The sequence below is a fragment of the Macaca fascicularis genome, chromosome 3 (genome assembly GCF_037993035.2).
Source record: "Macaca fascicularis isolate 582-1 chromosome 3, T2T-MFA8v1.1".
Taxonomy (NCBI): domain Eukaryota; kingdom Metazoa; phylum Chordata; class Mammalia; order Primates; family Cercopithecidae; genus Macaca; species Macaca fascicularis.
The window spans coordinates 73,517,456-73,589,544 of NC_088377.1; the positions used below are offsets into that span (position 1 = coordinate 73,517,456).

Here is a 72,089-nt window from a genome sequence, read left to right on the forward strand (position 1 = left end):
GAGTGCAGTGGTGCAATCATAGCTTACTGCAGTCTCCAACTCCTGGGCTCAAGCAATCCTCCCACCTCAGTCTCCCAAGTAGCTGGGAATACAGGTGTATGCCACCACACTTGGCTAATTTTTAAAAATTTATTTAGAGATGAGGTCTCAGTACATTGCCCAGGCTGGTTGTGAATGCCTGGGCTCAAGCGATCCTCCCACCTCAGCCTCCCAAAACACTGGAATTATACAGGTGTGAGTCATCTTGCCCGGCCCTCTGTTTGCATTTTTAGGACCAAACTACAGTCATGGACCCTGTGAGGTATAATCAGGATGAAGGGGAGTTCAGAGCTCACCAGGATCCCTGGCCTCATATCCCCTCAAGTCAGCAGTAGGTGAGCTCATTTCCTTTCTACTTGCCCTATCCTGGGGACCCTCCTCCTGCAGAAAGGACCCCAGCTCTCAATCCTCAATCTGGTCTTGCTCCTCATCCTGCTCTGAGAAACAGGCCAGTGTGGCTGGAGCACAATGAGTGAGAGAACAGGGGATTGGAGACACCAGTGGAACCTAGATGATACGTGACCTTGGAGTCAAGCAGAGAAGTCTGGGGTTGTCAAAAACCAAGGGGAGCTTGGCACAGTGGCTCCTACCTATAATCCCAGCATTTTGAGAGGCCAAGACAGGAGGATTGCTTGAGGCTAGGAGTTTGAGTCCAGCCTGGGCAACACAGTGAGACTCTGTCTCAAAAAAAATGCAAATACATGAATAGATACACATACAGACATATAGGTTGACAGTCAAAGAGACAGGTACACAGAGGGACAGATAGACTAACAGAAGGACACACATTAGGATACTTAGATAAATAGAAGAAAGGCAGGTAGACAAACAGAGAGATAACAGATAATAGATGGATAGATGATATACAGATAAATAGATCATAATACAGATGATAAATAGCATAGATAATAGAGACGATAAATAGGACAGATAGATAGATGACAGATAGATGATAGATAGATAGATAGATAGATAGATAGATAGATAGATGATTTGGCTCTGTGTCCCCACCTAAATCTCACTTTGAAGTGTAATCCCAATAATCCCCACATGTCAAGGACGGGACCAGGTGGAGGTAATTGAATCATGGGAGAAGCTTTCCCCATGCAGTTCTCGTGATAATGAATGAGTCTCACAAGATCTGATGGTTTTATAAGCATCGTGCATTTCCCCTGCTTTCACTCTTTTTCTCTCCTGCTGTCCTGTGAAGAGATGCCTTCTGCCATGATTGTAAGTTTCCTGAGGCCTCCCCAGCCATGTGGAATTGTGAATCAAACCTCTTTTCTTTAACCAGTCTCAGGTATTTATTCATAGCAGCTTGAGAACAGACTAATACAGGTAGGTAGATAGATAGATGGATAGATAGATAGATAGATAGATAGATAGATAGATAGATAGATAATAGAGATGATAGACAGATAGATCATACATACATACATACATTGACAGATACATAAATATGACATATAAATGAGAAAGAGACTGCAACAGCTGGCAAAAATCAACCAACTACCTCTCTCCATCTCTTGTCCTTTTTCTCATGAAGCTCTCCCACTCGCATTTCTCATTCTACCTCTTCTCCTGTAATCTTCTGCTAGGTAGAATTATAACTTGATGAAAACTCCATGAGATAGATTTTAAAGACAGGAAACAATAAGAAGTAGCTAAGAGGGCTATGTGGCCGCCCGGGTGTCAATCAGAACAAATGAGCCAGCGGGTGGGAAAGCTCTTCCTTTGTAAATAGTCAGGTTCTCACACGTGGGAGGGTGTCAGACCCATTCATAATGCAACGGAGTTTAAGGTGTGAGGGGAGATACCTTACAACAGTGGGCAACAGTGACTCACAACCTTACCATGCATTTGAATTACCCAGAGGACTTCTTAACCCACAGATTGTTGAGCTCTATCCCAAGAGTTTCTGCTTCCACAGATCTGGGTAGGGCCTGAAGATTCACATTTCCTGGATAATGCTGATTGTTGCTGGTCCAGGAACTTCACTTGGAGAACCGCTACTGTAAAATAATTTTTCAAAGGTTGTTTTGGCTATCATGATGATGTTTAATCATGTCTCTTTTAATTAAATCCTATCATTCAGCATATTTGAAAATGAAGGGCCAGGTGCAGTGGCACACGCCTGTAATCCCAGCACTTTGGGAGGCTGAGGCGGTTGGATCACTTCAGGTCAGGAGTTCAAGACCAGCCTGGCCAACATGGTGAAACCCTGTCTCCATTAAAAATACAAAAATTAGCCGAGCCTAGTGGCAGATAATTGTAATCCCAGCTACTTGGGAGGCGGTGGCAAGAGAATCGCCTGAACCTGGAAGGTGGAGCTTGCAGTGAGCCAAGATGGCGCCACTGCACTCCAGCCTGGCAACAGTGTGAGACTCCATCTCAAAAAAAAAAAAAAATAGCATAAGAGAGAGGGAGGGAAATCTGAGACAGACACATAGAGAAGGCAATGTGGGGACCGAGTAGAGATGGCCTTGAAGGCTGGGGTGATGACAGCAGCCACAAAGCAAAGGACAGCAGCCACCAGGGGGCAAGACAGGGATTCTCCCTTGGAGCCTCTGGAGGCCATGTGGCCTTGATGACACTTTGATTTTGGCTCAGTGATGCTGATTCCAGACTGCTGGCCTCCTGAAGTATGAGAGAGTTAATTTCTCCTAATTGACGCCACTAAGTTTGTGGTAATTGGCAACAGCAGCAACAGGAAGCTCATACAGCATCAGCATCAAGTTAGACATAGAGGAGAATCTATGAGTCCTCCATTTTCTTCTCTGCCCATAGGGTCTTTTCTCCTCCCATGGCCTCATCAGGACTACAGCGGTCTCTCCCCTAATCCCCTTTGTCTTCTTCTCCTCCCAGTCCAGCCCCCAAGTTGATGTCAGAAGGGTTTTTCTAAAATGTAGTTCTGGCCACATTAATCTGCAGTGAAAATCTGTCAGTGGCACAGTAATGCCTGTAAGATGAAGCCAAACTCTTTGAGCTGGCCTGAAAGAGCCCCTTGTCTTCTCCCACCACTCCCCTCACCCTCACCCTCACCCATACACATACAGTCATTCCCCTCACAGACTCCCACAGGCACTCAGACTCACACACAAGCACATATTTACTCTCATTCAAGCACACAGTAACACAGTACTTTATTTATTTATTTATTCAGAGATGGAGTCTCCCTCAGTCACCCAGGCTGGAGTGCAATGGTGCGATCTCAGCTCACTGCAACCCCCGCCTCCCGGGTTCAAGCAATTCTCCTGCCTCAGCCTCCCAAGTAGCTGGGACTACAGGCGCGTGCCACCACGCCCGGCTAATTTTTTGTATTTTTAGTACAGACGGGGTTTCGTCATGTTAGCCAGGATGGTCTCGATCTCCTGACCCCGTGATGCGCCTGCCTCGGCCTCCCAAAGTGCTGGGATTATAGGCGTGAGGCACCGCACCACGCCTTTTTTTTTTTTTTTTTTTTTTGAGACAGTCTCACTCTGCCGACCAGGATGAGTACAATGGTGTGATGTGATCTCCGTTCACTGTAACCTCCACCTCCCAGGTTCAAGCAATTCTCCTGGCTCAGAGAATTTCAAGTGTGTGCCACCATGCCCAGCTAATTTTTAAAATATCTTTAGTAGAGATGGGGTTTCACTAATTTGGTCAGGCTGGTCTCGAACTCCTGACCTTAGATTATCCACCTGCCTTGGCCTCCCAAAGTGCTGGGATTATAGGTGTGAGTCACCGTAACTGGCCTTGTTTTTTTTTTTTTTTTTTTTCCTGAGATGGTGTCTTGCCGTGTCACCCAGACTGAAGTATAGTGGTGAAATAGTTCACTGCAACCTCCACCTCCAGAGTTCAAACAATTCTCCTGCCTTAGCCTCCTGAGTAGCTGGGATTACAGGTGCCTGCCACCATGCCTAGCTAATTTTTGTATTTTCAGTAGAGACAGGGTTTCACCATGTTGGCCAGGCTGCTCTCAAACTCCTGACCTCAGGTGATCCACCTGCCTCGGCCTCCCAAAGTGCTGGGATTACAGGCATGAGCCACTGCACCTGGCCAAACCTGGCAATTCTGACTCACATGGAGAGGGCAACAATTGCCTAGGGTACATAGGTGCTCAGTAACTGGACAGAGCTGCTGGTTTCTAGGACATGGGGCAATATGTAGGTGTCCAAAATGTTCAAGACAAAAGAGGAAGAGAAATTCCAGTTTCCTTACACAGAGACCGGCTTCCTTTATCATCTCCAGAGCCTGGTTTGTGGTGTGCAATTAGCATACACTGTGTGTCCTGTAACGACTGCTGCTGGACAAAGCAGGAATACCACATCTCCATTTCCTTCCGGTGGCTTGGGATGTCAGCACTGAAGACGATCACTACTCCGTGAGCATCCTTCATCAGGGCTGGCCAGCAGGACTCAAACCTGTGAGGAAGAAAAGGAACAAGGGAGAAATTTAGGTTATTCTGGTTTCTAACTGTGGACTTTAAAAAGAATATCTTAGTATTAAAAGTTGGTCCATGACTTCCTTTTTTTTTTTTTTATTTAAGAGACAGGGTCTTGCTCTGTCTCTCAGGCTGTAGTGCAGTTGTGGGATCATAACTCACTGCAGCCTCCAATGTGGGCCCAAGTGGTCCTTCTGCCTCAGCCTCCTGAGTAGCTAGGACTACGGGTGTGCTCCATATCAGGTCAATTTTATTTTTTGTAAAGGCTGATTTCTTCATTTAAAAAAAATTTTATTATTATGATTATTTGACACAAGTGTCTGGCTCTATTGCCCAGGCTGGAGTGCAGTAGCACGATCTTGACTCACTGAAACCTACATCTCCCAGGTTCAAGCAATTCTCGTGCCTCAGCCTCCTGATGTAGCTGGGATTATAGGTGCATACCACCACACTGGGCTAAGTTTTATATTTTTAGTAGAGACTGGGTTTTCACTATGTTGGCCGGGCTGGTCTCAAACTTCTGAGTTCAGGTGATCTGCCTGCCTCATCCTCCCAAAGTACTGGATTACAGGTGTGTTCCATGGTGCCTGGCCCCTATTTATTTATATATTTATTTTTAAAATGAGATTTCATCATGTTGGACAGGCTGGTCTTGAACTCCTAACCTTAGGTAATCTGCCTGCCTCGGCCTCCAAAAGTGCTGGGATTACAGGCATGAGCTACCACGCCCGGCCAAGGTTGATGACTGCTAACTGCATCATAGCCTAATCACTAAAGTGTATAAAGCAATGCATGTCAGCAAATAATTAATCAAGCTTCTCATACGTGCCAGGAAACATGCCAGGCCCAACTCCATGGTGCCTGGTGGACAGCTGATTTTTTTGTTTTGTTTTGTTTTTTGAGACAGAGCCTCGCTCTATTGCCCAGGCTGGAGTGCAATGGCGTGATCTTGGCTCACTGCAACATCTGCCTCCCAGGTTCATGCAATTCTCCTGCCTCAGCCTCCAAAGTAGCTGGGATTACAGGTGCCCATCACCATGCTGACTAATTTTTTGTATTTTTAGTAGAGACGGGGTTTCGTGATGTTGGCTACGCTGGTCTCGAACTCTTCTCCTCAGGTGATCCACCTGTCTTGGTCTCCTAAAGTGCTGGGATTACAGGCGTGAGCCACCGACCCTGGCCAGGGTCTCACTCTGTCACCCAGGATGGAGTGCTGTGGCACAATCATAGCTCACTGCAGCCTCCAACTCTGGGCTTCAAGTGATCCTCCTGCTTCAGTCTACCATGTAGCTGAGACTACAGACACATGCCAACACACTTGGCTAATGTTTTATTTTTAGTTGAGATGGGGTGTCCCTATATTGCCCAAAGCTCAAGTAATCCTCCTGCTTTGGCCTCCCAGAGCGCTGAGATTAGAGGCATGAGCCTCCCTGCCCAGCCAGTTGGGCACTCTTTGGGACACAGATTTGTCAGGGCTCACCTCACTCCTTGGGTTGGGCTGTATTCAGTGATGTCAGAAGATTCTGTCAGAACGTTGGCCAGAACAGTTTTTCCACTCTGTGAAAATGAGAGCAAGTAAAGGTCTTTGCTGAAAGGCAGAAAAGAAAACCAAAAAGAGCACCCCAAGAGGTGGCCTGGAATCGGTGTGATGCAGTAGAGGTAACGGGCACTGTGAGATCACTGGGGTGGTTACGACCTCACTCTCCTGCTCTAGGATGGTGGCCACAGCCTGGTCTGGGGCCCAGGGAGCATGGGATTAAGGAGTTCTTTTTTTTTTGAGATGGAGTTTCTCTCTTGTTGCCCAGGCTGGAGTGCAATGGAGCGATCTTGGCTCACCACAACCTCTGCCTCCTGGGTTCATGCAATTCTCCTGCCTCAGTCTCCTGAGTAGCTGGGATTACAGGCATGTGCCACCACACTCAGCTAATTTTTGTAGTTTTAATAGAGACCGGGTTTCACCATATTAATCAGGTTGATCTGGAACTCCTGACCTCAGGTGATCCACCTGCCTTGGCCTCCCAAAGTGCTAGAATTATAGATATGAGCCCCTGAGCCTGGCCAAGGAGTTTTTAGGTCACACAGAGGATCAAGTCAGCCTAGGGACTTGTGACTAGTTGTCTCACAATCTCACATGGAGCTGCTTCTCCACCTCAATTATATGAGTAAATTATATGAGTAAATTGCCACATTGCTTTTTTTTTTTTTTTTTTTTGAGACAGGGTCTTACTCTGTTGCCCAGGCTGGAGTGGAGCAACGCAATCATAGCTCACCGCAGCCTGCATCTACAGGGCTCAAGTGATCCTCCTGGCTCAGGCTCCTGAGCAGCTGGGACTACAGGTGTGCGCCACCATGCCCGGCTAATTTTTGTATTGTAGAGATGGCATTTCCGTATCTTGCCCAGGCTGGTCTTGAATGCCTGAGCACAAGTGAGCTCCCCACCTTGGCCTCCCAAAGTGCAGGCAGGAGTTAGCCACTGTGCCTGGCCTAGGACTTAAGACAGTTTCGCTCTTGTTGTCCAGGCTGGAGTGCAATGGTGCGATCTTGGCTCACTGCAACCTCTGCCTCCCGGATTCAAGTGATTCTCCTACCTCAGTTTCCCAAGTAGCTGAGATTACAGGCATGTGCCACCATGCCTGGCTAATTTTTGTAGTTTTAGTAGAGATGGGGTTTCACCATGTTAGGCTGGTCTCGAACTCCTGACCTCAGGTGATCCACCAGCCTCGGCCTCACAAAGTGCTGGGATTACAGGCATGAGCTGCCACACCTGGGCTTTTTACTTTTTATTTATTATTTTTTATTTTTAACGCATTTAGCTTTAGTTCATCTGAGCTTTATTTCTGTGGATGATGTGAAGTATACATGTAGATGTGATTCCCCACTATCACTCCCCCGACACACACATTAATAGCCAAGGGTTGCAGGACCATATAGTAAAAAGCTCAGGCCTCAAGCAATGGCTCACGCCTGTAATCCCAGAACTTTGGGAGGCTGAGGCAGGAGGACTGTTTGAGCCCAGGAGTTGGAGACCAGCCTAGGTACTAAGCAACATAGCGAGATCCTATCTCTACAAATAATTAACAAATTTAGGCCAGGCGCAGTGGCTCATCCCTGTAATCCCAGCACTTTGGGAGGTCGAGGCAGGCGGATCACTTGAGGTCAGGAGTTAGAGACCAGCCTGGTCAACATGGTGAAAACCCATTTCTACAAAAAATACAAAAATTAGCTAGGGGTGGTGGTGTGCGCCTGTAATCCCAGCTACTCAGGAGGCTGAGGCAAGAGAATCCCTTGAACCCAGGAGGCAGACGCTGCAATGGGCCAAGATCAAGGCACTGCACTCCAGCCTGGGTGACAGAGCGAGACTCTGTCTCAAAACAAAACAAAACAAAAACAAGAAACTCAGTCGGGCATGGTGGTGCACGCCTGTAGTCCCAGGTACTCACGAGGCTGAGGCAGGAGGACTGCTTGAGCCCAGGAAAGTCGAGGCTGCAGTGAGCTATGATCACAACACTGCACTCCAGCATAAACGACAGTGAGAGTCCCTGTCTCAAAAGTCCAGATCCACAGACGCATTCATTAGGGGGATATCGGGGGCAAAGGAAAGAGTCACCAGACTTAGGCTGTGGTTCCAACGATGCCACTCAGTACCTTGGGCCTTCGGGGCTCATTAACACTGGGCTTGCCTCCACTATCTCCTCCGGGCAGTGGCTGGAATCAAGGTCTGAAAGCACGGAATTCACGGAAAGGCCAGGGTCGCCAGCCGGGGTGGGCGCGGTGGGCCCGGGTTCCCACCTCCAGGAACAAGGCACAGACCAGAGGGGTGGCGACCTGCGCTCCGCCAGGCCCGGAGACCCGCTTCCCGCTCCCCGCTCCCTCTGCCGCGGCGGGCCGGGCCTCACCTCTAAGGCCCCACGAAGAGGATCTTGGCCTTCAGCATCGTTGTCTGCCGCGGCGTAGTCAGCCGGAGCCCACCAGAGCTGGCGCGTCTGAGCTGAGCACTCCTTGGCCGCTGTCGTTTCCATGGCGACGGCTAGCGACCCGCAGGGGCCTACGGGACTCGGCCGTTTCCGGCGCACAGGGCTGAAAGTGGGCGCGTCTGCAACTGGGAGGGCGTCGGAGAGAAGCCACAAAACCCGGGCTGCAGACGCGGTTCTTCCGGGTTGGCCTCTATTTCTTTTCTTTTTTGTTTGTTTGTTTGTTTGTTTTTGTTTTTGTTTTTTTGAGACGGAGTCTTGCTCTGTCGCCCAGGCTGGAGTGCAGTGCATCTCGGCTCACTGCAAGCTCTGCCTCCCAGGTTCAGGCCATTCTCTTGCCTCAGCCTCCCAAGTAGCTGGGAGTACAGGCACCCGCCACCACGCCCGGCTAATTTTTTGTATTTTTAATGGAGACGGAGTTTCACCTTGTTAGCCAGGATGGTCTGGATCTCCTGACCTCGTGAGGCGTCCGCCTCGGCCTCCCAAAGTGCTGGGATTACAGGCGTGAGCCACCGTGCCCGGCCTGGCCTATTTCTTTTAGAGACAGGGTCTCACTCTGTCGCCCAGGCTGGAGTGCAGTGGCGCGATCTCAGCTCACTGCAGCCTCCAACTTCTGGTCTCAAACGATCCTTCTGTCTCAGCCTCCCAAGTAGCTGGCACTACAGGCACGCGCCATCACGCCCGACTACATTTTTAAATGTTTTTATTTGTAAGACTGGATTTTGCTATGTTGCCCAGGCTGTTTTCGAACTCCTGGGCTGAAACGATCCTCCCACCTCCACCTCCCAAAATTCTGGGACTGCAGGCACACTCCACCAGTCTTGGTAGAGACGCGGAAAGCAAGATTCCAGGAGGGGGTGGAATGGCCGTTTCCAAATCTTTGTTCCTCCCAATAATCCGGAGGGCACAGACAGGCCATACAAGTGGCAAGCGGGCCTTGGAACCAGGTTTTGACTCCTTTATCACTGTGGCCGTCCACTTGGGAGCCGATTTATCACAGCCGTGGCCCAGCTTAGAAGAAGTCTGGTTTCTGTAAGAGGATTCACCACTCACTATCACTCCTGTGATCTGGGAGAAACCAAAAATGATGATGACTGGAATCGTTTGGTCAGTGCAGGTGTCTGGAAACATTGCTGCTAAATTCAATCAGTTAGGTCAGTCTGAAAATACGGAGTCAAGTCAGAGTTTCAGGTAAGGCCATGATATTAAATGTCTATGTGCTGAGAGTGCCGGTGCAAAATATGCTAGCCCACAAAAAGGCTGGCATGACAAAAATGCCTCATCAACCCACTATCAAATTTTTAACCTTTGGTAACATAGTTATATATAGTCTGTATTGAAAAGAACTTCTTGGCTGGGCGCGGTGACCCACGCCTGTAATCCCAGCACTTTGGGAGGCTGAGGTAGGTGGATCATTTGAGGTCAGGAGTTTGAGGCCAGCCTGGCCAACATGGTGAGACCCCACCTCTACTAAAAATACAAAAATTAGTTGTGTGTGGTGGCACACACCTGTAATCCCAGCTACTCAGGAGGCTGAGGCAAGAGAGTCTCTTGAACCTGGGAGGCAGAGATTGCAGTGAGCCGAGATGGCACCATTGCACTCTAGCTTGGGTGACAGAGCAAGACTCCATCTCTAAATAAATAAATAAATAAATAAATAAATATAACTAACTGCTGAGTGAACAGTAAGGAAGAGTTCTCAATTTCAAGATGTCATTGTTGATTGATTAAATAATCTTTTGTTTTTGTTTGTTCAGAGAGAGTGTCTCACTGTATCACCCAAGCTAGAGTGCAGTGACGAAAATCTCGGCTCACTGCAACCTCCACCTCCCGAGTTTATGCGATTATCGTGCTTCAGTTTCCGAAGTAGCTGGGACCACAGTTGTGCCCGGCTAATTTTTTGTTTGTTTAAGGGATGTGATTTCACCATGTTGCCCAGGCTGGTCTCTAACTCTTGTTCTCAAATGATCTACCTGCCTTGGCCTCCCAAAGTGCTGTGATTACAGGCACCAGCAACTGCGCTCCTGCTAAATGGAGTAATTAAAAAAAAATTTTTGTTTTTTTTTTGAGACTGGGTTTCACTCTGTCACACAGGCTGGAGTTCTGTGGCACGATCTCAGCTCACTGCAGCCTTGACCTGGGCTCAGGGTATCCTTCCACCTCAGCCCCCCAAGTAACTGAGACCACAGGCACACACCACCATCCCTGGATAATTGTTGTATTTTTGGTAGAGATGGGGTTTTGTTGTGTTGGCAAGGCTGGTCTTGAACTCCTGGGCTCAAGTGATCTGCGTGCCTCTGCCTCCCAAAGTGCTAGGATTACAGGCATAAGCCCCCACACCCAGCCTACTGTGCATTTTTTTTTTCTTTTGAGAGGGAGTCAAGCTGGAGTGTAATGGTGCAATCTCAGCTCACTGCAACCTCCCCCTCTCCAGTCTATTAAGCGATTCTCCTGCCTCTGCCTCCCAAATAGCCGGGACTACAGGCGCACACCACCACATCCAGCTAATTTTTGTATTTTCAGTAGAGATGGGGTTTCAAAATGTTGGCCAGGATGGTCTCGATCTCCTGACCTCATGATCTGCCTGCCTCGGCTTCCTAAAGTGCTGGGATTACAGGCATGAGCTACCGCACCCGGCCACCATTTCGTTTTAAACTGCCCTTCATGGATGAACATTTAGCCTTTGGTCTCTTTCTTGATTTATGACAGCTCATGACTTTCAAGAAAACTACCTATGGATAGGCCGTGTGACTTTTCTTTTTTTTTTCTTTTTTTTTGAGATGGAGTCTCACTCAGTTGTCCAGGGTGGGGTTCAGTGGTGTGATCTCAGTTCACTGCAACCTCCACTTCCTGGGTTCTAGCAATTCTCCTGCCTCAGCCTCCCAAGTAGCTGGGATTAAAGGCACGTACTACCATGCCTGGCTAATTTTTGCCCTTTTTTTTTTAGTAGAGATGTGGTTTCACCACTTTGGCCAGGCTGGTCTTGAACTCCTGGCTTCAGGCAATCTGCCCACCTCAATTTCCCAAAGTGTTTGGGATTATGGGCATGAGTCACTGCACCTGACCTATTAATGTTATTTTCAAGCAAACCTTCAAAAGTTTATTCCAAGGCCTTGCTCTCATAGCAGCAAAGCCTGTCTGTTGCACGGGCTCTTGGTAGCATCTTCCTGTTGGTGGATGTTGTGCAGACCTGGGACAGTAAGGCATGTTAACCTCGAGGACATCGAACCTGGCTGGCCTGACTGTTGGGTCTCCCTCCCAGGACACGGCGAGCCATGGGCGGGGCAGTGCCTTTCAAAGCTGCTCTGACGGAGCGCTTAGCCCTCATCCAGCCCTCCAGGGAGCTGGTGCAGAGAATCATAGCAGAGCACCCCCCACACCTGACCCCCGGCATAAGGTAAGAGGAGCCCCTGCTCCAGGTGTATTTCAGCACCAGTGTTGGGGGACACATTCTCCTGAGAGCATCTAACTATTCCTTTAGAGCGCCCTCTGGGTGGTTTATTTTCATTTTTATTTTTTAATTTTATTATTATTTTTAAAATATTTATTTATTTATTTATCTACCTATTTTTTGAGGCAGAGTCTCGCTCTGTCACCCAGGCTGGAGTGCAATGGTGTGATCTTGGCTCACTGCAACTTCCACCTCCGGGGTTCAAGCAATTCTCCTGCCTCAGCCTCCCAAGTAATTGGGATTTCAGGCGCCCACCACCATGCCAGGCTAGTTTTTGTATTTTTAGTAGAGACGGAGTTTTGCCATGTTAGTCAGGCGGGTCTTGAACTCCTGACCTCAGGTGATCTGCCCGCCTCGGCCTCCCAAAGTGCTGGGATCACAGGCGTGAGCCACTGTGCCTGGCAAATTTTTATTTATTAATTATTTGAGACGAAGTCTCACTCTGTCACCCAGGCTAGAGTGTGGTGGTGCGATCTCAGCTCACTGCAACTTCTGCCTCCCAGGTTCATGCAATTCTCCTGCCTCAACCTCCAGAGTAGGTGGGATTACAGGCGCCCACGACCACCTCCGGCTAATTTTTGTATTTTTAGCAGAGACGAGTTTTGCCATGTTGGCCAGGCTGGTCTCGAATTATTCACCTTAAGTGATCCACCTGCCTTGGCCTCCCAAAGTGCTGGGATTACAGATGTGAGCCACTGCACCTGGCTTATTATTTCTTTTAGCATCAGAGTCTCATTCTGTTGCCCAGGTTGGAATACAGTGGTATAATCATGGCTCACTGTAGCCTCAAACTCCTGGGGTCAAGTGGCCCTCCCACCTTAGCCTCCTTAGTAGTGGAGACTACAGGTGCATGCCACCATACCCAGCTAATTAAAAAAATTTTTTTGAGAGACAGGGTCTCGCTTTGTCACCCAGGCTGGAGTGCAGTGGCATGAACACAGCTTACTGCAGTATCAACCTTCTGAGTTCAAGGGATCCTCCTGTCTCAGCTTCCTAAGTAGCTGGGACTACAGATGTAGATGACCATGCCTAATTTTTTAAAAATAATTTTGTATAGACACAGGGTCTCACTATGTTGACCAGGCTGGTCTTGAACTCGTGGTCTCAAGTGATCAATTTTCCCCCCTCTGCCCACCAAGGTGTTGGAATTATAGGTTTGAGCCACTATACCCAGCCATTAAAAAAAATTTTGTAGGCCGGGCGTGGTGGCTCAAGCCTGTAATCTCAGCACTTTGGGAGGCCAAGGTGGGCAGATCACAAGGTCAGGAGATTGAGACCATCCTGGCTAACACGGTGAAACCCCGTCTCTACTAAAAATACAAAAAATTAGCTGAGCATGGTGGCGGGTGCCTGTAGTCCCAGCTACTTGGAAGGCTGAGGCAGGAGAATGGTGTGAACCCAGGAGGCGGAGCTTGCAGTGAGCCAAAATCCAGCCACTGCACTCCAGCCTGGGAGACAGCGAGACTCTGTCTCAAAAAAAAAAAAAAAATTTGTAGAGATGGGGTCTTGCTATGTTGCCCAGGCTGTTCTCAAGCTCCTGGCCTCAAGTGATTTTCTACCTTGGCCTCCCAAAGTGCTGGAATTAAAGGCATAGCTTGTGTGGTTTTTTTGGCACTTACACATGGTCTTGTCTGGCCGGTTGTCTGGTCCTGCCTGTTTCCGCCTTTCCTCTTTCTCCAGGGAAAACCGAAACTTTCCTTGTTTGTCCTCGTCTTGTGGTTTTCTGGGTCCATGGAAGAGTAGAGTTCTATAATGGTTTCCTAAAGGCACCAAGCCCTAGCCATTGATTCCTAAGTGCGTTTAGGAAAACACATATAAGGCCAGGCGTGGTGGCTCACACCTGTAATCCTAGCACTCTGGGAGGCCAAGGTGGGTGGATCACGAGGTCAGGAGTTCGAGACCAGCCTGACCAACATGGTGAAACACCGTCTCTATTCAAAATATAAAAATTAGGCCAGGCACGGTGGTTCATGCCTGTAATCCCAGCACTGTGGGAGGCTGAGGCAGGTGGATCACTTGAGGTCAGGAGTTTGACCAACACGGTGAAACCATGATGTTTTTAGTACTTAAACATACTAAAAAAGTAGCCAGGCATGGTGGTGGGCACCTGTAATCTGAGATACCTGGAAGGCTGAGGGAGGAGAATCGCTGGAACCTGGGAGGTGGAGGTCGTAGTCAGCCAAGATTGCACCACTGCACTCCAGCCTGGGTGACAAAGCAAGACTCTGTCTCAAAAATAAAAAACAAAAATTAGCCGGGCATTGTGGTGCATGCCTGTAATCCAAGCTACTCAGGAGGCTAAGGCAGCAGGAGAATCACTTGAACCCAGGAGGCAGAGGTTGCAGTGAACCAAGATTGTGCCATTGCACTGCAGCCGGGGCAACAGAGGGAGACTTTATCTAACAAAAAATGAAAGAAAGAAAAGAAAGAAAAGAAAGAAAGAAAGGAGGGAGGGAGGGAGGGAGGGAGGGAGGCGGGCGGGCGGGCGGGCGGGCAGGCAGGCAAAGCATATGTAAACATTAACTGTCCAGGCAATATACCTCAGGAAAATGCATTCAGAGGAAGAAAATATATCTTAGTTTCCTCTTCATGTTTCTTTTTTTTTGTGTTACTCAGTGTTTGATATTTTGCATTTTATTTTTTCAGGGAGCTGGTAAGTCGCCTACGAGAGCGAAATGTTCAGGTTTTCCTAATATCTGGTGGCTTTAGGAGTATTGTAGAGCATGTTGCTTCAAAGCTCAGTATCCCAGCAACCAATGTATTTGCCAATAGGCTGAAATTCTACTTTAACAGTAAGACGTTAATGGTAACACGTTCCCTTTCTTAGCAGTTCTATTATTCAGTATTCTGGGTAATGTCTGTTGGAATGCAACTTAAACAGTCACATCAGAGTTAAATATTGAGATAAATGGTCCTCTTAATTGATGTCTTTTGCCCTTTGGTACCCTTTGCTCAGCAAAATAGACTTAGGTCATCACCTGTCCTAGCTTTATTATCTATAACATCACCTGTCTGTACATAAATGTGTGCATTTCATGAAACATTAATTCCTACATAGCCCCTATGACTTACTTTGCTATATGTTATATTTCAACTTTATGGGAGCTTCTATGCATTTGAAGCAATTTAGACTCAAGAAGGAGACTTTTGGCTGGGCATGGTGGCTCACGCCTGTAATCCCAGCACTTTGGGAGTGTGAGGTGGGAGGATTACTTGAGGTCAGGAGTTTGAGACCAGCCTGGCCAACATGGTGAAACCCCAACTCTGCTTAAAAAAAAAAAATACAAAAATTAACTGAGCATGGTGGTACATACCTGTAGTCCCAGCTACTTAGGAGACTGAGGCAGGAGAATCACTTGAAGCTGGAAGGCAGAGGCTCCAGTTAGCCTAGATCACGCCACTGCACTTCCAGCCTTGGTGACAGAGTGAAACTCTGTCTTAAAAAAAAGAAAGACAGAGATTTTAGAAGAAAGACTTTTGTTAATGGATTACTGAACTACAGCTGCTCTTGGGGAAGCCTCCTGTCCCCTCTCTGGTCCATAGCAGTGCCACAGCTGTTATAATATCTGAGATCTCCAGTTATATCAAGAAGTGACTGATAGTAATATTCCTATTTTTTTCTTTTTTGGATACAGGGTCTCACTCTGTTGCTCTGGCTGCTGTGCAATGGCTCGATCTCGGCTCACTGCAACCTCTGCCGCCCGGGTTCAAGCGATTCTCCTGCCGCAGCCTCCCAAGTAGCTGGGATTAAAGGCGCCCATCCCTACGCCTGGCTAATTTTTGTATTTTTTTAGTAGAGTCGGGGTTTCACCATGTTCGTCAGGTTGATCTCGAACTCCTGACCTCAGGTGATCCATGCACCTCAGCCTCCCAAAGTGCTGGGATTACAGGTGTGAGCCACTGCGCCCAGCAAAGGGGGCTGATGTACTATAAAACCAAATGAAAAAAGAAGTCAAGAATGAGTATGGTAATTACTGTAAGAATAGAAATAATTGATAAAAAAAATAAGCTGGAATTTCCTCTAGGTGCGATTATATGTTAACATTTTAAATTTAATATACTAAGGCCGGGCATGGTGGCCTCCCAAAGTGCTGGGATAAAGGCATGTGTCACCACGCCCAGAGTTTTTTTTTTTTTTCAAAACGAAGTCTGGCTTTGTCGTTCAAGCTGGAGTGCAGCAGCACAATCTCGGCTCACGTCATACAGGCGCATGTCACCACAGGCCGACTGATTTTTCTATTTTTAGTAGAGACAAGGTTTTGCCATATTGCCAGGCTGGTCTCAAACTCACAACCTCCATTGATCCACCCATCTTGGCCTCCCAAAGTGCTGGGATTACAGGCATGAGCCATCACACCCGGCAAAACTTGAATTTATTTATTTATTTATTTTTCTTAGGGGGAGTCTCACTCTATCACCCAGGCTAGAGTGCAGGGGCACGATCTCGACTCATTGTAACTTCTACTCCCCCGGTTCAAGTGATTCTCCTGCCTCAGCCTCCTGAGTAGCTGGGATTACAGGCACCTGCCACTGCACCCGGCTAATTTTTGTATTTTTAGTAGAGATGGGGTTTCACCATCTTGGCCAGGCTGGTCTTGAACTCCTGACCTCGTGACCCACCTGCCTCGGCCTCCCAAAGTGCTGGAATTACAGGTGTGAGCCACCATGCCCAGTCAGTTGAATTTTTAAATAAATAAAACTGAAAAAATGTTTGATCTGTTAGGGGATACAGGTACAGGTTTTCTATGTGCATATGTTGTGGAGTGCTGAGGTCTGGGCTTTGAGTATAGCCATGATTCAGATAGTGAACATTGTACTCAATAGGAAAATTTTCACCCCTCACCCTCTTTTCATTCTCCCATCAGTTGGAGTCTCCAATATCTGTTGTCCCCATGTCTATCTATTGTTTAACTCCCATGCATGAGAACATTCAGTATTTGATTTTGTTTCTGAGTTACTTCACTGAGGATAATGGCCTCCAGTTCTATCCACGGTACTGCAAAAAACATGATTTCATTCTTTACGTGGTTGAGTCGTGTTCCACGGTGTACATATACCACATTTTCTTTATCCAGTCACCCATTGATGGACACTTAGGTTGATTCCATATCTTTGCTACTATGAATAGGGCTGTGATAAACCTATGAGTACAGGTACTTTTTTAAAATTATTTTTTGAAATGGAGTTTTGCTCGTGTCACCCAGGCTGGAGTGCAATGGCGTGATCTCCAGCTCACTGCAACCTCCACCTCCCAGGTTCAAGCGATTCTCCTGTCTCAGCCTCCCGAGTAGCTGGGACTGCAGGCGGGTACCACTATGCCCGGCTAAATTTTGTATGTTTAGTAGAGATGGGGATATTGGTCAGGCTGGTCTCGAACTCCTGACCTCAGGTGATCCTCCCGCCTCAGTCTCCCAAAGTGCTGGGATTACAGGTGAGTACAGGTCTGCCTGCCTCAGCCTCCCAAAGTGCTGGGATTACAAGCATGAGCCTGTAATCTTTTTGATGTATTGACTTCTTTCCCTTTGGGTAGATACCCAGTAGTGAGATTGCTGGTTGTAACGGCAGTTCTATTGTTATTTCTTTGAGAAATCTCTATACTGTTTTCTGTAATGGTTGTAATAATTTACATTCCCACCAATAGTGTATAAGCATTACCTTTTCTCTTCATCCTCACCAGTATCTGTGGTTTTCTGACTTAAATTTTATATTTATTTTTTATTTTTATAGAGATGCAGGCCTCTCTTGCCCAGGCTGGTCCCGAACTCCTGACCTCAAGTGATCTGCCCACCTCAGCCTCCCAAAGTGCGGAATTATAGGTGTAAACCACTACACCTGACTGTTTTCTGACATTTTAGTAATAGCATATGCTGGGTGCGGTGGCTCACACCTGTAATCCCTGCAATTTGGGAGGCCGAGGCAGATGAATCACTTGAGGTCAGGAGTTTGAGACCAGCCTGGCCAACACAATGAAACCCCATCTCTACTAAAAGTGCAAAATTTAGCTGGGCTTGATGGCAGGAGCCTGTAATCCCAGCTCCTCAGCAGGCGGAGGCAGGAGAATCACTTGAACCCGGGAGGCGGAAGTTGCAGTGAATTGAGTTTGTACCACTGCACTCCAGCCTGGGTGACAGAGCAAGACATAATAATAATAATAGTAATAATAATAATAATAATAATAATAATAATAGAGTGTGCTGTTCTTCAACATGACCTTAACATTGCTCCCATGGTGAGGTCAGGTCTGTTCTCCTTCCCCTTGAATTCAAGAAGGTCTGTGACTGGCAGAAGTGATTCCAGGTGAGTCATAAAAGGGGATACCATTTCTCCGTGGTCTTCGTGGGATGCTTGCTCTTTGAACCCAGTCACCATGCTGTGAGGAAGCCCAGATCACAGAGAGAGGCCACATTTTGATGTTCTAATCAACAGTCCCAGCCCAGGTTTCAGATGACAGCCAACATCAGTTGCCGGACATGGGACTAAAGAAGGCTTTGCGAAGACTCCAGCCCCAGCCACTGCAACAGCGTGAGAGACCCTGAGTGAAAATCACCTACCTGAACCCATCAACTCCCAGAACCATGAAAAAAAAATCTTTTTTTTTTTTTTTTAAAACGGAGTTTCACTCTTGTTGCCCAGGATGGGGTGCAATGGTGTGATCTCGGTTCATCTCAACCTCCGCCTCCTGGGTTCAAGTGATTCTCCTGCCTCAGCCTCCTGAGTAGCTGCGATTACAGGCGTGTGCCACCATGCCCAGCTAATTTTGTATTTTCAATAGAGATAGGGTTTCTCCATGTTGATCAGGCTGGTCTAGAACTCCCAACCTCAGGTAATCCGCCTGCCTTGGTCTCCTAAAGTGCCGAGATTACAGGTGTGAGCCACAGCGCCCGGCAAGATTGTTATTTTAAGCACCTGAAGTTTTGGGGTTATGTATTATGCCGTAAGAGTAACTTAAACATCCTCCATTTCCTCTAGCTTTTCGAATCTCTTACTCACCAAACCTAGTCTCTCTCTGAAGACCTGCTCTGTTTTAATCAACGTTTTCCCCATAGACCCAGTGAGAGATAGGTTGGGTTATCTTCCTACTCTTCATGGCTGCTCAGAGACTCTTTCTTTTTCTTCTTCTATTTCTTCTTCCCTTTCTTCTTCCTCCTCCTCCTCCTTCTTTTTCTCCTTCTTCTACCTCTTCCTCTTCCTCCTTCTCCTCCTTTTCCTTCTTCCTGTTCCTCCTCCTCCTCCTTCTTCCTCTTCTTCCTCTTCCTCCTCCTCCTCCTCTTGTTCTTAGACAGGGTCTCACCTCCCAAGGCTCAAGCGATTCTCCCACCTCAGCCTCCTGAGTAGCTGAGACCACAGGTGCATGCCACTTTACCTGATTGCTTTCTTTTTATTTTTTGTGGAGATGGGGTTCACTATGTCGCTCAGGCCAGCTTCAACTTCCTGGGCTCAAGTGATCCTCCTGCCTCGGCCTCCCAGAATGTTGGGATTACAGGTATAAAGCACTGTGCCCAGCCTCATTTTTCATCTTCTTTAGCTAACCTAAGTGTCTCTGTGTTCTCCAGCATTCTATTCCCTTGAATACTCGATCTCCTGTGTGGCTGCTGCAAGTCCTGGGATCCTTTTAGGATTCCCTCTCCAAGGCCCACTCATAAAGTGGTGAGTTAATTTGCCCACAGTCCACAGTCCACATTACAGCCAACAGCAAAGCCAAACACCAGCCATGCCTGGATCTCCCTTCATACCACATTCATCCTTATCTTGCTTACATTTTCTTCACTATGCGAGGATAAGAACATTTTTGACCTAATCAATGTGCATGTGCTCTGTTCAAAGTAAAACACATAATAAATAACCCCCGCCAAGATGCTCGCTTCCTGGTGGGTCTGTGTGTTAAAAGCAGTTGTCTTCAAATCTAACTCCTGTGAATGTTATACTTCTGTTTATTCTAAAACTCCCTAATTAGAGACTTCCCAGTATCTTCCAATTCCTCAACAAGTCACAGGGAGCCCAGGAATAAATTATTCAAAAATAATTAGCAAAAGGCTTTACCTTGTTTTATCATTTAGTTGGTGATCTTTTCCAATTTAATTAGTCTCACTGATACAGAAAATATTTTTAGAAGAAGTTTGTTTGGGCTAAAAAGAAGGTTCTTTCTAGCTGAAGAAGAAGAATAAAGAGAGGGAGGGGGAGGAGAAAAAAAGAACAAGGTCCATTTTAGAAACTTTTTTTTTTTTTTGAGATGGAGTTTCACTTCTGTCACCAAGGCTGGAGTACAATGACGCAATCTTGGCTCACTGCAACCTCTGCCTCCTGGGTTCAAGCAATTCTCCTGCCTTAGCCTCCTGAGTAGCTGGAATTACAGGTACCCGCCACCACGCCAGCTATTTTTTTTTGTATTTTTAGTAGAGACGGGATTTTGCCATGTTGGACAGGCTGGTCTCAAACTCCTGACCTCAGGTGATCCGCCCGCCTTGGCTGCCCAAAGTGCTGAGATTACAGGCGTGAGCCACCACACCCAGCCCATTTTAGGAAACTTTTAGCCATGAGTAGAACGTGGCGCAAGGAAAACTTTCTCTTTTATATTAGAAATATGTTTTGACTGGGCACAATGGCTCCTGCCTGTAATCCCAGCAATATGGGAGGCTGAGGCAGGCAGATCACCTGAGGTCAGGGTTTCGAGACCAGCTTGGCCAACATGGTGAAACCCCATCTCTACTAAAAATAACAAAAATTAGCATGGTGGTGGGTGTCTGTAATTGCAGCTACTCAGGAGGCTGAGGCAGGAGAATTGCTTGAACCTGGGAGGCAGAGGTTGTAGTGTGCCAAGATTGCACCATTGCACTCCAGCCTGGGTGACAGAGAGATACTCCGTCTCAAATATCTATATATTTATATCTCTATATCTATCTATCTATCTATCTATCTATCTATCTATCTATATTTCACAAAAGCACATTTAATGCAGGCTAATTGGCCAGGCGCAGTGGCTCACACCTGTAATCGTAGCACTTTGGGAGGCCGAGGCAGATGGATCACCTGAGGTTGGGAGTTCAAGACCAGCCTGACCAACAAGGAGAAATCCTGTCTCTACTAAAAATACAAAATTAGCCGGGCTTGGTGGCACATGCCTGTAATCCCAGCTACTCAGGAAGGATGAGGCAGGAGAATTTCTTGAACCCAGGAGATGGAGGTTGCAGTGAGCCAAGATCATACCATTGCACTCCAGCTTGGGCTACAAGAGTGAAACTCTATCTCACACACACACAAAAAAAAGCAGGCAAATTTTGAGCATCAGAGAAATTGGTCTGGATTAAGTCCAGAGACGCAGTGTTGTGTTGGTTACAAGAATAGTTTGGAATCCCAACTCTACCATGTTGTTAACTGCCTGGCCTAGCAAGATACGTAACCCTGCTTTGCCTCAGTATCTTCTCCATAAAATGGGGATGGCAGTAGTACAGTGGTCCATGCCTCAGAGGGTTTGAGGAGGTTCAGTTACATGGTGGCGGGCACATAGTTAATGCTCATTAAATGCCATAGCTATTATCTTCATTCTTGTATCTATGGGTGAGAGAAAAATGCAACACTGGATCAGATTAAATTCTTCCAGAACCAATGGCTTAAAATAAACTGCTATTCAAAAACTAAAATTATCATATTGGGTTAAGGCTATCCAAAATTTAACTGATCTATATTCCAGTAATTCCACAAAACAGATAAATGTGTGTAGTTACTTAGAACATTTAACAACTGCATTTAGATGTAGATTCTTGGCTGGGCATGGTGACTCACACCTCTAATCCCAGAACTTTGGGAGGCCAAGGTGGGTGCATCTCCTGAGGTCAGGAGTTCGAGACCAACCTGGCCAACATGGTAAAACCCTGTCTCTACTAAAAATAGAAAAATTAATCAGGCATGTTTTCGGGCACCTGTAATCCCACCTACTCAGGAGGCTGAGGCTAGAGAATCGCTTGAACCCAGGTGATAGAGGTTGCAGTGAGCTGAGATCATGCCTCTGCACTCCAGCCAGGGCGACAGAGTGGGACTCCATCTCAAAAAAAGCAAAAAAAAACTTAAAAAATAAATAAATAAATGTAGATTCTTGGGCTTTGTTTTATACATGATCCCCACCAGCAGAGAGACCTAAGAATGTGTTTGATTTTTGTTTTGTTTTGTTTTGTTTTGAGACAGAGTCTCGCTCTGTCACCAGGCTGGAATGCAGAGGCATGATCTCGGCTCACTGCAACCTCTGCCTTTTGGGTTCAAGCAATTCTCCTGCCTCAGCCTCCCAAGTAGCTGAAATTACAGGCACGTGCCATCATACCCAGGTAATTTATTTCTTTCTCTCCTTCCTTCCTTCCTTCCTTCCTTCCTTCCTTCCTTCCTTCCTTCCTTCCTTCCTTCCTTCCTTCCTTCCTTCCTTCCTTCCCTCCCTCCCTCCCTCCCTCCCTCCCTCCCTCCCTCCCTCCCTCCCTCCCTCCCTCCCTCCCTCCTTCCTTCCTTCCTTCCTTCCTTCCTTCCTTCCTTCCTTCCTTCCTTCCTATGTTTAGTAAAGTTGGGGTTTCAGCTTGTTGGCCAGGATGGTCTCAATCTCCTGACCTCATGATCCACCCGCCTCAGCCTCTCAAAGTGCTGGGATTACAGGCATGAGCCACTACTCCCAGCTCAAGAATGCGTATGTTTATCAAGCCCTCTAGTGACCTTTATGATCAGGAAAACTCAGGTAATAATATTGATTGAAGGGTTGGTGAGTGCATATTTTCCAGGTTAAAATGATATTAGATATAGAGAGCAAAGTTGTTAAAAGTTAGATATACAGAGATTTAGACATTCAGAAATTTAGATTCAGAGCACTGGGAGACACTCATAAATCTGCATTTTTGGCCTGGCACGGTAGCTCACGCCTACAATCCCAGCACTTTGGGAGGCTGAGGCAGGTGGATCATGAGGTCCGGAGTTTGAGACCAGCCTGACCAATGTGGTGAAATCCTGTCTCTACTATAAAAATCTAGGCGGAGGCCACCATAGCCCCACAGCTCATGTACTCTGTACATGTGCTGAGTTAGCACCGTGTGGATGCCGCCATGGTTTATGATCCTGTATCTTCTGGAGTGATGGCTGGACCCACTTAAGCTATTGAGGTTGGTTGTATTCATCCATTTTCATGCTGCTAATAAAGACATCCCTGATACTAGGTGATTTATAAAGGAAAGAGGTTTAATGGACTCTCTGTTCAGCATGACTGGGGAGGCCTCACAATTGTGACGGAAGACAAGGGAAGACCAAAAGCACATCTTACATGGCAGCATGCAAGAAAGCGTGTGCAGGGGAACTGCCCTTATATAAAACCATCAGATCTCATGAGACTTATTCACTAATTCACTACCAAGAGAACAGCAGTGGAAAAACCCGCTCCCATGATTCAATTACCTCCTACTGGGTCCCTCCCACAACATGTGGGGATTATGGGAGCTAAAATTCAAGATGAGATTTGGTTGGAAACAATCAAACCATATCATTGGTTTTTCCCCAGGTTCCCCCATATAAGTCAGTGGATGCAGATGGATACTTGTGACAAAGGGCACCATTGAGGTCCAAAAACAATACACTGAAGTCCCAGTTCCTGCCCTGCCAGGATACCCTGTCCCACCTGCCAGGACCTCCCCTCAACCACCTCCTGTTCAGGAGGTGCCCATATATTCAAGAGAGTTTTCATAATTTTATTTGTTTTGAGAAAGAGTCTTGCTCTGTGGCCCAGGCTGGAGTGCAGTGACATGATCTCGGCTCACTGCAACCTTCACCTCTGAGTTCAAGCAATTCTCATGCCTCAACCTCCTGAGTAACTGCGATTACAGGTGCACGCCACCGTGCCCAGCTAATATTTTGTATTTTTAGTAGAGATCAGGTTTTGCCATGTTGGCCAGGCTGGTCTCGAACTCCTGACCTTGAGTGATCTGCCCCCCTCAGACTCCCAAAGTGCTGGGATTACAGGCGTGAACCACTGTTCCCTGCTAGTTTTCATAATTTTCTTTACTTCCCCTGTGATGGAAGAACTGGCTTCAGAGAAAGCCATCCTGGAGAGGTGAGGTGGCCCCACCAGGAACAGGTTTCAATCAGGTGTTTTGGAGGCAGTGATGCGTGTGCACCCTGGTGAGAAGGAGCGTGGCATGAACATCAGGAACCAGACTTTACCCGAGAGGAGAGGCCACAGGTGGAGCCGAAGGAGCAGTTCTCACAAGCAATCCTGTGGGCACTGGGGCCACACCACGTACCTTGGTGCACGAATGTCAGTGTGACTCATGCAGAGTGGGGTAGAGGACTCAGGATGTTAAAAGCATTAAGGAATCCAGGGGAGAGCCACCGCACCCAATTTTACTTTCACCCACAGGCTGATGCAGCCCAAGGAAAGGTTACTCCATAACAACCTCAATTCTGCACAGAGAACCTGTTTGCCAGGCCCTTGCCACAGGCTATATCTCAAAATGGGGGCCATCAAGTCTTGTTAGAATACCTGGGACTGAGAGGAAAATAGTTTTTGTTTGTTTGTTTTTTGTTTTTTTCTTGATACAAGGTCTTGCTCTGTCACCCAGGCGGAAGTGTAGTGGTATGATCATAGCTCACTGCAGCCTCTATCTCCCAGGCTCAAACCATCCTCCTACCTCAGGCCCCCAAGTGGCCAGAACCACAGGTGCACACCACCATGCCCAGCTAAGAAAATAATTTAAATATTGTATTTATCTATTTATTGACACAGAGTCCTGCTCTGTCATCCAGGCTGGAGTGCAGTGACACAATCTCAGCTCACTGCAACCTCCATATCCTGGGTTCAAGCGATTCTCCTGCCTCAGCCTCCCAAGTAGCTGGTATTACAGTCATGTGCCACCATGCCCAGCTAATTTTTGTATTTTCGGTAGAGACATGGTTTCACCATGTTGGCCAGGCTGGTCTCGAACTCCTGACCTCAGGTAATCCGCCTGCCTTGGCCTCTCAAAGTGCTAGGATTAAAGGCATGAGCCACTGCACCCAGCCTAATTTAAACATTTTAAAATCTTGTTTACATTTTGAAATAAAATCTCAATTTAGTTTTTAAAAAAACTCTGTCCAGGTTGTGATGACTCACATTTGTAACTTAAGCACTTTGGGAGGCTGAGGTGGGAGGATCGCCCAGGAGTTCAAGATCTGCCTGGACAACATAGGGATACCCACTATCTCTAAAAAAATAATAATACAAAAATTAGCTGGGTGTGGTGGCGGGCACCTGTGATCCCAGCTACTTTGGAGGCTGAGGCAGAAGGATTGCTTGAGCCTGGAAGGTCAAGGTTGCAGTGAGCTGATATTGCACAACTGCACTCCAGCCTGGGCAACAGAGTGAGACCTTGACTCAAAAAGAAAAAAAAATATTGCTTAGTGCCACATGCCAAGAACCACAATGACAGCAAGTCAGAAGGGTGTTGAGTCAGGGCCCACCAAGAGCTGGCAGGGAATCTGACCCTGGGGACCCTGCCCTTTTCCAGAAGGGGGAGGTGCAGAGAAGCTCATAAGGATCACACCTTCTCACCTTGGCCCCGAACCCACTCACATCAGCAGCTCTCTGCACAGCCAACCAGACAGCTCGCACCAATACATTAAACCTTCTTATTTCTTGCCGGCACAGTGGCTCACACCTGTAATCCCAGCACTTTGGGAGGCTGAAGTGAGATCACTTGAGGCCAGAAGTTCAAGACCAGCCTAGACAACATAGTGAGACCCTGCCTGTACAGAAAATTAGGTGGGAGTGCTGGCATGTGCCTGTGGTCTCAGTAACTCGGGAAGCTGAGGCCAGAGGATCTCTTGACCTCAGGAGTTTGAGGCTATAGTGAACCATTGTACCACTGCACTGCAGCCTGGAGGACAAAGCAAGACCTTGTCTCATAAAAAAAAAAAACAAAAAAGAAGCAAGCCAGCAGGTCTAATCCAGACTTAAGAGGAGGGTATCGGCCAGGCATGGTGGCTCATGCCTGTGATCCCAGCACTTTGGGAGGCCGAGGTTGGAGAATCACGTGATATCAGGAGTTGAAGACCAGCCTGGCCAAATGGTGAAGCCCCGTCTCTATTAAAAATACAAAACTTAGCTGGGCGTGGTGGCACACAGCAGTAATCCCAGCTACTCAGGAGGCTGAGGCATAAGAATTGCTTGAACCTGGAAGATGGAGGTGACAGTGAGCCGAGATCACACCACTGCACTCCAACCTGGGTGACAAAGCAAGATTCTGTCTCAAAAAAAAAAAAAAAGAAAAAGAAAAGGCCCTTCAAATTGAGCCATCTGCACGATGCCTGAATTCCTGCTACACCCCCAGTCGACTGGCTTTTCATTCTATGTCTGCACAGGAACAGGCTAGAAATGGTATCCTAGTTGCATTGCAATGAAAAATGTCTAGCCTGTAACATTCACTATTTCTTACAGGCACCTATACCCTGTGGAAAGGGTGAAAAGCTCAGAAGATTCTATTGTCTATTTGATTTTATTTATTTATTTTTGAGGCAGAGTCTTGCCTTGTCATCCCGGTTGGAGTGCAGTGGCACGATCATAGCTCACTGCAGCCTCAAACTTTTGGGCTCAAGTAGTTCTGCCTCAGCCTCCCAAGTAGCTAGGACTACAAATTTGTGCCACCACACCCAGCTTTTTTTTTTTTTTTTTTTTTTTTTTTCCTGTAGAGATGGTGGTTTCACTGTGTTAGCCAGTCTGGTCTCAAACTCTTGGCCTAGAGTGATCCTTGGCCACCTAAACGGATGGGATTACAGGCCTGAGCCACCATGCCTGGCCTCACATATTTTGATGTATAAAACACCAAAGATCCTTTTAAGGAGCTGAACAAATCAGTAATTTTTAAAGAAAAAAGTAGTGGGAGTGTCTAGTACAACAAACATTCCAGGCTGGGCACAGCGGCTCATGCCTGTAATCTCAACACTTTGGGAGGCTCAGGCGGGAGGATTTCTTGAGCCCCGGAAAGCGGAGGTTGCAGTGAGCCATGACCATGCCACTGTATTCCAGCCTGGAAGACACAGTGAAGCCCTGTCTCAAAAATAAATTAACTAATAAATCCACAACCAGTGCTCACTTCAGCAGCACATATACTAAAATTGGCATGACACGGAGAAGATGAGCATGGTACCTGGGAAAGGATGACACGCAAATTCATGAAGCATTTTAGGCAATATTATTTGTATTTCAAATAATTGGCCCACTTTTGTTTTGTTTTGTTGGAGTTTTTATTAAAATAAATTATCTGCATACAGAATACGCTGTAATTCATTATATAGTCTCTAATTAATTTTGACTTTGTTGCTGTTTAAGCTTTTAGAAAAAATAACATTCAAATGTACGAATCTTATCCTAAATTACTTTCATGTTTTATTTTATACTTACAGAAGCCCTCCCAAGTATCATATAAAATTCTCATGCTTAAGTTTGTTTTTCTCATGTTATTTGTATTTGAATCAATCACCTATCAGTTAGTAATATATTTTTAAAAATATTATTTAAGAGCTGTGTGTATTCTTACACAATAATTACTTTTTATTTTTAGATTTATAGTATTTGCCTACTATTATACTAAAGCTGACAACTTCCCTTTTTAAAATAGTGATGAAACACACATACTACAAAATTTACCATTGTATCTATTTTAAGTGTACATTTTAGAAGTAATAAATGTTTTCACATTACTGTGCAATCATCATAACCATCCACCTCCAGAACATTTTTTGTTTTGGAAAAGTGTAACTCTGCACCCATTAAACAACAATCTCCATTTTCCCCTCCCCCTGACCTTGGCAACCACTATTGTACTTTCTGTCTCCATGCATTTACCTATGCCAGGTACCTCATAAAAGCTGAACCACTTAGAATTTGTTGTTTTGTGATCAGTTTATTTTACTTGACATACTGTCCTTAAGGTTAATGCATGTTGTAGCATGGTTAAATTTTTTGGTGTTTTTTGTTTGTTTGTTTGTTTTTTTGAGACAGACTCTCCCTCTGTCACCTAGGCTAGAGTGCGGTGGTGCAATCTCAGCTCATGGCAACCTCTGCCTCCCCGGTTCAAGCGATTCTCCTGCCTCAGATTCCCAAGTAACTGGGACTACAGGCACCCACCACCACACCTGGCTAATTTTTGTATTTTCAGTAGAGATGGAGTTTCACTAAATTGGCCAGGCTGGTCTTGAACTCCTGACCTCGCGATCTGCCTGCCTCAGGCTCCCAAAGTGCTGGGATTACAGGCATGAGCCACTATGCCCAGCCTTTTTTTTTTTTTTTTTTTAAGATTAACTATATCCCATTCTATGTGTGAGAATGGAAGGTCCTGACCTAAGCAATTTTGGAAAACAGTACTTTAATTGGATACTGTAAGACTCAAGAACTATACAAAAACACTGTATTCTAGTTGAACAATTTGCTTCCCAAAAGGGTAGCAAATGCTTCCCAAATGGACTAGCAATTCTGAGTCTACTTTACATGTTTGTGTATGTCTACAGACACACAAACATACACACACTTGTTCCAATATGTAAGGAAAATGTCTGTCTGTCTCCAAAACCGGTGCAAAGCCTGCGAAATATGAACCAGATTTGTGTGTGTATTCGAGTAACCAGTGCCATTCACCTCGTTGATCCAAACACCCTACAAGTTGCAGATACTGATGGGAGCACTTTCTGGAGTAACCCTTTCAATAGTTTATGTCATCTCAGACAGCTAGAGGAGTTTATTGTGATGGAATGCAGCATAGTCCGAGATATAAAATGTGGTGCAGATGCTGGAATGATGTAAAAAAGCATACCCTCAGGGAAGTCTGGGTACAGAAGACATCTGAAATGAATAAGACAAACAGTATTTTTGTCGTACTCATTTGGGACATCTTCTAAATCCTGGAGACCTGGTGTTACAGTTTGATTTGGCCAGCTGTAATTTAAATGATGAGCATGTCAACAAAATGAACTCGGATAGAGTTCCAGATGTGGTATTAATCAAGAAGAACTAAGACTGAACCAAACATCAGTGATGTAGAAACTGGAAATTGAAAGAGCTTGTGAGAGAGAGAACATGGATACAGATGATGAAAGGCAATACCAAGATTTTCTTGAAGATCTTGAAGAAGATGAGGCAATTAGAAAAAAAAGTCAACATTTACAGAGAATCAACCATCCCTGTGGAAAGTGATGATGATGAAGGAGCACCTCGAATTAGTCTGACTGAGATGCTTGAAGACCTTCATATTTCCCACGATGCCACTGGTGAAGAAGTTGCATCAATGATGACAAATGAGACACTATAGACTGTTTCAACATACGTGGGCTTAAGAAGTTAGACAAAATTACCTTAAGTGTCTCTTCCATCTATGCCTCCAGATTTCAAGCAGAGAAATTAAGTTTTAAACCTGAATAAACATGATTGTTTTGCTTGCTCACTCAAAGCACTGAAAAAGATGAATGGCTTTGAAGTTTTAGATAATAAACGATTATGGAGAATGTAATTATTATTGATATTTAGGCTATTTTTCATGTGAAATTTTATCACTGTGTTTTTTTATATAAGGCACTATAGTATTTTCACATAGTATAGTACCCTGAATGTAAAATCTCAAAAATTGTGATTCCTTGGACATTCACTAAATCTTCAAGCAAAAACACATTTTTATATTCTTTTTACATTGATTACTTTAGTGAAAGACCATATGAAAAATCATTTTTAATATTATTAATATTGTTACATACTTTGATACACCTTACATCATTTTTATGTTCTTGAGGGAGGGAAATTAGGGTTCAGTTTATCACTGAATGATTCAGGAGGCAAGTCAATCTTTTTTATTTCCTTATAAAATTAATATATTCAAAAGCTGTTAAACAGAGGATTATCTTAATTTTTATGGCAGTAGAAGGAAATATATTTAAAATATTTGTAGATTTGTAGCAAATAGAGACTCATTATTTAAAGATTAAATAACAATTTTTTTCTTCTGTTATTTTTGCCAATTTAAGGTGGTTGCTGCGTATGTCATATAAATATCTTCCTACCAGGTCAAAAATGTTGCTTTTAAAATGTTTGTTTATAAATTGAGAAGAAAGGAATTTTCTCTCTGTAAGTTTCTGTCATTGAACACGCCACCGTCAGAAAGAATATTAGAATCCAGCATGAAGGTAATGACTAATAAAAATGAGGTACATACTTTATAAAACCATTAATCAGATTTGAATGAGGAATGCTTTCCACATCCTTGAAAGAAAAACTGTGGCTTGGTTTTTAAAGTGTTCTGAGACTGAAGTATTAAGATCCTGTTTCTCCAAGCAAGATCAGACTTACTAAGTATACCACAACTAAGAGCTAATTCATTCATTATGTGTGCCACTAAATCAAGAGATTGAGCAAGTCAAAAAACAAACGAACAAACAAAAAACAAAACAATCTCCCCAAGAGTCTCTCCAGAAAAAAAGGGCCACCAATACCATCTTGCCATTGGTGAATTTCTTCGTGGTCATGTACCAGATGGATTTAAGTCTCTCATCCTACTGGATCCTGGTAACAAGATATGAGCTAGCCATCCTGGGTGTCCAGAAGGTTGTGACCAGTGCCTATGCCACTGTGAGCCCTTTGGTGCTAATAAGGTCTGAAAAAAGGATAATTGATATTCTGCAAATGATGAGACAGAAGTATCACATATTTTTTCTTTCAAAATAATTATCTGAAAAAGAGATTCTAACACCAGTTAAATTATTCAAGTATCAGAAAATTTGATATTTTATTTCATTACATGTATAGAGTTTAACACTGTTATTTTATGTTAATCATTTGAAAACTGATGCTGCCAAAGACTTGAGGGATCCTTTAGTTCGTCGTCCACCGTGATTTGATAGCCCAATAGGTTTACAGTTTGTTGCGTTTCAATTCCTTGAACTTCATTTTAATTTTTTTTCTTTTTGAAGTGTATTCTTAATAAGCTCATGTTGGTAATAAGATTTCTCCTTTTTTTACTTTTGGAAATCATTTAGTGCATCCTTACTTATTCAAAATATGTTAGTGAAGTCTCTAATTATTTGTTGAACAGGAACTTCTCCCAGCACTCTTACTTATTTCTCTGTTTTCTGGCTGAACACCGGCTCTGGAGAGTTTGCTCTCACCTTCATTGGTTCTCTCTTCTCTCTCATGGCTTTAACTTTTTTTTCTTTTCTTTGGTGTTATACAGTTTGACTTTTATTTCTGTTGAGTATTTTTTGTTGGTGGCCACTTTTAATCACAATACACTTCGCATTCAAGGGTTCCCATCTGATATTCAGTTTCAGAAATTTATAACTATTTGTTATTAGTGTGATTTGTTAGTTGTATGTAAGCTAGTGAAACCAATGTGTTTGATTTCATCTCATTTTATTCTTTGTACATGTATAGTCATAATTGTATTGTGGTTATTTTGTTTTTCCGTAGTTGTTTTATTTCTTCATTTCAGTATTCTAGTTCACTAATCCTGTTGTTATTAATTTGGTCTCATTTAATAATTAAACCATACATTGTATATTAAATTTATTTAAGTTTCAGTTGTTCAATTTCTATTTCAGTCTTTGCAAAACATGCCTGTTGTGTGTGTGTGTGTGTGTGTGTGTGTGTGTGTGTGTGTGTGTGTTTGAGAAAGAATCTGTCATCCAGGCTTGAGTTCAGTGCTGGTCATAGCTCACTGCAACCTCAAATTCCTGGTCTCAAGAGACCCTCTCACCTACACCTCCCCAGCAGCTGATACTACAGGCACACACCACCGTGCCTGGCTTATTTTTTTTTTTGCATCTATTTGTTGTAGAGACAGCTTTTGCTTTGTTGCCCAAGCTGGTCTCAAACTCCCGGCCACAAGTGATCCTCTTGCCTTGGCCCCCGCAAAGTGCTGGGAGTACAGAATGAGCCACTGCCCCCAGTGCCCGCTTTAGAACTTCATGTGTTTTCAAAATTATTTTGATATTCTCTTTCCCCATTTGTGTTACTGAATTATTTTAAATATGTTTTCAATCTATGAAGTTTATGTGATATATAATTTCTTCTTTCCCTTTTTTGGGTAGCTTATTTTGTGTGCTTCATAATTTACAATTTGGTTCTTACATTGTACAGACCTCACATTTGGGATGGCCCCACTTAGTAATTTTCCCTGTTTATTCCAAGGGGCAGAGTGGACGATCCTCACAGGCTTTAGGTCTGTGTAATCAGCCCTGCAATCAGAGCCGTATCTGAAGGCGGCTCTAACTTCTCGCTTTCATGACTCTTGTTAGTATATCTCTTGATTCACTTCTGGTCCTGGGAAGTTCCCGTATTTTTCTACCAGCTATGCTGGGCAGTTTTAGAATTCTTGTAAAATTTAAAGATTTTTAAGTTACTACATTAAATGACCTTTGAGAATATGTTATTCTGTACTAAAACATCAAATGTACACACGTGTTGTGAGTAAAAATTTTTACATAAATGTTTTGTGTAGAACAGTGCCACATGAGAAATTTTAATTTTTCTTATTCAATGCCCATGTATTATACACTAACATTATCTATGAAGTGTAAATATTTTCTTAATACTTGGAAGAATTTTTATGTTTTGGACAAATACCTGAAGTGATCATGCTCCACTGTAATGCATAACTCCTGCATGTGGGCAGAATTGCTATTCTTCTCTAAAATTAAGAATCTTAATTAGTAGAATTAAATATACAAATTCAGGTCTTTTAGTTTCAGTCATGAAGCTTCCTCCTTAGCATTTCTCTGGTGCTATAAAAGTCATCTCAGTTTGAATGTTCTATTTAATCTAGATGTCATTTAAAACAATCTTAGGGATAAAAGACTACGCATTGGGTACAGTGTACACTGCTTAGGTGATGGATGCACCAACATCTCAGAAATAACCACAAAAAACTTATCCCTGTAACCAAACACCACCTGTTCCCCAAACACCTATTGAAATAAAAATTTGCCTAAAATTAAAAAAATAATAAAATAATCTGAAAGGAAATTTGCATGTGGCTACATGTTACTTGTTACTTTAATTTTTATTGTCATTTTACAGTGTTCAAGAAACATTGCTTATAGGAGTTCTGCCTTTGTGAAGTTAAAGACACTAATTTAGATTTAAACCCTTGCAATATTAAATGATATTCTTGGTATTAGAAAATTCTGTCCATCCTCTGTTTAGTGCTCCAAAATGCTGATCAATTTTCCACTTATTAACTTTCTAATAAAGTTTCAAACTTTGGGTTTTATTATTATTATTATTATTATTATTATTATTATTATTATTATTTTTGAGACAAAGTCTAGCTCTGTCCCCAGGCTGGAGTGCAGTGGCACAATCTTGGCTCACTGCAACCTCTGCCTCCCAGGTTCAAGCAATTCTCCTGCCTCAGCCTCCTGAGTATCTGGGACTACAGGTATGCGCCACCATGCACAGCTAATTTTTGTATTTTTAGTAGAGACTGGGTTTCACCATGTTGGCCAGGATGGTCTCGAACTTCCGACCTCATGATCTGCCTGCCTCGGCCTCCCAAATTGCTGGGATTACAGGCAGGAGTCATCGTCCCCGGCTTTTTTTTTTTTAGTTTCAAACTTTATGATAATTACTTAACACTCTTTATTTTTTTTATACCAGACAGTTGATTTCTGTGATCATTTTAAAATCAATTAATAACATTGTAAATGTATCAGTTTTTCATTTAATTAATCTCTGTGTACACAGTGAACTCTTTGGTATTAAATGTACATGCATATGGCTTGAAATTACAGCTAACACATCATTAATATCTAAGAATTAACCACTCTGATTAATCAGATTTTCATCTCTTTCTACCATTTTGCATTTACTGCATCATTTTGTGTGTATTAAAATTTATAATTCCTTTCTCTAAACATATTTCCAATATATGAAATTTATGTGATGTACAAATATTAATATTTAGGAGGTACTTTCAGTTTGTCATTTAGGCAAAATCAAGTCTAATGACACAGTTTTCCAATTAACTTTATTCTTTGTTACCTATTTATAATATTTAAATTTAATGAGCCCATAATTATATTCATATATACATACACATATAAATGATTATTACAGTAAAGCAATGTAACATATGCATGAACTCATGTAGTTTTCTTTTGGTGTCAAAGCACCTAAAGTTTACCCTATTCAAAAATTACCAGCATATAGTATAAAAATAGTAACTGTACTTTATTCCTCCAGTTTCGTTTATTTTATATAACTGAAATGTTGTGTCTCTTCTCTCCCCAGTCATCATTCTATCGTGTCTCTATGTATTTAAACTTTTTAAAAGTTTCATATATAACAGAAATTATGCAGTATTTTTCTCTCTCCCTAAGCTATTTCACTTAGCTTAATATCCTCCATGTTCATTTATATTATCACAAATGGCAGTATCTTCTCATTTTTAAAAGCTGAAATAGCCGGGCGCGGTGGCTCACGCCTGTAATCCCAGCACTTTGGAAGGCCGAGGCAGGTGATCACGAGGTCAGGAGATCAAGACCATCCTGGCTGACATGGTGAAACCCCACCTCTACTAAAAATATAAAAAACTAGCTGGGCGAGGTGGTGGGCGCCTGTAGTCCCAGCTACTCGGGAGGCTGAGGCAGGAGAATGGCGTGAACCCGGGAGGTGGAGCTTGCAGTGAGCTGAGATCTGGCCACTGCACTCCAGCCTGAGTGAGACTCCATCTCAAAAATATATATATATATATATAAAAGCTGAAATATTTACATTATTATATATTATACACACACACACAAACACCTCCCCCACAATTTCTTTCTCCACTCATCCATCAATGAACAGTAACTTGATCCCATGGCTTGGCTGTTGGGAACAATGCTGCGGTTGGGCAGGGGGAAGAGAATGCAGATATCTCTACAAGATGCTGATTTCATTTCCTATTGATATATAATTTATGAGAGGGATTGCTGACCCATAGAGTAGTTCTATTTTTAGATTTCCAGAACCTTCATACTGTTTTCCTTAATGGCTGTACTTAAATTCTAACCAGCAGTGTACAAATGTTCCCTTCTCTCCACACCATCACCAATGCTTGTTATTTATTGTCCTTTTTATAACAGCCATCCTAACAGATGGGAGGTGATATCTCATTGTTATTTAACCAGAAACTGTAAAAATCCTACAAGAAAACATAGGGCAAAAGCTCCTTGACATTGGTTCAGATAATAACTTATTAAATATGACACTAAAAGCACAAGAAACAAAAAACAAAAATACAAGTCGGAGTACATCTAACCCTAAAGCTTCTGCACAGGAGAAACCAATCAATGAAAGTAAAAAGCAGCTTATGAACTCGGAGAAAATATTTGTAACAATATATCTCATAAGGGGTTAATATCAAAATACATAAGAAACCCACACAACTGAATAGAAAAGAGAATATTCACCAAAATCTAATAAACTGATTTAAAAACAAGCAAAGAACCTGAATAGACATTTATCTTTAAAAAAAAAAAGATATAAATATGGCTAACAAGTGCTCAACATCAGTATTCATCGGGAAAATGCAGATCAAAGTCCTCATTTACTTTATATATTATATATATAATTTATTTCACATAATAAATATGTGTACAGCAGGTACAGTAATCTGCATCCTACAACAGAGGACCCTGAGACTGGTGACTCGGGGATGCATCTGCATGGAGCCGGCCTGGGGTGGAGTGGATGGTGCTGAAGAGGACAGCGGATGACGTAGATCCAGGGGCAGCGACTCACTTGGGACCCCTCAGCAGAGGAGCCTCGGTCAGTCCCCAAAGCTCAGTAGCACCTTGGACAGAGGACAGGTGGGTGAGGTTGTCAGAAAAGAATGGTGGGAGGAGGACAGCCAGGTGCCCCAAGCCAGGGCCCCTGAGAACCTCCTGAGGCTAGGAATTGGGTAGAGGGCCAAGCTGGCCACCTGTGGGGCCCTCAGTCACCCTCATTACCTCTGGTGCCACAGCAGCAGTGCACAGCAGCCCAATTAGTAAGTGGACAAGGCAGGCATGTTCATGGATCAGAGGAGTCTTGCTCAAGGGCTTTTACAGGATGAAGGTAAAAGAAGGGCCACTGTGGCTGGAGAGAGGGTCACAGTCTCTGGGTCAGACACGATGGAGAAATGAGGAAAAGGGAAGGGGTGGTGGCCAATATGCAGGAGAGGCTGGTGGACGTGCGATGGTCAGAGTCTATTAGACAGGATGGGCTCCAGGTGCATCCTAGGTGTACTGGGCACTTCTCAGCCTTCCTGGAATTGAGCCGGGTGATGTGGTCACTTTTGGGGAGACTGTTGTCAGGGCCCAGCCACACACCCCTGGGCAACACTGTCCCATCTCAGGACTGGACTTGCTCAGCTCCCACAGGGGACGCTGCCTGCAGCCCAGGAGGGGCAGCCCCACTGTGCAGCCCGAGCCCCCATGGATCCTGAGCAGTCCCTGCCTGATCTTGTACTCCTTCTGCTCCTTTGCCCCAGACCCTCCTGAGTGTCAGCCAGCACGGAGGCCTTGTCTGTCCTTTCTTCCCTATGCAGGCTCCTGGGCTGAGACCTGGCCCCCAGCCTGGTCCAGGTCCTCAGCTCTCCTTCCATTGCCTTACAGTGAGACAGAACTGCCCCTGTCTGTGCCCTGGAGGTGGAGGTAAGAGCCTGACCCTGCTGTATGAGGGCTGCTCCATAGATGGGCGACTTGGCAGGGGGTGTGTGATGCGGAGGCTGTGGCCTGTGGGCATGCGTGCTGGGAATGGGAGTGACACACCGTCACTGGGAGAGGCCACAGTTCCTGCTGAATCTCACTCCAAACTCTAGCCCTGCAGGCTTTGTACCACAGCCACCACCGAGAATCACAGTAGTGTCTCAGGAGTCGCTGCCCGCTGCCCACCAGGCCCTACCTGGAGGCCAAGACCCAACCAAAGCCCAGCGTGTCTGTGCCCTGGGAACAGTGTGTCCTATGGTCATAAGGCCAAGCCACCAGTGGCCACTCATCAGGGGCTTGGTTCTGTCCTATTCTGGCTCCTTCCAGTTCAGTCCCATCGGGACCCCTAACCACATGACCCAGCATCCAAGAATCACTCCAGGAAACCTGGCAGCTCAGCTCACTCCATCACTTCTGACAGCAAAAACATCAGGGCATCAGACATACAGATAAATGCCTATAAATGCTTAACTGGAATAAATCTAGGTACAACAAGAAGGCGCAGCTGTGAGTGAGGGTCCCCCATGACTGCTCTTCAGGGTTTAGGACAGGCGCCCATTGTTGCTTCCTGGTGCTGCCTGCCTCTCAGACAGGGCAGGGCACACTTTCCTCACCAAAAGGACAACAGGCCTTGTCCCTAGCCCTCCTGCCCATCCCTGCAAGGATCACCTTGCTGGGAGGAATCCGATGCCTGGGCATGGGCCGCTTCTAAGCCAGGAACAGGAACACCTTCTGGACACCCCATAGGAAGGAATAAATCCAGATCAGAGTTCACAACCTGAGCTCTTGCCCACTCTTCATGAAGAGGCCCAGTCCTAGGCAGACTGAACCTCTCCTGAGGAACTGTGCAGCCAAAGACTGGAAACTTCCAGAATCCTTAGACTTGGATCCCCCTTGGGGTCACCCTGAAGTCTGTCTCACCAGAGCATCTTCTGTCCATAGATGTCTTATTGGGTCTACAAATGAATACTTACAGAGGTCTGGGGCCCAGCATAGTCACTCCTACTGAATGTCGAGAAGACAAAGGCCAAGAACCCAAGGAAACACCAGGTCTGGCCCTTCCACACCCAACCAGAGTAGGATGCATAGGCCAGACTGTGTCAGAAGCCCAGTTACCCAGATGGAGGGAAAGTCAACCCCAAGGGGGCGGAAGGGATCAGTCACACATCCTGGGCAGACAGTGGTGTGGGGAACACAGGTGAGCTGCACGCTGCTGACTTTCCCTGGCTATGGAAATGAAGTATCTGCAGAAAAAGCCCCCTTTCCTTGCAGAACGGCTGTTTTATGACAGCAGTTTTGACAGTGACTCTTGTGTCTGTTCTGAGGCTTGGCCCTGCTGTATAGAAAATGGAGCAGGCCAAGATGTCCTCAGTGAACATGCACCAGAATGACCTAGATGTGAGCCAAACCTTCACAAGCCACGCCATGTTCAGAGAGCGCTGCAGCGTCAAGTAAGGCAGGTGGGGCCTGGAGGGTCCCAGGGGAGGTGGGGAATCCGGAGGGATGGGGCATCTGAGGGACAGTGGGGAGGTCTCAGGACAAGGTAGGGTCTCAGAGAAGAGGGTGACAGCCCAGCCTACTGCCTGGAGATCTGGCCTTCAGAAGGGTCTGCAGAGGGGCCTGGAAGAGTGAGGTTTTCAGGGCAGTCCAGGGGGCTCTGAACACCTCTGCTCCTTCCTCGAAGACAAGAAAATGTTGTGCACCCAGACTGCCACCTTAAAGTGGCCCCTACAGTGCTTGATTGATGGGACAAGTGTGCACAGGAAACCCAGTCCAGGGACCCTGCCCAGGGGTCTGGCTCCTCCAGAAGGACCCAGCTCCCCTCCTCTGCACAGGAGGCAGAGGAAGATCCCTGCAGGGCACACAAACCATGCCCTGCCTGAGAGAGGGCATCACACGGCTGGGGCTGGGACTCAGGGCCAGCATCCTGGGCAGACTGGGCCAGGACTCATCTTGGGAGAGCACTTAGGGAGCCCCCTCTTTCAGGGGTCACATTTGATGGACATGAGAACACCCCTATAAGGAGCTGCAGGACCTTATCTGATCCAGCCTCCTGGGGGAGGTCTCATCCCATGCAGAGGGGGACCCCGACACCACAGACTGAGGCCCCAGTAGGCCCTGCTCAGGTCACCAGCCCTCCACCATGAAGGGCCAGGTCCTCCCATGCCTGCTGCTCCCACAAACCCCTACTTCAAGCTCATCACAAGCTCATCCTGAGGATCTGGTACATCTGCCTTCTGTAGGGCAAGTGCATGCTCATAGCCAGGGCACATACAGCATTGAAAGTGCACAGAACCCTGTCCCCATGTGCCCGAGAGTGCCGAGGGAGCACACAAGCACACAAAACCTGGCCCGAGGGCGGTGCTCACACTGTCCACAGGACCCTCTGCTTTAACCCAGAGGGAGGGCCAAATCAAGTCAGGCCTGGTGGCCTGGACAGGGCACCATGAGTCCTCCTGGAAACTGGACCCACCCCTGACACAACTCGGATGAAAGCCATGAGTGTGGAGACCACTTCCCTGCCGGGGCCTCCCCCCATTTGTGGCCTCCTGTGCAGAGCTGGACCCCAGGGGTGTCCAGAAAGGACCCAGCACTGCCTAGTGTGAGGTGCCCATGGCAGAAACAGGGTGAAGGCACAGACCCCTCCCAGGAGACCCCTCCTGGCCTGATGCCCAGCCCCAAACCTAGACCCCTCTCCTGAAGCTCTCCCTGTTTGTCCTGTGGGAGCTTTCCTAAGATGCACTGTCCCAGGCCTGGGCTCTGGATGATGATGTGGTTGTGAAGCACTTTCAGGCCTCCATGGCTGAGCTCAGAAAGATGCACTGTGACCACTGCCCCCAACGTGGTCTCCAGCACCAGGTCCCCTCCTGAGTCACCATCTAAGACAGTAAATAGTGGGGAGTGCCCAGGACTCTCCATCCCTGCTCCCCAAGCCTTCCTTTTCCTTCTCCTCTTCCTTCTCTAAGAAGCTTCTAAAAACAGGCCAGCTGGGCCCCAGGGCAGGCGCTGGACTCACCTCAGTAACAGGGCAGGGAATGAGGGCAAGACCCCTCCAAGCCCCCACCACACCCTTCCCCTCCTGCCCTAGAAGAACCCTGGAGGCCCCTGGAGGGCTTGGTCCCGTCTGTGCTAGCTCACACCCATAGCTGCCAGCACCAACAGGGCCAGAGTGCAGTAGGGGTCCCCACTCACGAGTTCCTATACTATACGCAGTAAACACCCCCACTGTGGGATCAGCAGGGACACTCACTCACGAGCGCCCATACATACCCCAGGCGGTACACACCCCTCACTGTGGGATCAGCAGCCTGTAGGGGTTTCTTCAGTGTCAGACCAGGTGGGTTACTAGAGACCCCAAAACTCCAAGGACCCAGATATCTGGGGCCTAGCCGTACAAGAGTCAGATGGGCTTCGGGGAGAAGTGGACCAAGTTTGCTTTCCATTCAGCTAGGAAGGCCCTGGTCCTGGAGTGAGTGTCTCTGGCACCCAGTCCTCTGAGGGCATCCCTTAGCATGGAGACCCTCCCCAAGGACAGGCTGGCCCTCCCTGGCCCACCAGCCCAGCTCCAGAAGCCCAGAAGCTGACCTTAGGCCAAGGTCCAGCAGCACAAGAAGAATTCCACAGAGCCCAGGGCAGCAGGCCACTCTCTGGGGGCCCAGTGGCTCAAGATGCGGCAAGCCTGTTCCTATCTCAGGATAGACCATGGGATTTTTTTGGCGATTTCTGTGTTGGAATTCTCTCCCAAACACCCCATGGACCTGGACATCCGGAACTCATGGTATCCACAGTGTAACTTTGAGAAGGGATTCCAAACCCCTGTTCTTTCTACATCTTCCCTGGACACCCCATAGGACAGGCCCTGGCACTGAACCCCATCAGGACCCCAACAACCAGGCCTTGCCCAGCCCACTGAAAACCCAGCGGTAGGGCCATAGACACTCCCCTTGCATGGTGGCACCTGGATTTGACCTTTCTCAGGGGCCACTGACCAGTACAGCCTTAAAGGAGCCAAGACTGCACCCAGATAACCCCAGACAGCTCCTCAGCCCGGAGAAATCAGTGTCACTGGGGAAGCTGGACTCAGAGGCTGCTGGAGGGGAGGGGGATTGTGGCATCTGCAGAGCCCTAGCCAGCCAGCAACCTGTCATGTGTCCCCATGCCTGCCCACTGGTGTGACAGAGCCTCCCTTACAGGGCAAACATCCCAGACCTACAGATGCCCAGCCCAGCCCAAGCCCTGGGAGAAAAGGGGCCCAGGGGAGCCACGGGTGTCACAGAAATAGCCAAGATAACAAAACAGGGGACTGAGCTTCCTGGGGCACTGGCCAAAACTAGAATTTGGCCCAGGGAAGGGCAAGCCCCTTAAAGCAGTGTGTGAGTACACAGGGCCCCCACAAGGCAGGGCATGCCTGGCAGGGCCAAGTCAGTGATGTTACCAGGCTCAAAGAGCAACCATCCACATCGCCAAGGGTGGGATAGGAGCAAGTGGACCAGCATCCAACCTCTTCAACTCAAGGAAGCAGCGATGGCTGGACTCCTGCACCCTGAGTGGCCACCATCTGACCATCGGTGGGGCAGAGGCCAGAGACCATTGATCTATCGGGTGGTCCTAGGGCCCTGCTTCCACCGCACAAGAACGACTTCAAATCGCACGATCAAGACGAAGCTGTGCAAGAATGGGCCCAGGAGCCCAGGTCCCTGGGTCTACTGTCCTTGCCAGGTGTCAAGGACAGAAATAGTCAGAAAAGTTGTCTATGGTCAGAAAAAGTCAGAAAGGTAGTCTCACTCCTTGGAAGGAGGCTCCAAAGTGGAGACCAGAGCTGTAGCAGGAGGAGGGGCTCCTGGTGGCCCTGAAATAGGCTCTGACAGGATCCCAGAGTCTGCTGTTCTGTCCTTCTCTTTCTCCTTTTCCTTGAGGACTTGGAATCTCCCCCCATTAGATGGTGATTCTGCAGCCATGGACAATCAATTTACAGAAGGACTTCTCAGTGGCCATTTCCGCAGCCTGCCCTGTGGAAAGCTGATGAGAGCACACTGCTGTCTCTGCACAACAGTGACCATCCGGATCTCGCCCACAGGTAGAGATCATTTCTTAAATCTGTCTCAGTAATGGTATCCCCCAGACCATCAACACAGAGGGCGGGCAGACTTCCTTGCTGGTGGGTCCAGATGAAGCGTGGTTGAAGCCTGCTCTAGAAGCTTATCTGCTACGGGGTCATTGTTTCCACATGTTGTTCTTTAATATTCTGTTCAGCAAGGGGGTCATGTGGATCTGCAGGCTTCTCATGTCTGTGCGGACACTCCTCTCCTCTCTCACCCTCTCCCTTTACCCATAAAGGGCAAATGTAGGGCTTATTCCTTAGATAGCAGAGTGTGGTCTGGGCCAGTTTGGGCAGCATGTCACTGGTGCATGTGGCTTTCCCCAGCGGGAGAGCTGGTCATGTTCCATTAGGGTTAGAAAATCCTCTCTCCATCTCTGCAGTGGCCTTTTAAAGACAATTCTGCATCATGAACCTGGATGGGCAGTCATACTCCAGGTGTGAGAGGCGGGGCTGAGGGACATTTTCTGCAGGCTCAGCACCCTTCAGTCTTCTTGGAATGCATGTGCACCACACAGCCCCAGCCAGACACTGAATGGCCAGGCACAGATTTTGCATTTTTTTCTCATAGTTTTCCTTTGGTCATTCAGATACACGGATTTTCTCCAGGACATGTGTGACACAGAAGACAGAAGCGTCCTCCCAGTTTTGTCTGTTTTAGGTGCTGGAGCCCAGAGAGGTCTCCTCTTGAGAGGGTCGGTCGGCAGGCAGCAGTAGCTTTTCAGGTGGGAGAGAGGACCCCCACAATGCTGGCAGCCCCAGTTCTTTCTGGCTGTGTTCTTGAGACAACTGCCTTTGACTACATGTGATTCATCTTTCTTTACTCAAGGCAAACCTCGCTCCCAAGGAATCTCCATTCTTGGAGGAAACTCTTGGCTTCCTGGTCTCTCCAAGAACTGGCCTGGAAGAGACAGAGAAATGTGAATGCACTTTGAAATACAGTGTATACTTGGTGCTTTTCAAAGACCCTCCCTCTACACCTACAGGGCTTAAGGAGACCTTGCGTCTGCTGCTGGGAGATGACAAAATCTTAAGTGAGAAGGTCAAGAACCAGAATCACTAGAAAAAGAAATGTTCAATCTCTAAACGCATAGTTATGTTGGGAAACATCTGTGTGTCTGGATATTTATTGTGTCCAATCGTGGATAAAGACTCAAAAACTCACGGGGCACGGTGGCTAATGCCCTTAATCCCAGCACTGTGGGAGGCCAAGGCAGGTGGATCACCTGAGGTCAGGAGTTCAAGACCAGCCTGGCCATCATGGCAAAACTTCATCTCTATTAAAAATATAAAAATTATCGGGGCATGGTGGTGTGAACTGCAAACCTAGCTACTTGAGAGGCTGAGGCAAGAGAGTCATTTGAACCCGGGAGTCAGAGGTTGCAGTGAGCCAAGATAACCCCACCGCACTCCAGCCTGGTCAACAGCCTGGGCTGTCTCAAAAAAAAAAAAAAAAAAAAAAAAACAGCTGGGCATGGTGGCTCATGCCTGTAATCCCAGCACTTTGGGAGGCTAAGGAGGGCAGATCATGAGGTCAGGAGATCGAGACTATCGTGGCTAACACGGTGAAACCCTGTCTCTACTAAAAATACAAAAAATTAGCTGGGCGTGGTGGCGGTTGCCTGTAATCCCAGCTACTCCAGAGGCTAAGGCAGGAAAATGGCTTCAACCTGAGAGGTGGAGCTTGCAGTGAGCCAAGATCGCGCCACTGCACTCCAGCCTGGGCAACAGAGTGAGACTCCATCTTAAAAAAAAAAAAGAAAAGAAAAGAAAAAAACAACCAACAAAAAGAAACCTCAAAAGCAAAAAGCTTTTGGCTAAGTTCTCCTGGCCTGGAAGGGCTCTTCCTTTGTTTTACGTGCAGGCAGGTGATCTGTCCTGAAAAGAGGCCTGTGGCCCCTTCCTGGTCACAAAGTCTTAATTGGTAAGAGCTCCAAGTACACAGAGCCACAGGTCCATCAACCATGGAGCTGCCTCTGCCGCCCAGGATGGAAACTCAGGGTAAAGGTGACTGAGGCTAGAACAAAAGGATTAGGGAAAAAATGAAAACTAATTTGAAAAAATTAAACCAAAATATACTAGCATGAAGTAATTTTTATTAAAGCCTTGTCTGTGAATAAGTTAAATATGGTTAATCACAGTACTGTACATAATAACCTAAAATTTTAACTATTGGCCAAGCGCAGTGGCTCATGCCTGTAATCCCAGTGCTTTGGGAGGCCAAGGTGGGAGAATTGCATGAACCTAGGAATTGGAACTAGCCTGGGCCACAGAGTGAGACCATGCCTCTGCCAAACAATAAAACATTAGCTGGGCATGGTGGCATGGCCTGTAAAACAATAAATAAACATGAAATTATAACTACCACAAACTAAGCTACAATATTTATGTCATCACAAAGTAATAGTCAATTTATTTCAGTCCAAAAGAGATAACCAAGAATTGATTTCAAAATCAATTCAGAGCTTTGCCTTCTCTGTATGGTGGAAGAGCAAGAAACAGACTCCCTCTGGCACCAAACACACAGGAAGCCAGACCAACCACATGAACCAGACGTTTCCAGACACTAGAAGCCTCTGCAAGGAGCACAGGACTGAGGTCTGGAGGCTGAAATCAAGAGAGGGGGCTGCGTTGCTGCCCCAGCTTAGAGTCTGCAGAGCCTCCTGGCAGTGCAGGGTGGGAGGACATAGGAAGAGCATGGAAGTCCACATGTTAAGGAGACAGGGTTGAGAATGTGAGGAGAGAAAAACATATGACTGAGTACCAGAAAGTAGGGAGGAGGGGCTGAAGTAGGGGTAAGATTGGCGAGTAGAAGATGGGGGCTCATTGAACCAATGGCACGTATATGGGTAAATACCAATCAAAATAAATAATATTACCCGGTACAAAAGGGAAAAGGGCACCCTACACTTTTTTTTTTGAGACAGTCACCCAGGCTGTAGTGCAGTGGTGCAATTTCAGCTCACTACAACCTCTGCCTCCTGGGTTCAAGTGATTCTCCTGCCTCAGCCTCCTTAGTAGCAGGATTACAGGCACGCACCACCAACCGCAGCTAATTTTTGTATTTTTAGTAGAGACAGGGTTTCACTATGTCAATCAGGCTGGTCACGAACTTCTGACCTCCTGATCCACCTGCCTCAGCCTCCCAAAGTGCTGGAATTACAGGTGTGAGCCGCCGTGTCTGGCCCACCCTACATTTTTTTCAGAGCATTTTCACAAGAAAACTTGTCATTATGAGTATAATATTATCCAAAAGTAGCAGAGGAGTGAATATTTCCCAATATATTTTAGGAAGCTAGTATTACTGTCCAATAGAATCAGAGAAAGGCAATACCAAAAAAGAAACCCTGTAAAATAGTATGCCTCATGAAACTCGATGTGGAAATCCCCCAAAAAACACTATTCAACAGAACCACATGCTTCACCCATGGGTGAATTTCTTCAGCCACATGCTTCACCAATGGATGAATTTCTTCTAGGAATCATAAAGATTTGGGGATATCAAAGGAAATCTTTTATTAAGAATCAAAGTTGGAGACTCCTATCTTGAGTTGATTACTTTGAATTTTTGGTCCCAAAATACATACAGGACCAGGTCTAATTCTATGTGATCTTTATCACACGCAGCCAGATGCTGAAGAGAAATAGATACAACAGCAATATGGGAGTTACCCTCTCTAAAGCCCAACTGAAAAAACCCGGAGTCAGAAGTTTCACAAACAAAAAAACAACATACTTATTCTGAACCAGAGAAGGAGAAGTAATTCAAACATTTAAATTGCTATGAGAATACTGACCTGTTAGAAACTGAAGGAGCAAGCAATGCTTCTAAACGCCACGCTTTTCCATCAGAATACAGAGATAGACAACCTTGAATTTATCCAGTCATAACATTAATTTCCCTAAGAAATAAATCACAAAATAAATATTATACTCATGACATACTCTCTGCCTAAAAGAAGGCAAGATAAACTGAGCAGTTAATTATCAGTATAATAAATTATGTACAAGAATCTTATTGCTGCATTTTTTAACAACAATGAAACTAGAACCAATCTAAATTTCTATCAAAAAATAAACAGTGAAACCAATCTTGTATACCCATTCTTTGGAATACATTTAAGACATTACAAATAGAGAATTAGAATCTCATGCACTGATTTGGAATAATGTAAGTGATATATTGCTTATGAAATAGCAAAATAAAAACAATATAGTATGATATAATTTGTGTTCAAAAACTGTACATGTATTTATCTATTTATCTGTCTTTTTTTTTTTTTTTTTTTTTTGGAGTCAGGGTCTCACTCTCTCACCCAGATGGGAGTGCAGTGATGTGATCACAGCTCACTGCAGCCTCAAACTCTTGAGCTCAAGGGATCCTCCCCCCTCAGCCTCCCAAAGGGTTGGGATTACAGGCGTGAGCCACCGCACCTGGCCAACTTTATGTGTATTTATAAATTTATAGAAAGCATCCAGAAGAATAAACATCAAGCTATAATAATTACTTCTAAGAAGCGAGTGAGTTTGGAACGAAGAGGAAGACATGGGAGGCTTTCACTACATAAATATTTCTATGATCGACATTCTTAAAACAGCATGCATTTCTTTTATAATTAGAAAAAGGAAAAATATAATCATTGTTACCATTTGGTAAGAGGGCAATAGTTTTGTTTTCATCAGTATTTGTATTGCATGTTAGTACACAGCACAAACCTGAAAGAGAAGGCCCAGAGGAATAATTAGAACAAAAAAAATCACACCTCAAAAAGTGAGAGGGTGTTATCTTTACATATCAACAAGCGTTCCAGGTGAGTGTTGGTCGGGATCTACTGCTGCTCCAGCTCCCTCAAATCACCTCAAATCAAATCTACGCCCTGACAAGGGGAAGGCGGAGGATAGGAAGGTCAAGTGCCAGTAAGTGCTCTCCCCAACCAAAGGCGTGTTTCTGCAAGTTTCCTGTTATTAAGAAGAAAATGGAGTCCTAATGGGATGTGGACCCCTTCGGGATGCTGGCAGAGAAACACAAACTAGAATATGCCATAATCATACCTTAGAGGAAGACTTCTAGGTTGAGACTTGAAATACATGAAAAGCTTGTGTGAAGTAAATAAAGCTACTCTACCTCTCCGAGTGTCAGTTTCCTCACTTATAAAATGGGGATCGCATGCCAACATCAAGTTGTTGCCAGAGTTAAATTCACAAAGATATTTAAAGGTGACTGTTAATGCAAGAATCCTCTTTATTTAAAAACAAACAAACAAAAAACAAACAAAAAAACAGCATCGGACTTCAAATACACAAAAGAAAGAATGTTCATGTGGCCAAGAGGAGATGAGCAGTTTTCTAAGCAGCCTGAGCACGTGAGAATGAGATCTATCCCTAACTAGAACTCTTCACAGCTCCACTGAAGAGGACACACATGGGGCCCCAAGAAGCTAAGTGCATGGCCAGTGTAGAGTGACTGGTGAAGTGAGGATGGAATCCCAAAGACCCCCTGAAATGCAGTTACACAACAGGCTCCCAGGAAACACTGGAACAAATCAGGCAGTTGAGCAGATACTACCAGGAATGGGGTGAGTAGAGAAGGGTCAGAGCCACAAATCTCAGCAGAATACACCAAACTGCAAGGAGCTCCTGGCTCTGTGAACAGGAACTGTGGCTGCATCAGGACCAATCTTGTGAGGCAGCTATTGGGGACAGCTGAGATCACGTGTTTTTGCAGTCACACAAACAACAGCAGTGCCTCTTGCACACAGACCACAAAACCCTCTCCCTTCACCTTTAAGGTGATGGATGATGGATGTCCTCATGTTACAACATCCCCACCAACACTTGCAGGCAAGTGTATTTAGAAACTCCCACCTAAAGAGGGAACAGTAAGGAGTAGAATGAGAATATTGGGGGATGGGGGAGGAACGCAGGTCCTTGACCCCACAGACTCTACTGAAAACAAGGGAAGAGCTGCTGTGCTGTCATCTCCCTATACTTCATCTTGCCCTGACCATAGATGCCACATTGTTCTTGTTCCTTTATTTACAAAGGCACTGATGAGCCCATGTGTAACTGATCCTGAAGGAGTAAATTCTTCACAAAGTACAATAACAGTGTCTAATATCCATGACCAGGGTTTTTAGGGGTTTTTATTTATAGTAACCCTCATTCAGGAATCACAAATGAAGCCTGTTGGAATGTGTAATATGAACAATGCCTTATTTTCATGTAGACTAACACCTTAGTTTTTACGGATTAGACATAAAGGCATAAAAGCTGTCGCCCTTACAGAATCAAAGCAACTGTCCCTGAGGACATATGGAATTTAGGGACATCAACTATTAGGAAGCTACACAAAACTAGAAGTGCTTCCAGAAGTTTCCATTAGACAGAAAAATTCAACAGATCAGCCCGAGAGAGTAAAGTTACCTCTGTGAGTTCTGGGGGTGATCAGCTTTCCATTCAAAGCAAAGATGTGAAGCCTGAGGAATTTCAAAGACTCCCCAGGTGGTCCACACCTTGAAAGTCACTCTCACAAAGCTGGAACACTACCTGTTCTTGAAGATCAGGTTGCCATCTGTGTCTTTGAGACACTGCCGCAGTCAGGCCTCAGTTCAGATGAGGCCGATAATGTGCCAATGAAAACACCTAAACCATCTCCATCTTTAGGTAGCCATTTGGGGGACTTTGCACCAAATCGGTTGGTGACAAATGGCGCACCAGAGACACACGCCTGGGAAGTGAAATTTTCTCCTCGGATTTTAGCACCTCCTAGGTAAACCAATGACCCTTTCTGCCGCCTCAACATTCGCAAAAAAGGCGCTAGTGAGGGTGACATTTTCACGAAGCCACAGTCCATATCACCCCCTGCAAAGCTTTTAACTTTTGCACTGCGGGTCAGGCGGCGGATTTCTCCCCATAGTGGCTGCACTGCGCTCTGGCTGGAGAGAAAAGAGGGCAGCGGCACAATGGACAGCGCCTGAACCTCAGGCCAGTTCCCACAGCAACTTAGGAAAGCAGGAGGCTCCCTGGGCTGGAGGAGGCGCGATGCCCAGGAAAGACCCTGGGTGCAGGTGGGAGAAGGAACTCAGCCGAGCAACAGGAAGTGGGATGAGGACCACACCCGTCCGAGTTTGACAAAGGCGAGGCGCACTTCGCGGCGTCACGCCCTCCTCACTGCCCACCCTGGACCTGCCCCTCCTGTCCCCTACTGGACTCACTTCCCATGGCAAGGAGGTGCCCGCGATCGGTAGCCAGCATCGCTGTGGAAGAGGCGAGGTCCACACTGCCCTGCCCAACCCTCCTGGGCCGCCCGCCTCCTCGCCATGTCCCCTGCTGGGATTCTAGTCCAGCCGCCTTTCCACCAACGGGCAGAGAACCGTTAAGAGCTACTGTTTCCAGCCTGCCTGGCCAGGCGCGCGCCGCTTCGCTCCTCCCCCCGAGAACTTCGCCCCGCTCCCGAGCCTGGGGCATGCTAGGATTGTAGTCCCGAAGCTCTTGAAACGAAGGGCGGGAGCGGTGAAGAGACTCAGCATGCACGGCAAGGCCTGCACAGCCGGACTTCGCCTTCAGGACTGTGCACCGCCTCCTGCTCATGCTGACTGGGATTGTAATCCGGTCGCCCTGGGATGAAAAAACTGGAAGCTTAATCAAAGTATGCCAGGCGTAGCTCCCACCTACCAATCCACACCTCCCTGTGTCTGGAGCAGTTCTGCCATGCCAAGGGGAGCCTGGTTGTTCCCAAACCTCTCCTGCCTGCCAGGCGACAGCGGGACCAGCGCGGCTGATGGTATCTTGTAATTATGTCACTACCTCCCCTTAAGATGCTGGCTTCATGCTTCGTCAGTGCCAGAAGTTTGATTTCTCACAGAGCAGCAGGGGACCGAGAGCTGCTCACAAACCCGTCAGGGTTCCCATAGTAACGCTCCTCCTACTGGAGCCGAACTCGCCTGCCTCTTCCCTCGGCTCCGCCCCTTCTCCTCGCCCCGCCCCTTCCCTCGGCACCGTCTCTCCTTCGGCACTGCCCCTCCTCCTGGCCTCGCCCTTGACACGCCCCTTCGAACATGCGCAGTGTAGTCCTTGCTTAGGAATGTGGCTAATGTCCAGACGTCTGACAGTTCTCTGACTTCTTGGCCTTCCACGTGGGACGCTTTCTCATGAGTGTCTGAAACCGTCAGTTCACTGCCAGAAATGGAGATACATGGTCCCTGATAACCTGACACTTGCCTTTTCAAAGTCACTACTTCCTCTATCCTCTGGGCTGTCACAAATCTTCCTATGCACCCCAGGAGTGCCCCTTGAAGCCACATTCACCACTTCTCTGTCCCTGATCCGGGCTGGTTCCCAGGCCTTGGGGTCCTAGTGTGGACCTCCTGGAGGTAATTAACGCAGGGGCAGGACCAGAGAGCCCCTTGGTCCTTCCCAACACATGAGGGAAGTTTGTGTGGTGAGGTCATGAACAGTGTCGTGTTTCTGCTGTAAATAGGGCTTTCTTGGAAACACTTAATTTCCCTTTTTAAATATTCCTTTGGAACCACGTTTAGTAATTTGATGGTGAAACTTAACAGCGATAATTCTTTGAATCCATTTTTCTTTTTCTTTCTTTGAGATGGAGTCTCGCTCTGTAGCCCAGCTTGTAGTGCAGTGACTGGATACGGGTTCACTGCAACCTCTGCCTTCCGTGTTCGAGTGATTCTCCTGCCTCAGCCTTCCCAGTAGCTGAAATTACAGGCACCCGCCACCACACCTGTCTAATTTTTGTGTTTTTAGTACAGATGGGGTTTTGCCATGTTTGCCAGTCTGTTCTGGAACTCCTGATCTCAAGTGATCCGTCCACCTCGGCCTCCCGAGGTGCTAGGATTACAGGCATGAGCCACCACGCACTGAATCAATTTTAACATTTCGTTTTCCAGATTAACTCAAAGTTCCCCACAACTACACGCTAATGAAACTAGAGGAGGCACAACCTCAGCTCCATGCAGGATGGATGCACAAGAGCAAAAATCTCCGTGGGACGCCTTTCTGGAGCATCAATATTACTGCATGATTTGGAAGAAACAAATCCAAATAATTTCCAACATAAGACACTGGAAATTTAAGAGAAGGCTGGAAAGCCATCTGCTTTTTTTTTTTTTTTTTTTTTTTTTCTTGACACGGAGTCTCGCTCTGTCACCCAGGCTGGAATGCAGTGGGGTGCTCTTGGCTCACTGCAAGCTCTGCCTCCCGAGTTCACACCATTCTCCTGCCTCAGCCTCCCAAGTAGCTGGGACTACAGGTGCCCACCACCACACCCAGCTAATTTTTTGTATTTTCGGCAGACATGGGTTTCACCGTGTTAGCTAGGATGGTCTTGATCTCCTGACCTCGTGATCCACCCGCCTCGGCCTCCCGAAGTGCTGGGATTACAGGCATGGGCCACCGCTCCAGGCCGTCATCTGCCTTTAATACCTGTCAGTCATCTGTGCTTTTTTTTTCCCCCAAGAAAGAAAAGAAACTCTAAGGAGAACCTATTTTTCGTTCTTCTAAGTAGTTAAAATTAGAAATCACAGCAAGTCAATAGAAAGCTCTGCCCTGCCAATCTCCTAAATCACAATATGGCCTTGGTATGGTTTTATGTACATTTTTTGGAGGGATTTGTTGACATGTTGGGTATAAAAACTTCGGGATTTGGCCAATCTTTGGAAGTTTTTAGCTATTAGTTGGTGATTTATTTTTGTACCTCATTTTTCTGTCCCCTCCAACTTGGACTCAATCACTCCACAGGTCTCTAAGACTCTTCATTTTCTTTAAGTTTTTTCACTTTTTTATTCAGAACCGGCAATTTCTATTGCTCTGTCTTCTGTTTTTAAACTTTGAATAAGCTCAAAGGTATTTTTTAAATTTCCTATCTCCTTATTGTTTCATAATTTCCATTTCTTTGCTTAGGTTCCACATCTCTTAAAACATTTTCCTTTACTCCCATTAACAGATTTATAATAACTGCCTTTAAATGTGCTGAATTATAACACCTTGAATATCTTAGGATCACATCTACTGCCTGCTTTTTAAATTGTATATGGATTACATTTTCGTGCTTCCTCACACGTCTCAGTGAATTTTAAAGTTGTATACTGTAAAGAATCATTATAGAGACTCTCAATTCTGTTGTATTAGCTTTGAAGAGCGATGTTACTGTTTACAAATGGTTTTAATTGGGCTGGATTCAAACTTCAATACCTATCTCCCCTACAGTGGGCACAGCTGAAATCCTCATTGAGTTCTTATTCACACATAGGTCGTATTTGTATTATACAGATGGGTTTCTATGATAATATATAATATAGGCTGAGTGCAGTGGCTTATGCCTGTAATCCCAGTGCTTTGGGGGGCCGAGGTGGGCAGATCATGAGGTCAGGAGTTCAAGACCAGACTGGCCTACATGGTGAAATCCCATCTCTACTAAAATTACAAAAATTAGCTGGGCATGATGGCATGCGCCTGTAGTCCCAGCTACTTGGGAGGCTGAGGCAGGAGACTTGCTTGAACCCAGGAGGTGGAGATTGCAGTGAGCTGAGATTGCACCACTGCACTCCTGCCTGTGTGACAGAGTGAGACTCCATTAAAAATATATATATATAAAAAATATATTATTCAGGTGTCATCATTATAATCTGTGTTAATTGAACAAGCTACTCCAGTATTACTGAAAACCAGGACCTCAGTTTTGTCTGCTTATTGAATTTTGTATAAATAAAATTATATAGTATGTATACTTTTACATCTACTTACTTTTATACATTATATTTGTGATATTCATTAATGCTGTTGCAGATAGCTATAGTCTGGTATATTTGTTGTTGCTGGGATTTTTGTTTCTTTTTTTGAGACAGCGTCTTGCTCTGTTTCTTAGGCTGGAGTGCGGTGGTACAATGTTGGTTCACTGCAACCTCCACCTCCTGGGTTCAAGCAATTCTTCTGCCTCAGCCTCCCAAGTAGCTGGGATTAGAGGCATGCACCGCCACATCTGGCTAATTTTTGTATCTTTACTAGAGACGGGGCTTCACCACGTTGGCCAGGCTGGTCTTGAACTCCTGACCTCAGGTAATCCGTCCACCTCCGCCTCCCTAAGTGTTGGGATTACAGGCTTGAGCTACTGTGCCTGGCCAAGAATATTTTTTTTTCATTTTAACAATTTTTAAGAGTGCAGGTCAAAGGAATTAAGCACATTCACATGGTTTTATGAGCATCCTCCACATTTATAGTGGGTGTTTTTCATCTTGCAAAACTAAAACTCTGTACCCATTAAACACCTCACCTACCTTCCTGTAGCCCCAGGAACCACTCTTCTACTTTGTGTTTCTATAAACTTAACTACTCCAAGTACCTCGTATGAGTGGAGTCATACAGTATAGTGAAGAAATAATGAGGAAGTATAATACACCCTATGTAACATATGTTTATTCATTTGAACACAATCACTAACAGAGATCAGTAGTATATGGTGATTATAGAGGAAGAGAGATAAAAAGACAAAAGGATTGGACAGACACATTAAGTTTATGACAATGATGCTCAAGTACCACAGCAGTAAGTCCCCTACCCCAGTCACAGGGCTGGTCACGTCACGGTGGAGCTGGGAGCCCTGTGCAGCTGTCTGACTCCCAGAGCACACGCTCAGCCCAAACTTCACTGAGCCCTGAGGCACTCTGCCCCTGCCACCTGGGCACTCAGTGGGCCTGAGATTCTTCATGGCCTGGTCTTCTTGTCCTTGAGGTCATGGCTGGCCTACAGGGATGGGGCTCAGAAGCAGGACAGATTGTAGCTATAGGATAGAGCAGCAGCTGTGAGGTTCTAAGAGCCACACCTCAGGCCTCCCTCCCAGTGCCTGCCCAGGGCTCCCATTCAACAGGGCCTGCTGCTGACCAGGGAGCCGTGGCCACAGGCTGTCTGAAACTGACCACAAGACAGAGCCTCTGCCCACTCTCTGTCAATTCGCTAGGTCAATCTGCTAGGCTCTCACCTCTCAAAAAGACTGTGATGCTCCATGGAGTTGAAACAAACCCCATATTTCTCCTGAGTCTGAACATCATAATTCCCTCTTGTCAGAGAAGTGTGATGGGAACCACACCATCCTCACAGGGCCTCCTGAGGACTCGGTTTCATGTGGGTTTCAGCATGGCTGTCACCATCATCCTTTGTGGGAAGAACCAGGCACAAGTGCCCTCAAATTCCCATCCTCCCCGAACCCCATCATGACCCTGTGGGGCCTGCACAACTGGCTCATCATTTGCACATTTGCCAGAGGAGGAAACAGAGGCCCAAAGAGGGCAGCGATGTGCCCAGGCCCTCACAGGAGAGGCTGGCTCCTCCCACACCCAGAGGCCCTGTCCCATCTGTCTTCACCCCACACCCCAACACCACCACTGAGCAGGGTCCCATCCCCTGGAGTCTATGGGTATCCACATTCCCATCCAGGCTCAGCTATGGTGGGAGGGGGACAAGGTGTATTTGGAGGCCTGGTTGAGCAGCACCTGTTTGTCCCAGCCCCACTGGAATTTCTACTCCACACGCCAGGCTTTGTGTCAGACCAAAGGCATCACTTACCCCATGATCCACCAAGGAAGCTCCCTGCACAGAACCCTCTCTTCCTCCACTCAGGGAGTGGCCACCCAAGATGCCATTTCTGACTGACAGGGCAGGGTCTTCCTAAGGTACTGGGTGGTAACATGCCACTTCCTCATTTCCAGGGAAGGTTCTGAGATCTGGTCAGGAAGGATCCACAGGGAATGCAAGAGTCTCCAGATACTTATAAACCATGTGGAGTTTTGGTAGTGCTCATTGGGCACTGGGGTGAGGATCTTGTGACTGTGACTGATTAGCAATGTCTGCAAAGGACAGAGTGGGGAGCTACGGCAAACACACGTATGTTCACCCCCCGTTTACCAATTGAGACCCACCTGGCCTGTGAGATTCCTCTGCTGTCCCCATCCTTGGTGCAGACAGGGTGACTCTCCCTGTAGAGGTGCAGAAAGAAGCAGTGGCAGAGGCCTGGCTTCCTGGGGAATTGCTGGGCTAGTCTGGGGAAGGAAGGAAGCCCCACCTACCACACCCACCCCACAGCCTGGAGGAAGCTCCATGCCAGCAGGACGGACGAGCATGGGAACCAGAGCCCTGCTCCTTCTGCAGCTCATCTCACCTGCCCAACAGCCCAGCTGCCAACACCACATCCCATTCCGGGGTCTCCTGCCCCCAAGCCCCAAACCTGCCCCAAACATCATTCTGTTAATCCAGGCTAGACAGAGCTGGAGTTTTTCAAGTAAATCTTCAGTGAGAATGTTACACACCAAACACACACACACACAAACACACACACACACACAGATCTGTACACTCCCACACCTGGCCCAGTACCCCTTCCAGCCTAATGTTTTCTCTACCCCCCCCTCCAAACACTTGACTCCCATCTCCTGTCTCTACTTTTTCTTGATGTGCAAATCCTGCTCAGTGTACTGTCTTTTCTGAAAAGATTTTTAAATTTTCTGGAACTTTTTCTATGGAGAGGGAAAAGAAGGAAAGATTTGAGAGATAATAAGGTGAAAGAAGAAATTATTTGAGAGTAATAAGCAGATGTGTACATTCAATTGCCTTTTGAGAACCAAAAGGATCAAACTGCCTGGATGAGAATTTCTACGCTGGTCCTGTAAACCCTAAGGGCTCCATGGGTCTGGGGAGGGAGCTCAGTGGAAGCTAAAGCAGCTCCATCTTGGATGTGAATCCACCATGTTGACTTTGAATTAACCCCAGTTCTGGGAATGCCTGTAAGATTTCTACTTGATCTACTATTTCTTGTGTAAGAGTACATACTTACTGTAAATCTTCTCCTTAAGTCAAGGCAACCTATATGTCATCACACAAACTATAGGCTACGATGTGCACCTCATTCTCTTTCTGGAAGGCTGACCTTAAATGTCCTGCACATTCCTATAGTGCATATTTACCCTTTTCCTGTACTAAGTAAGCTCGAAATCTTGGGGGTAACAGCCTGGAGAACTACCTGCCCAGGAATGTTATGGTGTCCCATGGTCCCTGGACTTTCTGGGCACGACTGGCCCATCCTCTGGATTGTAAATGCTCTAGGAGTTTCTGGGTAGGTTTCTGCAAAAGACTTCAATCTGTAGAGATTAGAATAATAGTATCCATATGGTTTTCCCAGAGAATGTCGGGCACGTCACTCCAAAATGTCTCGCGTCACTCTAAACCATGTCAGAGAGTTGCGCTGTGTAAGTTTCTCTGGGAGCAACCAAAAGGTACACTGTTGGTCCTCTCAGCTGAAGGCAAAATGGTCCTGGGACTTTGGGTCTAAGGGTATGCTGCAGAAAGCATTTGCCAAATTCAGGACAATATGCCATGGACCTGAGCAAGTGTTTAGGTTTTCCAGGATTTGATGCCTTTGGGGGACAGTAGCACGCATGGCCAGAGTCACCTTATTCAGTTCCAAATAATCAATGATCAACTGTCATAATATCCCAAGAATCAATTGTCATACTCCAGGTGCCATCAAGCTTTGGCACCAACCACACAAAGCTGTTTTATGGGCTTTGTGCAGACATGCAATCCCCGTCCTCTCCAAGTCCTGAAAAGAAGACATGATCTCAGGTCAGGCACGGTTGCTCACGCCTGTAATCCCAGCGCTTTGGGAAGCTCAGGTGGGTGGATCACTGGAGGTAAGGAGGTCAAGATCAGCCTGATCAGTATGGTAAAACCCAATCTCTACTAAAAATACAAAAATTAGCCCAGGTCATGGCACATGACTGTAATCCCAGCTACTCAGGAGTCTGAGGCAAGAGAATCTCTTGAACCTGAGAAGTGAAGGTTGCAGTGAGCCAAGATCATGCCACCACACAACAGTCTGTGTGACAGAGCGAGACTCTGTTTATAAAAAAAAAAAAAAAAAAAAAAAAAAAGCTATGATGTCCTGGATGTTCTGTGCCCTCCTGGGAGGCAACATTGTTTGATGCACACCACTCCTCTTGTGTGGGATAATGTCACCGGCTTCTATTGGCTTCCCCTCAGAGCATGGCTTTTGTGACCCTCACCTAAAGACAGAACTTGTCTAAGGTTGCCTCAAGGACCGTTCCCAGGAAAGTGTTTGTCCCAGCATGTGCTGGGGGATTGGGAAGATGTAGACCCCTCAGAGTCAAAACTTGTTGCTTGCTCTGAAGGGATCAGTGACTCATTCTGGCCACATGGGCCTCTGGTGCCCTTCAATAGCCGAACATTGAAAGAAATATCCGCCTCCTGTCATGGTAGGGGCTGTGGAGCTAGCTCCACTCCTGGGAGAGGGAAGAGGCGGCGGGACCAGCCTGCTCCTCACACTGGCACCCACACTCCATCCCCAGCCCCAAAAATCCCACTCCTAGCCTGTACAGGTCCCAGCATCAGCCATGTCTGCTGTCTACACCAAAACAGCCACTGCTCTGGCCCTCAGCCCTGCCCCTCAAGGCCTGGCCTGGCCCAGCTACCGCCACCGACCACCTAGAGCCCCGGTGAGCTTGAGGTGAGTGTGGGGCAGGTGGGGCAGCTTCTCTTTCCTCTTTTTTTCTCTGCCTGCCACAGAAAATTGGGACCCAGAGCATCTGCTGCCACTACCATCCAAAGCCACCCTCAGAAGCAGGCCTGAGGCTGCAGGCTCCCCGGCACCTCTCCACAGAGCCTTTCTTCCATTTAACCTCCACAGAGGCAACTAACAGAGTGAGCAGCAGCAGCAGGCCTTCCTCTAGGTGCATTCCTCCTCCTCTAACTCGGGGATCTTGCTCTTGGCCCCCAGCAGAGCCTTTGTTCCCTGGTGGACTGCAGTGGCAGAGGCCAGCCTAACACCTCTCTGCCTGACGAGCTCCGGGCTCTTTGGAAATTTCAAACCCCCCATCAGCCTCCTCTAGCCTTCTGGAGCTTTCACAGCATCTTGGCACTCACAGGGCAGCCTGTAGGCATCAGGCGGTGGGTGACAGAGCCTCACATAGGTGCTTGCAGTCATCCCAGGATCTCCCCAGTAGGATACTGTTTTCCCTAGGCCATTCTCTTTTTTGTTTTGTTTTGTTGTTGTTGATGTTTTTTGAGACAGAGTCTTGTGACAGAGTCTTGCTCTGTCGCCCAGGCTGGAGTACAGTGGCATGATCTGGGCTCACTGCAACCTCTACCTCCAAGGTTCAAGTGATTCTCCTGCCATAGCCTCCCAAGTAGCTAAGATTACAGGTGCCTGCCACCATGCCCAGCTAATTTTTGTATTTTTAGTAGAGTCGGGGTTTCACCACATTGGCCAGGCTGGTCTTGAACTCCTGACCTCATGATCCACCCACCTCGGCCTCCCAAAGGGCTGGGATTACAGGCGTGAGCCCCTGCGCCTGGCCTCCCAGCCCATTCTTTAGAGTAATGCCGACTACACCAGTTCTTTCCTCAGGCTGAATCAGTGGCTGGAGTTGCCCCAAATGTGACAGCAGGAGAGTTCCCACAAGAGATTGCCCCAAACCGTCCTGAAATGGGGCAGTTGGAATTCCAAAGAAAGAAGCCCCAAAGCCCAGAGTGGTCTGTTAAAAGCATACATCAAAGGAGCAGACACACAGAGGGGGCTGCAGTGTATCCTTGCAAGGGACAAAACACAGATGTTCTACCCTGGTATGTCTGCAATGAGTGGGTCTGGTTATGGAGCTTATATAAAGGTTAAGAAATTTGGCTTAGGGCCAGGGCTAGTTTCTATCAATGCTGTGGGCAACATCCTCAACATTTTTATCAGTGCCTGTGAATGTTTGAGACCCTGGCTTGGGTTTAAGCCTGCAGGGAAAAACCTGCGGCTGGCTGTTTCACAGAGTGGTCAAGTTACCCTGTAGTTCTAAGTCTGGACAGAGAAAATAATGAGGAGGAAGTGGGGTAATAGACATTATTCTTCGCTGTAAGAATTTTTTTTTTAGATGGAGTCCCACTCTGTCACCCAGGCTAGAAGGCATTGGTGCAATCTCAGCTCACTGCAACCTCCACTTCCCAGGTTCAAGCAATTCTCCTGCCTCAGCCTCCCAAGTAGCAGGGATTACAGGCGCCTGCCACCATGCCTGGCTAATTTTGCTTTTTTTTTTTTTTTTTTTTCAGTAGAGACAGGGTTTCACCATGTTGGCTAGGCTGGTCTCGAACCTGACTTCAGGTGATCCGCCCCCCTCGGCCTCCCAAAGTGCTGGAATTACAGGTGTGAGCCACTGCACCTAGCCTGCAGTAAGAATTTATACTGGGAAGTGGAAGTCAGTTGTTTTTCAAGATTGTTTCATGTATTTGGCTTCCTGTTCATATTTATATCGGTTTTGGTGTGGGGAGAGTTGTCAATTTCTACAAAAAAAATAGCTGTGAATTTGAAGGGATTGTTTTGAATTTCTCAGTCCATTTGTGGGATATTGTTATCTTGGAAATATTAAGTATTTTTATTCTTGAAAATTAGACACCTTTAAATTATTTCATATCTTGATTTCTTTCAGCATTAAAAAATAATTAAGTGTAGGCCAGGCATGGTGGCTCCCACCTGTAATCCCAACACTTTAGCAGGCAGAAGCAGGCAGATTGCTTGAGCCCAGTTGGAGACTGGCCTAGGCAACATGGAGAAACCCGGTCTCTACAAGAAATACAAAAATTAGTCAGGCATGGTGACACACACCTGTAGTCCCAGCTACTGAGGAGGCTGAGGCTGGTGGATCAATTGAGCCCAGGAGGTCGAGGCTGCAGTGAGCTGTGATCACACCACTTCACTCCAGCCTGGGTGACAGAGCAAGACCTTGTCTCAAAAAAAAAAAAAAAAAAAAAAAAAAGAAGTGTAAAATTTTTGCACTTCTATTACTTTTTCTAAATATTTTTGAAGCATTATAAATCAAATATTTACATTTTATTCTTATTGTTGGTTGCTTTAACTATAATTTTGTATGTGTATCTTGTGACACTGATCAAGTTATTAATTCTAGTGGTATTTTAGTGAAACTCTTAAACATTTTAATATAAGAATTATGTCATGTGCAATTAAGACAGTTCCAGAAGTTGACACGGGGAAGGAGGGTGAGCAGTCAGGACCCCAGCAGGGCCTGTGGGCAGGTCACACTGAAGGAAGGGGCCCAGATGATGGAACCTTCAAGTAACCTCACTTCCTTGGTGACAGACCCTCCAGAACTTAAAACTCTGGTAGCCAGAAACCCTTATTCTAGACACAGCCCTGTATCAAGCTAATTTTGTGGAGATGCTCAAGAGCTAGATGTTCTCCTACTATATCTTGACTTCCTGAGGCTCTCATCTGTGGAAGGCTTGAAGTGAGGGCATCTTCCAATGATGCAGACATTGGTCCAGCTCTCATCCACAAATCCTCAGGTCACATGGCAGGAGACACCCATAGGTAACACAGAGCAGCTCAGGGCAGACCCATCCAGGCCAGACCTCACCTGTGATCCCATCTGAGCAACCCCACATCCCTGCCCATCATCATGTGTTGAGGGAACAAGAGTTGAGGGTTCCCTCCCTGGACAGGAGCAGGTGGTAAGGTGTTTGGAGACTGATGGGTCTGCCAGGATCATATCCCAAGTCGTGGCTGGCAGGATAAGAACTTGAGTGTTGAAGAATATATTCCATAATAATTCCATAATAATATTCCATAAAGGAGGCCATTTCCCTCAGCAGTTCAGCCTTGCAATGCAGGTGGAGCCTGAACATGATCATCTTCTATTTTCCATTTCGGCCACTTCTCAGGAAACATCCTATGTGTGCCCTAATAGTCTGTAACCATTGCTAGAGCGTCCATACACACCACTGCACACTGAAGGACTTTAACAGCAGAAATTTAGTTTCCCGCAATTTGAGAGCCTAGAAATCCAACAACAAGCTGTTGGATGGTTTCTCTGAGAACTCTCTCCTCGGCTTGTAGATGGCTGACTTCTATCTCTGCATCCTTACTGCCTCTTCTAATAAGGACTCCAGTCATATTGGATTTGGGTCCACTCCAATAAACTCAAAACCTATAACCTCTTGGAGACCATATGTCCAAATACAGTCACATTCTGAGGCACTGAGTGTTAGAACGTGAACTTTGAGGAGGGGACACCACTCAACCCATTGTATATATTATTCCCGTGTAGATGACAAACTCCTGGGAGATTACTCAGTGGAAGGATATGCATGTGTAAAATTGTAACAGATATAGACCGATCACTTTCCAAAAGGGCTTTGGAAGGTACACTGCCACCAGCAATGTCTGAATGTAGCTGCTTCCCTGAATCCACCTTGTCCTGGATGTTAACTTTCTTCTAATGTTCTGGCAATCTGGTATCTATGTGGCAAATAAAATCATGTTGATTCGTGTTGATTTCCAGTTTTCTGACTGAAATTTTTGAGTCATCTTTCAATTGCTTAATACAAATATGTTTTCCCTGAGTCATCTGCTCAGATTCTTGGCCCTTTAAGTGGGCTTTCTCCCATCCTGGACTCTGCTAGCATTTGCCCCCTTGTCATGTCTGTAACTGTAGCTGTTTGGCAAGATTCTTTTTAATGTTAAAAAATTGTGTTGCTCAAAGTCAAAAAAGTATTCCTAGGCTGTCTTGCCCTGTGCACTGTCTCTAAAACAGAAAACGAGGCTTCTTGAGGCCCTTTCCATATGTGAGGAGCAGATAGAGCCTCCAGCAGTTTGAAGGAAATTTCTTGCAGCCCTTGCTGTTTACGGTTCTCACTTCTGACCCATGTGCTGTTGAGCAGACATTTGACATTACAAAACCTGTGTTTTCCCAACTTTACAAGAAGGACGTTTTTTGAGGACTTACTGGGATAATTGTCTTCATACAGGCTACTAATATAGACGGGTGCTGTTGCTCCATAGATGACAAAGTATCATGAAGATGCCTTGAAGGTGTTAATGGCTTAATTATTGTCCACCTCCACATAAAACTTTCTTGTCGTTGTTTCTTTGATTTTCAGATGGAATTTCCCTCTTGTCACCCAGGCTGGAGTGCAATGGTGCAATCTTGGTTCACTGCAACCTCTACCTCCTGGGTTCAAGCAATTATCCTGCCTCAGCCTCCTGAGTAGCTGGGATTACAGGTACCCTCCACCACACCTGGCTAATTTTTTGTATTAATAGTAGAGACAAGGTTTTACCATGTTGGCCAGGCTGATCTTGATCTCCTGACCTCAGGTGATCCACCCACCTCGGTCTCCCAAAGTGCTGGGATTACAGGCATGAGCCACTGAAGCTAGCCCACATAAAGCTTTGGAAGCCTTGAACCTTCACCATGGACACCTGTATCCTCCACATGCACAAGTCTCTGAAGAATAGGAACTTCCTGGTATAAGGCCCAGCCCCCAACCTGCTAGTGGTTCACAGTGCTGTCATTGACCATATGTCTCTTCTTGTTCCCTTCCATAAAAAATAAGTCTACTCTGGCTGGGTGTGGGTGGCTCACACCTGTAATCCCAGCACTTTGGGAGGCCGAGGTGGGCAGATCATGAGGTCAGGAGCTTGAGACCATCCTGACTAACACAGTGAAACACCATCTCTACTAAAAAAAAATTAGCCACGTATAGTGGTGGGCACCTGTAGTCCCAGCTATTCAGGAGGCTGAGGCAGGAGAATGGTGTGAACCCGGGAGGCAGAGCTTGCAGTGAGCTGAGAGTATGCTACTGCACTCCAGTCTAGGCGACAGAGCTAGACTCCGTCTCCAAATAAATAAATAAATAAATAAATAAATAAATAAATAAATAGTCTACGTGAAACCTTGAGATGGGAATTATGCAGATACTCCCAGCTATGTACAAGGGAGAAGCTGAATGAGGCTTTTGTACCAGACTTCTAAGTTGAGCCATCTTCTCCTTACCACCTTCCTGGACTCCTACCAGGACTTCACCACCAATCCACTGCTCCTGGGCCAGCTATTTAGTAGGCGTCTGTCTCCTCCAAGACACAGTGGTGACTCTACAAGCTACTAGGTGGGTACTAAGGATATCACTGAGCTTTCTGAGCCTGTCTATGCCTCTGAAAACAGTTTTAACACATGAAAAACAATTTTATTCCATTAAAATAAAGTTGAAACATTATCTCAAAAAGTATTTTAAACTCCACTGCATTTCATTGTTTTAATGTGGAACTGGTAAAACAAATTACTTCTAAGATTCAAAATGCTTCTTTTCTACTACAGTACAAAATAATATTACCCTGAACACCTGCCTCATGAATCACTTATAACACTGTTATAAAGAGCCTCTCCACTTAGATTTTCTTCATATGTCTTACATTTAAATGTCCTTAGTGTTCCATGGAAAAGTGTATTAGTGGTGCCCACCTAATGAAGAAACATGTCTCAGAGCTCAGATACAGAAACCACATGCTTTCATGTAAGCACTAGAAATGAAGATATAATAGCAAGAAATTTGTGTTTAATTTACATAAATATTTGCTTTTCAAAATAACTAAAATTATTTCAATTCCAAAAAGTGTAATTGTAATGTAATTATAACTATCCAAAAAAGAGAAAATCAATCTCCTTCTCCATTTAAACTTACGTACAAGTAAGCAACCTATTTTAAATTATTCTGTATAGTCAACATGGATTTAGAGTAATGTCTCAAACTGTTACTGCCTTAGTGCTTTTTACTGTCAATTTATGATGTTTCTTTGGCCTGATTTCTAATGTACAATTTCACATTATCTAAATCTGTATAATATATTCTGGTAGAAACTCTCCAGTATTTTCTAAGGTATATGTATGGAAAAATGTTTTTCCACATTAATTACATTCATAGGGTTTCTCCCCAGTATAACGTTTGAGGAATTCCTGGAGAGTTTCCCTTCAGTATAAATTTTCCAGTGTACAATACAATCTGTGGTATAAGTAAGGTATTGTGCCTTTCTTTATATTTGTAATGTTTTTGTTCAGTAAAATAATCTTGTGAATTTTAAGGGTTGTATTTTGTGAAAGACCCTTCAACAGTCATTACATTTATATCAATTTTATTTAGTATGAAATCACTGATGTAAATTGTGATATCAACATTTGTTAATGGTTTTACCACATTCTTTACTTTGGTAAAATTTCTCTCCAGAATGAATTCACTTATAGTAAAAGTTGAGTGCAAGATAAAACCTTTGCTACATTCCCTTACAATTATAGGGGTTCTCTATCATGTGAATTATCTTATATTCAGAAAGGATTGAGCATTGATCAAAGACTTAACACATTCTTCACATTTCTTGAGTTTCTCTCCAGTATGAATTCTCTTCTGTTTAGCAAGGTTTGAGAACCAGTTAAAGGCTTAGCCACATTTTTCACATTTGTAATGTTGCTCTCCAGTATGAATTCTCTTGCGTCCAATAAGATGTGAGCTCTGGTTAAAGGTTTTGCCACATTCTTCACATTTGTAGCATTTCTCTGCAGTATGAATTATCTTATTTTTAGTCAGGATTGAGCCATGCATAAAAGCTTTTCTACATTCTTCACCATTGTAGGGTTTTTCTCTAGTATGAATTCTCTCATGTTGAGAAAAGTATGAGAACCAGTTAAAAGTTTTGCCACATTCTTCACATGTGTAGGGTTTCATTTCAGTATGAATTCTCTGATGTCCAATAAGATGTGAGCTCTGCTTAAAGGTTTTTCCACATTCTTCACATTTGTAGCATTTCTCTCCATTATGAATTCTCTTATTTTTAGTAGGGATTCAGCTATGCGTAAAAGCTTTTCCACATTTTTCACAATTGTAGGGTTTCCTTCCAGTATGAATTCTCTTGTGTCCAATAAGATGTGAGCTCTGGTTAAAGGTTTTGCCATATTTTTCACATTTGTAGCATTTCTCTCCAGTATGAATTCTCTTATTTTTAGTCAGGATTGAGCCATGCATAAAAGCTTTTCCACATTTTTTACAATTGTAGCATTTCTCTCCAGTATGAGTTCTCTTATGTTGAGAAAAGTATGAGAACCAGTTACCAGTTTTGCCACATTCTTCACATGTGTAGGATTTCCTTCCAGTATGAGTTATCTTATGTCCAGTGAGATGTGAGCCCTGGTTGAAGGCTTTGCCACATTCTTCACATTTGTAAGATTTCTCTCCAGTATGAATTCTCTTATGTCCAATAAGGTGTGAGCACTGGTTCAAGGCTTTGCCAAATTCTTGACATTTGTAGGGTTTCTCTACAATTTGAATTATCTTATTTTGAGTAAGGTTTGAGAACCCATTACTGGCTTTGCCACAATCCTTTTGTATGGTTTCTTTCCTGTATGTATTTTTTTATGTTGAGTAAGGATTAAGCACCAGTTAAAAGCTTTGCCACATTCATCACATTGAAATATTTTGGTAAGCATAGTTGATAAACATTGGCTAAGTCCATTATAACTTTTTTGTGTGTGTCCCTTACACTCACCCACACTTTTCTAGTCTTAAGTTTAAATTTTCAGTGCCATAGCCTTCATATCTTCTCAGTATCACTTTTTGGAATAAATGGTTTATGCTTTGCTCAGGCAAAAGATCTGGAGTAAAATGAGAGGACATAGCTAAAAAAAAAATAAATTATACCCCTTATTAGGCTCAGGTGAGTATACTTTATGAATACAAAGTATAAAATTACACCAAGCACAATAAGATGATATAATACCACAAGCCCAAATTCCTTAATAGACATGTAAACTTAACAAAATATGCTGACCACAATGCTTTTGTAGGAGCTCTAAAAAGCAGTTAAGAGATTTCAGTGCCACAATGAAAACAATGTCAACAGCCACACAGAAGAAAAAGGATCATTTACCCACAGTTACATTTACCCACCATAGCCATACCTCCTCCCCAATACAAAATAATTCCTTTCAGTGTAAACTGTCAACTCCCGGCTTTTCTCTCACAAGAGAAAAAAAATAGTGGCACATGTGTTCATAATTCTGGCTTTGAGGGATCTTTCCAAAGACTGGTTTCTGTCTACTGTGACACAGAGTGCTGAAAGTGTCTGTGAGACAAAAGGTAAATGATTGTTATAGCAGCAGAGAGATTGCAGGACCACAGAGAAACAGCAGGTGTACCAACTTATTACAAGTTGTTAAGCAGAAACATGGGCAAATCCACATAACTCAATAAAGAGAACACAAATCTAGGGAAGAGACATCTTAACAGGTTTGAGAAATTCTCAATATCTAGCCTGATAAATTGGTGTCAGACACTGCAGGGAAGAAAGACACTTTATACAGACTGTGATAGGTTATTTCTTTTTAATGCCCATATCTCAACCAAATGTTACAAAATATACAAATATCAGACTAACATGGCCCAGTCAAAGAAACAAGTATGCAGAAATCAACCCTAAAGAAATGATGACGTATAAATTACCTTTAAAAATAAAAATCATCATCTCAATTATTCTCAATGTGTAACATGGGAACACAGAAAATTAAGTGTAATCAGGAAAATAAGAATATCAACACAATGGCAAAAAGAAACAAATTGTAGAGCAAAAGCATACGTAAAATGACTGAGAAATTATCCAGTGCAAGAAAAAAAATACTAAAATCTGAAGCTCGACAAACTTCAACTCAGCTAAAAAGACCCATAACAAGACACAATATAAGCAAAGTTTTGAAAGTCACAGAAAATAAGATGATCTTGAATGTAGAAAGACAAAAGAGATGTATCATCTATATGCATGCTCCTGCAATTTTACCAGTGAATTTTTGAACAAAAACCCCGCTGACAAGAGGGGGCTTTGGTTACACAGTCCAAGTGCTGAAGGAAAAAAAACTTCTAACAAAACTGTCCTAAAAAATTTGAAACAATAAACATTTTCCAAGATAACTAAATGCTGAGAAAGTACATCACCAGTATAACTGTCCTACAAGAAATGCAAAAAGAAGCCTTTCCCATTGAAAATTTAAAATGAAGAAAACAAACCAAATCATACAAAAATACGCAACTTGGCCAGGCATGGTGGTCACGCCTGTAATCCCAGCACTTTTGGAGGCTGAGGTGGCTGGATCACGAGGTCAGTAGATTGAGACCATCCTGGCTAACATGGTGAAACCCTGTCTCTACTAAAAATACAAAAAATTACCTTTGAATGGTGGCGGGCCCCTGTAGTCCCAGCTACTCGGGGGCTGAAGCAGGAGAATGGCGTGAATCTGGGAGGCAGAGCTTGCAGAGAGTCGAGATCACTCCACTGCACTCCAGCCTGGGTGAGACAGCGAGACTCCATCTCAAAAAAAAAAAAAAAAAAAAAAAATACACAACTCTCTGGGAAAATATGCACATACACAAAAATAAAACTTTGTAGTATTATAATAATTATATAACAATTGTGCTTTATAATTTGAAAGACATCATGAAAATTAAAACATCCTTTAATATATGACATACCCAGTGATACTGTAATTTGAGCACAGATGTAAAAAGCAAAGATTTTTGTGTGCAACTGAGTGTAAGTTGTTACCAGTTTAAAATATACAGTTGTAACTTTAAGAGATTTTATGTAATTTAAATGGTAACCATAAAGAAAATGCAGATACGCAATAGAAAATAAAAAAGCAAAGCATGTCACTGCAAATATCAATAAGATACAAAGGAATACAAAGTAAATAGGGACAAAATAGCTACAAGAGTCAAATAAAACAATAAAATGGTAATTGCAAGTCATTTTCTTTCAGAAAAGTATTAAAATATTCATGGACTAAATTTCCCAATCAAAAGAAATACATTTAAAAAAGGGATTGTTTTTAATTTAGAAAACAAAATCCACCTATGTCATGTCTCCAAGAGGCTCACCTCAGATCTAATGATGAAAATAGACTGAAAGTGGCAGGATGGAAAAGACATTCCATGCAAATATTAACCAAATGAGAGGTGGAGAACTAATTATATTAAGTCAAAAGCTGTCATATTTTATAAAATATAGTTTAAGTCAAAACTCACAAGAGACAAACAAGGACATTATATTAAAATAAAATGGTTCGTTCACTGGGAACCTATTTATATCTCCTATCAGGGTTCCCAAATATATAAAGTAAGCATTAACAGAAATGAAGTAATATAACAGTGGGAGAGTACTTCAATACTTTCAGTAATGAATAATAAAGCATGACAGAACATTAATAAGGGAACAAAGGACTTGAAAGCAAAGTAAAACAATTACACCTAAAAGACACATACAGAACACACCACACAATAGCAGAATCCACAATCTTTTCAATAGCTTATAAGAAAATTCTCCTGGATACAACACCTGTTATCTCACAAAACAAGTCTTAATTCATTTTTAAACTTGAATATTACATGCTATTATTTTTGGCCAAATTGAATGAAACTAAAAATAATTAACAGAAGGAAAGGCAAAAAAAATCACAAAATATGAAAATTAAACAATACACTCTTAAGAATGCTCGTGTTCAAAGGTTGGAAGACTGAATACTGTGAAGATGGCCATACTGACCAAAGTGATCTGCCTACACATTCAATACAATCCCTTTCAAATTCCAAACTTCACTTTCCCAAACATAGGAAAACAACTCCGAAATCATATGGAATATCAAGAACCCACAAAAAGTCTGACTATTTAAAAAAGGAAAACAATATTGGAGGCATCGTGCTTAATGATTTCAAAATACAAAACAAATGTAGGGTAATCAAAGCACTTTGATACTGGCATAAAAGAAAACCCCACACGAACAAAACAGAATACAGCACAGATACAAACTCTCATATGTATGGCCAAATGAGTTATTAACACCATTTATTGTGGCATTATTCACAAAAGCCAATAGGTAAAAGCAACCCAAACTTCCCTCACCAAATGAATGGATAAATATAATTTGGTATGTAAAAATAATGGAATATAATTCAGCTTTAAAAGCAAACAAGAAATCTTCTAATATCTACCATAAACATAAATCTTGATGACATTATGTTAAATTTAATAAGCCAGCCAGACAAAGACAAATACTATATGAATCCACTTATATGGGGCATCTAAAGTAGTAACACCATTAAAAAGAGAAAATAGAATAATGTTTGGAAAGGGCCAGGCAATGGGAAACAGGATTCATGTGGACTGTGTATTAGTTTCACAAGATACTAACATTCTAAGCTGGGCATGGTGGCTCACGCCTGTAATCCCAGCACTTTGGAGGCCAAGGCAGGCAGATCACATGAGGTTGGGAATTCAAGACCAGCCTAACCAACATGGTAAAATCTCATCTCTACTAAAACTACAAAAATTAGCCAGGCATGGTGGCACACACCTTAATCCCAGCTACTCAGGAGGCTAGCCAGGAGAATAGCTTGAACCTGGGAGATTGCAGTGAGCCACGATTCCACCACTGCACTCCAGCCTGGGTGACAGAGTGAGACTGTCTCAATGAAATAACATAAAAATAGAAAACATTCTACATATATGTTGCTAACAGTGTCATTACATGTAATATAAACTGAACTACATAATTTGAAGTATTTAAGATTGTACATTTTGGTGTGTATTTTTCACAAATAAAAATAAATAAATGTACAAAAGATAGAGTTAGGAAGCTTTTCAAAACATAGCTCCAAATCACAAAATGTTTCTCTCACACCAAGATAATACATATTCAACAATAAACAGGTGTGGAAATTAAGACAATTTCCACAACTACTCATTGATGCGAGAGAAAATAACCATCTATCACCAACCAAAATAACAATTATATACAAATTATTTTTAAAATGTGGGTAATATTTATACAGGCAAACAAACATGAAGATAAAAAAAGATAATTATAGTGGCAATAGATGTATGGCTGATTCATATTTGACTTTTGCTATACACTGGGTTAAAATGTATGAAGTTGAATATTGTCATATGGAATTATAATATATAAATTAAAACAAAAATACAATTAACTAAAATGAGGTAGCCTATCCTAAACCATGAGATATCAACATATAAAATTGCAAAACAAAAATTTAAAAACACATTAACCTAAAAAGTCTCGGATAAACATAGTTCACTATGGAATCCTTCTAGATACCTACAGTTTTCAACTGTGACTAGGCATCCATAAAGAGGAAATATTTGATTTTATTAAAACTTCAACTCATAGGTTCAAGGGCTACATGTGCAGGTTTGTTACATGGGTGATTGCATGATGTTGAGGTTTAGGGTAGGATTGATCCCATCAGCCAAGCAGTGAGCATAATACCCAACAGATAGGTTTTCAGTCCTTGGCCCACTCCCTCCCCCAACCCAGTGGTCTCTAGTGTCTGCTCTTCCCATCTTTATGTGGCACCATCACAGCTTACTGCAGCCTTGACCTCCCAGGTTCAAGCAATCCTCCTGGCTCAGCCTCCTGAGTCGCCAGGACTAAAGGCATGCACTACCACATACAGTGAATTTTTGTATTTTTAGAACAGACAGGGTTTCAATACATTGTCCAGGTTTGCCTCGAATTCCTGGGCTCAAGCAATCCACTTGCTTCAACCTGGCTAGATTTTCAACCAAGAAAATAAAAATCTTACACTTAAATTAATAAATAAAACTCTTAAATACTTGGGCAAACTGGAATTATATTGCAGCAAGATTTTTATAAAGAAAACAAAGCCAGGCATGTTACTCATGCCTGTAATTCCAACACTTGTGGCAGGCCAAGGCAGGTGGATCACCTGCAGTCAGGAGTTCGAAACTAGCCTGGCCAGCATGGTGAAACCCTATCTCTACTGAAAATACAAAAATCAGCCGGGTGTGGTGGCAGGTGCCTGTAATCCCAGCTACTCAGGAAGCTGAGGCAGGAGAATTGCCTGAACCTGGGAGGCCGAGGTAGCAGTGAGCTGAGATCGCTCCACTGCACTCCAGCCTGGGCAAGAATTCGAGACTCTGTCTCAAAAAAAAAAAAAAAAAAAGAATGAAAAAGAAGACAAAACAAAAAGGGAAACAGCCTGTTTCATCCACAGTTCATAAGGAACCCCATAATGTAGATTAAACACATTACTAAGCCCGAGCTTAGTAACCACTCTGACCATGAAGATGGAGCCCAGGGTGGCTCATTTCTAGGTGGTGAGTGAGAGAAACCTGATTCTCACCAGTGGTCAAACTCACCTGGAATCAGTTTAAGGTTCTCACCTATGATGTCTTTTTTCTTTTCTTTTTTCTTTTCTTTCCTTTTCTTTTCTATTCTATTCTATTCTATTCTATTCTTTTCTTTCTTTCCATTTTTTTTCTTTTCTTTTCTTTCTTTTTTTTTTTTTTGAGATGGGGTCTCCCTCTGTCACCCAGGCTGTAGTGCAGTGGTGCAAACTGGACTCACTGCAACCTCTGCTTCCCTGACTTAAGCAATTCTCCCACCTCAGCCTCCAGAGTAGCTGGGACCACAGCTACTCTATTTTTAATAGAAATGGGGTTTCCCGTGTTACCCAGGCTGGTCTAAGACTCCTGAGCTCAAGCCATCCACTTGTCTTTGCCTCACAAAGTGCTGGCATTACAAGTGTGAGGCACCACACCCAGCCTGTGATGTCTTTTTTCTGACAACACTTCTGACAGCAAATGTGTGTAGTTTGCTGCATACAAACCAATTATCCAACACAAACAAGTTCTCCACCAATTCAATTCTGTCACCACCCAGATTTAGCACAGATCTCACAAGTTCAGGGTTCTGTCCCACCAACTGCCTCCACTGTAGATCCAGTCAAAAAGACTGAAAGTGGAAAATAAAAGTTGAGCAGAGTTTCTTGTAGAGCCAGAAAGCTGAAAAGTGCTTTTCAAAAAAGAGAGATGTCAAAACGAGATAACCTGGCAGACCTCCCAATGGCCCAAGCTGGAATAATATGAACAACGAAATCATGATAACATGGAACTCCAACTCACAGAATAAAATAAATATCCATGAGTCCATATTGATATAAAAAAATTAGGTAAATAAAGAAGGAAAGAATGAAGGATGGAAGGAAGGAAGAAAGTTTAAAATTTTCCTTGCAGAATTCCAAAATACTAATCAGTATAGGCAGATAATTCTGAAATAAAATTACTGCTAGAACACCACAGTAATAATTATTGTAAGCAAGATTCACTGAACAATTTGAAAATGGTGACTAAAATTTATAGGAAAGGTGCACATTTGTATAGTTCCAAAGCATCTGCCTCCAAATATCTGGCAGATATTTAATTTTTCTTTAAATTTTACAAAAAGACTTATGACTTTTTTTGTTGCTGTTTTTCTGGACACAGAGTCTCACTCAGTCACCCAGGCTAAAGTGCAGTGGCATGATCTCAGCTCACTGCAACCTCTGCCTCCCGGGTTCAAGCGATTCTCCCACCTCAACTTCCCAAGTACCTGGGATTACAGACATGTGCCATGATGCTCGGCTATTTTTTGTATTTTTAGTAGAGACAGGGTTTCACCATGTTGGCCAGGCTGGTCTCAAACTCCCAACCTCAGG

At 44.8% G+C, this 72,089-nt stretch overlaps 1 protein-coding gene, 1 non-coding gene and 1 pseudogene across 2 annotated transcripts in view; 2 read left to right on the forward strand and 1 right to left on the reverse strand.

Moving 5' to 3' along the window:
* LOC102133901 (uncharacterized) overlaps nucleotides 1–9,567 on the reverse strand; it is an 11,908-nt gene extending 2,341 nt beyond the window's left edge. The window contains exons 1-5 of the mRNA XM_015447391.4: nucleotides 9,246–9,567; nucleotides 8,362–8,564; nucleotides 5,946–6,022; nucleotides 4,243–4,445; nucleotides 1,893–2,048 (exon numbers count right to left, since the gene is read on the reverse strand). Of these exons, the coding sequence (XP_015302877.4) occupies nucleotides 1,921–2,048; nucleotides 4,243–4,445; nucleotides 5,946–6,022; nucleotides 8,362–8,564; nucleotides 9,246–9,567 (933 nt within the window). The 3' untranslated portion in view covers nucleotides 1,893–1,920. The remainder of the gene's footprint in view (nucleotides 1–1,892; nucleotides 2,049–4,242; nucleotides 4,446–5,945; nucleotides 6,023–8,361; nucleotides 8,565–9,245) is intronic.
* A 17,398-nt stretch (nucleotides 9,568–26,965) lies between these two features.
* LOC123572581 (U6 spliceosomal RNA) lies at nucleotides 26,966–27,077 on the forward strand. The gene has a single exon (XR_006697149.1). It is a non-coding gene; the product is annotated as a U6 spliceosomal RNA (small nuclear RNA).
* A 1,151-nt stretch (nucleotides 27,078–28,228) lies between these two features.
* On the forward strand, nucleotides 28,229–29,314 carry LOC141409851 (60S ribosomal export protein NMD3 pseudogene; annotated as a pseudogene).
* The last annotated feature ends 42,775 nt before the right edge of the window (nucleotides 29,315–72,089 follow it).